General features: G+C 41.8%; 4 protein-coding genes across 6 annotated transcripts in view; 1 reads left to right on the top strand and 3 right to left on the bottom strand.

Annotated features, from left to right (window-relative positions):
- Positions 1-7,180, top strand: part of LOC133543395 (tetraspanin-33-like) — an 11,532-nt gene extending 4,352 nt beyond the window's left edge. For both annotated transcript variants that reach the window (XM_061887941.1, XM_061887942.1), the window contains exons 6-8: positions 3,167-3,295; positions 3,373-3,534; positions 3,608-7,180. In XM_061887941.1, coding sequence (XP_061743925.1) covers positions 3,167-3,295; positions 3,373-3,534; positions 3,608-3,748 — 432 coding nt within the window. In that variant the 3' untranslated portion in view covers positions 3,749-7,180. The remainder of the gene's footprint in view (positions 1-3,166; positions 3,296-3,372; positions 3,535-3,607) is intronic.
- A 15,041-nt stretch (positions 7,181-22,221) lies between these two features.
- Positions 22,222-35,751, bottom strand: LOC133543394 (excitatory amino acid transporter 5-like). 2 transcript variants are annotated; one of them, XM_061887938.1, is made up of 11 exons: positions 34,519-35,748; positions 30,544-30,623; positions 30,238-30,453; positions 29,889-29,931; positions 29,610-29,817; positions 29,429-29,528; positions 29,131-29,364; positions 27,246-27,440; positions 23,308-23,442; positions 23,140-23,242; positions 22,225-23,065 (listed from the first exon to the last, which is right to left on the bottom strand). In XM_061887938.1, exons 1-11 carry the CDS (start codon positions 34,762-34,764, stop codon positions 22,919-22,921), a joined length of 1,707 nt encoding a protein of 568 aa, XP_061743922.1. In that variant the 5' UTR covers positions 34,765-35,748; the 3' UTR covers positions 22,225-22,918. The 2 variants fall into 2 exon arrangements, with proteins under 2 accessions (XP_061743923.1, XP_061743922.1); XM_061887939.1 differs by lacking the exon at positions 23,308-23,442 and having other exon boundaries at positions 22,222-23,065; positions 34,519-35,751.
- A 3,991-nt stretch (positions 35,752-39,742) lies between these two features.
- Positions 39,743-50,126, bottom strand: LOC133543888 (zinc transporter ZIP3-like). The gene is made up of 3 exons (XM_061888772.1): positions 50,052-50,126; positions 45,218-45,470; positions 39,743-45,156 (listed from the first exon to the last, which is right to left on the bottom strand). The coding sequence occupies exons 2-3, from the start codon at positions 45,425-45,427 to the stop codon at positions 44,437-44,439; spliced, it is 930 nt and encodes a 309-aa protein (XP_061744756.1). The 5' UTR covers positions 45,428-45,470; positions 50,052-50,126; the 3' UTR covers positions 39,743-44,436.
- Positions 50,127-51,310: 1,184 nt separating this feature from the next.
- LOC133543887 (small glutamine-rich tetratricopeptide repeat-containing protein alpha-like) lies at positions 51,311-69,574 on the bottom strand. The gene is made up of 12 exons (XM_061888771.1): positions 69,431-69,574; positions 63,286-63,461; positions 63,120-63,223; positions 62,898-62,976; positions 62,742-62,841; positions 62,522-62,626; positions 58,445-58,580; positions 58,231-58,293; positions 58,128-58,165; positions 57,875-58,060; positions 51,578-51,702; positions 51,311-51,515 (listed from the first exon to the last, which is right to left on the bottom strand). Exons 2-11 carry the CDS (start codon positions 63,383-63,385, stop codon positions 51,591-51,593), a joined length of 1,023 nt encoding a protein of 340 aa, XP_061744755.1. The 5' UTR covers positions 63,386-63,461; positions 69,431-69,574; the 3' UTR covers positions 51,311-51,515; positions 51,578-51,590.
- Positions 69,575-72,089: the final 2,515 nt, after the last annotated feature.

Raw genomic sequence — 72,089 nt, 5'->3', positions numbered from 1 at the left:
TGAGGTGGCGACTTGTCCAGGGTGTACGCCGCCTTCCACCCGATTGTAGCTGAGATAGGCGCCAGCGTCCCCCCGCGACCCCAAAAAAAGGGAATAAGCGGTAGAAAATGGATGGATGAATGTGTGTCACTTTTAAAAGTGCTCCCCCTCTGGTCAACATATGAAATAACAAGTGAAGTGAATTATATTTATATAGCGCTTTTTCTCTAGTGACTCAAAGCGCTTTACATAGTGAAATCCATTATTTAAGTTACCAGTGTGGGTGGCACTGGGAGCAGGTGGGTAAAGTGTCTTGCCCAAGGACACAACGGCAGTGACTAGGATGGCGGAAGCGGGGATCGAACCTGCAACCCTCGAGTTGCTGGGACGGCCGCTCTACCAACCGAGCTATACCGTGTGTGTAAAAAGTCAAACGTGCTCCCCCTCTGGTCAACATATGAAACAACAAGTGTGTGTAAGAAATCGAAATGCGCCCCCTTTGGCCCCAATTAATAACAAAAATTTAAAAAAATATATGTATATAGAGACATACTGTGATGACGAAGTAAATAACGAAGATTAAAAACCAACTACAAACAAAAAAATAAAATGAAAAATTGAAATAATTGACTAGAAGTTTACCTTTTTTGGTATTTGCATAGAATGCATATATTATTAATATTGTAAATACACATCTTTACATGTCAAGAAAGGGTTGTCCTAAAGAGGTAGGTGGTCTCAAAAAGGTAAATACAAGAATATGTGTGTGCGTTCTTGTATTTCTACCCTTCTTGAGACATCATCATGGTAAAGTAGCTTCCATATGAGGAGTTGTGAACAAGTGATGACATAAATCATGGTCCCAATAACATTGCATCTAATAGACAATGTCTCATTTGCACCCCTGCTGGTCAACATGAGGGTGGTCCCAAAAAGGAGGGATTTTTCAAATTGAAAGGGACAAGCGGTAGAAAATGGATGGATGGGATGGACTGTGTGTCGGTTGTAAAAGAGCTCCCCCTCTGGTCAACATATGAAATAACAAGTGTGTGTATAATTTCAAATTCGCTCCCCCACTGGTAAACTTACGTAATAACAAGTGTGTGTAAGAAAATGAAATGTGCCCCCTTTGGCCACAATTATAAACAAAAATAAAATAAATATGTATATAGAGAACTTGAAGTAAATAATTAAGATTAAAAACCAACTAAAAACAGAAAAAAAACTAAACTGATATATTCATCCATCCATTTTCTACAGCTTGTCAATAATTAACTAAAAGTTTACCTTTTTGGTATTTGCACAGTATGTATGTATAATTAATGTTGTAAATACAAATCTTTATGTATCTAGCCAGGGTGGTCCTATATATATATATATATATATATATATATATATATATATATATATATATATATATTATAAATGATATTTATATAATATAATATCATAAAATAATATAATAAATTGTACAGCACTTGAACTACCCCTGTGGTAAATTTTAAATGTGCTTTATAAATAAAGTTGATTTGATACTGTAATAACTTCATGTAAATAATGAAGATTAAAAACAGACTACAAACAAAAAAATTAACTAAAAGAGTACTTTTTTGGTAGTTGCATTATTAATGTTGTAAATACACATCTTTATACAAACCCCGTTTCCATATGAGTAGGGATTTTGTGTTAGATGTAAATATAAAGGGAATACAATGATTTGCAAATCCTTTCCAACCCATTTTCAGTTGAATCCACTACAAAGACAACATATTTGATGTTCAAACTCAAAAAACTTTGCAAATAATATTCAACTTTAGAATTTCATGGCTGCAACACGTGCCAAAGTAGTTGGGAAAGGGCATGTTCACCACTGTGTTACATCACCTTTTCTTTTAACAACACTCAATAAACATTTGGGAACTGAGGAAACTAATTGTTGAAGCTTTGAAATTCTTGCTTGATGTACAGCTTAAGTTGTTCAACAGTCCTGGGTCTTTTTGTCGTATTTTACGCTTTATAATGCGCCGCACATTTTCCATGGGAGACAGGTCTGGACTGCAGGCGGGCCAGAATAGTACCCGCACTCTTTTACTACAAAGCCACGCTGCTGTAACACGTGGCTTGGCATTGTTTTGCTGAAATAAGCAGGGGCGTCCATGATAACAATGCTTGGATGACAACATATATTGCTCCAAAACCTGTATGGACCATTCAGCATTAGATGTGTAAGTTACCCATGCCTTGGCCACTAATGCACCCCCATACCATCACAGATGCTGGCTTTTGAACTTTGCGTCTATAACAATCCGGACGGTTATTTTCCTCTTTGTTCCGGAGGACACCACGTCCACAGTTTCCGAATATAATTTGGATTGTGGACTCGTCAGACAACAGAACGCTTTTCCACTTTGCATCAGTCCATCTCAGATGAGCCCGGGCCCAGCAAAGCCGGCGGCGTTTCAGGGTGTTGTTGATAATTGGGTTTGGCTTTAGTAGAGTTTTAACTCGCACTTACAGATGTAGCGACCAACTGTAGTTACTGACAGTAGTTTTATGAAGTGTCCCTGAGCCCATGTGGTGATATCCTTTACACACTGATGTCGGTTTTTCATGCAGTACCGCCTGAGGGATCAAAGGTCATCATCGCTTACGTGCAGTGATTTCTCCAGATTCTCTGAACCTTTTGATGATTTTACGGACCGTAGATGGTAAAATCCCTAAAATCCTTGCAATGGTTCGTTGAGAAATGTTGTTCTAAAACTGTTCGACAATTTGCTTACAAAGTGGTGACCCTCGCCCCATCCTTGTTTGTGAATTACTTAGCATTTCATGGAAGCTGTTTTTATACCCAATCATGGCACCCACCTGTTCCCAATTAGCCTGCACACCTGTGGGATGTTCCAAATAAGTGTTTGATGAGCATTCCTCAACTTTATCAGTATTTATTGCCACCTTTACCAACTTCTTTGTCACGTGTTGCTGGCATCAATTTCTAAAGTTAATGATTTTTAACATCACTTTGTAGCATATTCAACTGAATATGGGTTGAAAAGGATTTGCAAATCATTGTATTCTGTTTATATTTACATCTAACACAATTTCCCAACTCATATGGAAACAGGGTTTGTGTATCTAGAAAGGGTGGTTCTCAAGAAGGTAAAAAAAAACCCCAAGAACCTGTGTGTAGTTCCAGTGCTGCGGCGTGGACAACTACAAGGACTGGTCCAAGAACGTCTACTTCGAGTGTTCCGACTCCAATCCCAGTCTGGAAGCCTGCGGCGTGCCTTTCTCCTGCTGCGTCATCCCCAGCAACCAGGTCACTGACCGTCCGCCTTTACTTGCTGAGAGGTCATGACGGTGCCGTGCTCTCCCCCCCCCCCCTCCCCTCCACAGACGGTGCTGAACACCATGTGCGGCCTGGGCACCCAGCGGCAAGATCTCCGGTGGGCCTCCCGGGACGTCTTCACCGACGGCTGCCTGCCGAAGATGGCGGCGTGGATCCGGACCAATATGAAGATGCTGGCCGGGATGACGGGCGGGTTGCTGCTCCTGGAGGTAAACCAGCCCGCCCGCCGACGTCAACACACTTCTTTTTTTTTCCCTGAGTGGGTGTGTGTGCTGGTGGCAGGTGTGCGTGATCGCCCTGGCTGTGGCTCAGGTGTGCTGGATCAACAAAGTGCGGCGACGGAAGGCGGAGCTCGCCACCCGGAACGCGTCCCGGAAGAAGGACGAGCTGTGGCTTCCCGCCTTTGCTGACTTTGACCAATGAGAGGCGACCCGGACTTATCAGGTTCATCCGGCAGTGACCCCTACAGGCTGGAGTCGTGATGACACACCAGTCACAAAGCTGCTCATAAACAAACAAAAAAAACCCAGCTAATTTCTTAAGCTCACAATGTCGAAACCTCATCATCACTTTTTGGCAGGCCGGCATAGGTTGCTGTCCAAAGTGAGGCCCCGGGGGCCATTTGTGTTTTTTAGTGGCCCACAACACATTCTGCAGATGAAATTGTGTCCTTGGGCAAGACACTTTACCCACCTGCTCCCAGTGCCACCCACACTGGTTTAAATGTAACTTAGATATTGGGTTTCACTATGTAAAGCGCTTTGAGTCACTAGAGAAAAGCGCTATATAAATATAATTCACTTCACAAAAAAAAATTCACAAATAAACATAAAATATTATGCAAAAAAAAGGGGGGAGTCAACTAGGGTATACTAATACTAATATAGTTGGAGTTAAAGTGCCCATGATTGTCACACACACACACTAGGTGTGGCGAAATTATTCTCTGCATTTGACCCATCACCTTTGATTGGTGAGGGGAGCAGTGAGCAGCATACTTGCCAACCTTGAGACCTCAGCTCAGAATTAGGGAGATATTCAAAGGGTCATATATATATATATATATATATATATATATATATATATATATATATATATATATACCAGTGACGTGCGGTGAGGTTCATGGCTGGTGAGGCACTGACTTCATCAGAGTCAGATTTATAAACATATGAACCCTATAGAGCATGGGTGTCAAACTCTGGCCCGCGGGCCAAATCTGGCCCGCCGTTTGATTTCATTTGGCCCTTGAGGCAACATCAAATTAACATTAGAGCTGGCCCGCCGGTAACACCACATTCACCGCTAATACTCATACTGCCCAACCCTCTCGATTTTCCCAGGAGACTCCCAAAGTTTAGTGCCCTTCCCGAAAATTCCCTGGGCAACCATTCTCTTCGATTTCCACCCGGACAACAATATTGGGAGTGTGCCTTAAAGGCACTGCCTTTAGCGTCCTTTACAACATGTCGTCACCTCCTCTTTTCCTCCATATAAACAGCGTGCTGGCCAAGTCACATAATATATGTGGCTTTCACACATACATACTTGGTCAAAATCCATACAGGTCACACTGAGGGTGGCCGTATAATCAACTTTAACATTGTTACAAATATGCGCCACAGTGTGAACACACACCAAACAAGAATGAAAAAACACATTTCGGGAGAACACCCGCAAACACAACATAAACACAACAGAACAAATACCCAGAAGCCCTTGCAGCACTAACTCTTCCGTAACGCTACAATATACACTCCCGCTACCACCAAACCCCACCCACCTAATTTTAATTTTATTTTCGAATTTATTAGCCTGTGGAAAAAGTTAATGTTGATATTTACCTCAGAAGGCTGCAAATAGAAAAGAGGGATTCATTTTTTTAATTAAATTTTATTTAATATACCACTGATGTTTTTTCGTTTGTTTTTTGAAAGTTGATTTTGCACTCTTACGTTATATAAGCTCTGCCTGTTCCATGGGAGGAAGCCCGAGTACCCGGAGGGAACCCACGCAGTCACGGAGAGAACATGCAAACTCCACAGGATTGAGCCAGGATTACTCAGGACCTTCGTATTGTGAGGCAGATGCACTAACCCCTGGTCCACCGTGCTGCCCTATTTAAGCCTTGCTTGTTCAATATTCATTGCAAAACTTGTTTGGGTCCCTATTAAAAGGTTAATTTGTTCAACCTTGGCCCGCGGCTTTGTTCAGTTTTAAATTTTGGCCCACTCTGTATTTGAGTTTGACACCCCTGCTGTAGAGCATGGGTGTCAAACTCTGGCCCGTGTAATTTAATTTGGCCCTTGAGGCAATATCAACTTAACATTACAGCTGGCCCGCCGTTATTACACAGCAGCGGTGCCGCTGTAACATGGCGCCGCTAGGGATTTTGGGCCCCATGAAAAGACTCTTTACAGGGCCCCCAACACATAATTTTATATAATTACATCATCATTAGGGGCCTCTCTGGGCCCCCCTCCATCATGGGCCCCTAGAATCCGTCTCCTTTCCCCCCCCCTTTTTGGCGCCCCTGGTTGTAACACTGCAATTTCTCACACTTGCCAATCCTCCCGAAGTTCAGTGCCCCTCCCGAAAATCTCCCGGGGCAAGCAAGCATTCTCCCGATTTCCACCCGGACAACAATATTGGGGGCGTGCCTTAAAGGCACTGCCTTTAGCATTCTCTACAACCCGTCGTCACGTCCGCATTTCCTCCATACAAACAGCGTGCAGGCCCACTGGCATAATATATGCGGCTATAACACACACATAAGTGAATGCAATCATACTTGGTCAACAGCCATACAGGTCACACTGAGGGTGGCCGTATAAACAACTTTAACAGTAGAAGCATTTAAGTCTCATCTTAAAACTCATTTGTATACTCTAGCCTTTAAATAGACCTCCTTTTTAGACCAGTTGATCTGCCGCTTCTTTTCTTTCTCCTATGTCCCCCCCTCCCTTGTGGAGGGGGTCCGGTCCCATGACCATGGATGAAGTACTGACTGTCCAGAGTCGAGACCCAGGATGGACCGCTCGCCTGTATCGGTTGGGGACATCTCTACGCTGCTGATCCGCTTCAGATGGTTTCCTGTGGACGGGACTCTCGCTGCTGTCTTGGAGCCACTATGGATTGAACTTTCACAGTATCATGTTGGACCCGCTCGACATCCATTGCTTTCGGTCCCCTAGAGGGGGGGGGGGGTTGCCCACATCTGAGGTCCTGTCCAAGGTTTCTCATAGTCAGCATTGTCGCTGGCGTCCCACTGAATGTGAATTCTCCCTGCCCACTGGGTGTGAGTTTTCCTTGCCCTTTTGTGGGTTCTTCCGAGGATGTTGTAGTCGTAATGATTTGTGCAGTCCTTTGAGACATTTGTGATTTGGGGCTATATAAATAAACATTGATTGATTGATTGATTTAACACTGTTACAAATATGCGCCACACTGTGAACTCACACCAAACAAGAATGACAAACACATTTCGGGAGAACATCTGCACTGTAACATAACATAAACACAACAGAACAAATACCCAGAACCCCTTGCAGCACTAACTCTTTCGGGACGCGACAATATATTTTGATATTTACCTCAGAAAGCTGCAAATAGAAAAGAGGTGTAGTTGAGATAGGTGCCAGCGCCCCCCGCAACCCCAAAAAGAGATGGATGGATCACATTAAATTTGTATTTAAATTTTATTTGATATGCCATTGATATTTTTTAATTATTATTATTATTATTTGAAACTCGATTTCTGCATATCACTATAAAGTTACTGTATACAAGCCTTGCTTGTTCAATGTTCAATGCAAAACTTGTTTGGGTCCCTATTAAAAGGTTCATTTGTTCAACCTTGGCCCGCGGCTTTGTTCAGTTTTAAATTTTGGCCCACTCTCTATTTGAGTTTGACACCCCTGACATTATAGTATGTTATTCACCATTTGATTGGCAGTAGTTAACGGGTTATGTTTAAAAGCTCATACCAGCATTCTTCCCTGCTTGGCACTCAGCATCAAGGGTTGGAATTGGGGGTTAAATCACCGCTACTGCTCACTGCTCCCTTCACTTCCCAGGGGGTGAACAAGGGGATGGGTCAAATGCAGAGGACAAATTTCACCACACCTAGTGTGTGTGTGACAATCATTGCTACTTTAACTTAATGTAGCAGGTACTTTAGCGAGTGACGGAGACAGATATCTACATATATCCATATTTTAGACATTTTAAGCATCCATCCATCCAGTTTCTACCGCGTGTCCCTTTCGGGGTCGCAGGGGGTGCTGGAGCATACGCTGGCATGATATTTTGACAATCCCTTAAAACGCCACAATACTCAGTCACCATATTTAAGTACCCACAATAAAGACTCAACATAAATATAAATTCAATCGGATCAGAAACATTTGGAGGAATGCTCACCGCCCATAGAAAATACATGGGTATGGCTAGTAGCTACTATTAGCAAACAGATAGACTTAATATCTTAACATCGACACACTCTTTCGTCGCAACTCAGCCCTGATGGTCGCCACCTATAAGTTTACAATTAGTTGTAAAATGTTGGACGGTTGTTTTTACGATATGCAGGAAAACGACAACTATAAAACATACAAGGCTTCAGAAATCCCCATGTAGGCTTAGCCGAGTAGGCAAGAATGATCTCTGGGATCACTAGCGCCCTCTACCACCAGGAGGCCGGATTACTGCAAGCCTCACATAGTGCGATCTCCGCAGGCGTTTTATGATTGCCCAGCACAAGAAATACGTTACACACATGCAGTTGTTGACAAAATACACTGTACATTATATACCTATGTGTACTAAACTATGCAAATGTATAATATAATTCATATAGCAATACGGTTTCACTGCACAGCAGTAAGCAGTTAGCCGAGTCATTGCGCAATCCATGGTGAGGCTCAACTGGCTGCTGCCTCACCGCGAGTCTCTTCTCAATATTTGAACGGCAAATGTGAAAATTCAGCGATTTTGAATAAAAATAATCTAAAACTGGTGAAGTTAAATGGAAAATAACTTTATAGTATAATCACTGGATATATATATAACAATTTAATAACTTTCTTTTCTTTTATATATATAATATATATATATATACACGAAATGGCTGGGGAGCTGCCCCCGCGACCCGACCTCGGATAAGCGAAATAATTTTCTACCACTTGTCCCATTCGGGGTAGCGGGGGGTTGCTGGAGCCTATCTCAGCTGCATTCGGGCGAAAGGCGGCGTACACCCTGGACAAGTCACCACCTCATCGCAGGGCGGATGTGGGTTTATATATACATATGTATATATATATATATATATATATATATATATATTTTTTTTTTTTTTTTTTTTTTTTATTTTATTTTTTTTTTTTATTTAACCATTTAATCTTAATATATATATTATTTAACCATTTAATATTAAATCTTTAATTTAATCAGTCTTCTTCTCTTTCTGTTCTGATTGCCGCTGCTTGACTTCGAGGTGTAACCGTTATTATTGTCCGGCCGGAAACGGCCCCTAGCGAAGGATGATGTAGCAATAGTGTTGCCCGGGTTGTCCAACATCTGTGTATGGAAAGAAATTGAAGCTGCACAAGACCAAGGATAGCTCAGTGGTTAGGACTGCTGACTTGGAATGAGAAGTACTGGGTTCAAACCCCACTCTAGTTGACAGTATTTTGTTCCATCTCATCTTACTTTACTAAACCAGGAGTCCTCGATTACATTTGTCTATTGAACGCAATCGCTTCTTCGCAAGATCCAGGATAGACCAGGGGTTAAGACTGCTGACTCAGAATGAAAGGTACCAGGTTCAAACCCCACTCTGGTTCATGGTGTTTTGTTCAACCTCATCATACTTTAATGAGCCAGGAGTCCTCGATTACATTTGTGTATGAAAAAAAAATTCTCATCACAAGATCCAGGATAGCCCAGTGGTTAAGACTGTTGACTCAGTTTGAAGGGTGCTGGGTTCGAATCCTATTTGGGTAGACATGTAATTTACAAAGCTGTCTGGAGGCTTCAAGGTGACGTATATTGTGACTATGTCACCTCTCCTGTGTAATGTTAAAATAATTATATAATACACTTTTTTTTTATCAAATTACAATTAACCTATTTTATTTTAATGTAATTGTACCCAGGAGAAGTCATTAGGCAACACTCTTTTTTTTAACTTTACACTCCTATTCCCACCCACCTCAGGAATTACACTCACTTGCACACACACACTCATTCTCACACACACACACAGGTAACCCCTGAGGTGTCATCATTGACTATTTGACAATTTATTTTTGATTATTATTATCTGTAATGTTTACTTAATTTTTCAACTATATATTACTCAAACAACTAGCACATAACATCACTCTGTGTGGGGGAGAAGAAACACCTCACAATGTATGTCGTTTTGACACCATACAGCCAAATTAATTCCATGTGTGGGATTTGAACTCAGTACCCATGTATTAGAGCCCACAGTGTTGACCATTGAGCTATCCTGGGTCCCATTAAGATTTGGTTTTCGCTCATATACAAATGTAATCAGTGAACAATGATCGAGGAGGAACAAACAACAAGCTCTTCTTTTTGCTGGAGTTGAACCCAGTAGTACTGCGTGAGAGACAGCAGTCTTAACCATTAAGCTATCCTGGGTGTAGGTGAAGTCTGTTTTTCGCTCGTATACGATGTAATCAGTGAACTTGGTCATACTTTACTGATCCAGGAGTCCTCAATGACATCTGTATATGGACCAAAATCTCACCTTCACAAGACTGATGATAGCCCAGTGGTTAATACTGTTGAATTAGAACATAAGGTACTGGTTTCAAACCCCACTCCGGTTGACAGTATTTCTTACAACTCATCAAACTTTAGTCAGCCAGGGTTCGTAGATAACATTTCTGTATGAAAAGAAAAGCACTTTCCACAAGACCAAGGATAGTCTAGCGGTTAACACTGCTGACTTAGAATGAGAGGTTTGGGGTTCAAACCCCAGTCTCTTTGGCAGTATTTTCTTTCACTTCATCATACTTTAGTGAGCCAGGGGTCGTCGATAACATTTGTGTATGGAAATAAATGGGATCTGCACAAGAACAAGTATAGCTCAGTGGTTAACACCGCTGAATTGGAAAAAGAGGTACTGGGTTCAAACCCCACTCTAGTTGACAGTGTTTTGTTCCATCTTATTTTACTGAACCCGAAGTCCTCCTTTTCCATTTGTGTATGGAACGCAATCCATCTTTCACAAGACCCAGGATAGACCAGGGGTTAAGACTACTGACTGGGAACGAACGGTACTGGGTTCAAACCCCACTCTGGGTGATGGTGTTTTGTTGAACCTCATCATACTTTACTGAACCAGGAGTGTATATGAAAGAAAATATGCCCTGCACAAGACCCAGGATAGCCCAGTGGTTAAGACTGTTGACTCAGGTTGAAGGGTGCTGGGTTCGAATCCTGGTTGGGTTGACATGTAATTTACAAAACTGTCTGGAAGCTTCAAGGTGACATATATTGTGACTATGTCACCTCTCCCATGTAATGTTAGAAAAAATTATTTAGTAAACTTTTTTTTTATCCAATTAGAATTAACCTATTTTATTTTAATTGTACCCAGGAGAGCTCATTAGTCAACGCTCTGTATTATTCCCACCCACCTCAGGAATTACACTCACTCGCACACACTCATTCTCACACACACACACACTCACAGGTAACCCCTGAGGTGTCATCATTGATTATTTGACCATTTATTTTTGATTATAATTATCCTTAGTGTTGACTTAATTTTTCAACTATATGTCACTCAAACAACTAGCACATAACATTAGCCAATGTATGTCGTTTTGACATCATACAGCCAAATTACTGATTCCATGTATGGGATTTGAACTCACTTCCCCTGTATTAGGAGCCCACATGGCTGACCATTGTGCTATCCTGGGTCCCATAAGGTTTTGGTTTTCACTCATATACAAATGTAAACAGTGAACTATGATCAAGGCAAAACAAAAAAACAAGATCTTGCTAGTTGTGGATTTGAACCCAGTAGTACTGCGTGAGAGGAAGCAGTCTTAACCAGTGAGCTATCATGGGTCCCTATGAGAACTGGTTTTCGCTCATATACAAATGAAATCAGTGAACTATGACCGAGGCGAAACAAAAAAAAAGATCTTCCGACTTATGGATTTGAACCCAACTGTACTGCTTGAAAGGCAGCAATTTAACCATTGAGCTATGCTGTACGCTGACAAGCTTTGGTTTTCGCTCATATACAAATGTAATCAATGAACTATCATCAAGGAGAAAGAAAAAACAAGATCTTCCTAATCATGGATTTGAACCTAGTTGTACCGCGTGAAAGGCAGCAGACTCAACCATTGAGCTATCCTGGGTACTACTATCAGTTGTTTTTTGCTCATATGCAAATGTGATCAGTGAACTATGACCAAGGCGAAACAAAAATCAAGATCTTCCTGGCAATTAATTTGAACCCAGTCGTACTGCTTGAGAAGCAGCAGTCTTTACCATTGAGCTATCCTGGGTCCTATCAGTTTTGTTTTTGCTCATATACAAATGTAATCAGTGAACTATGATCGAGAAGAAACAAAAACATAACCTTCCTAGTTATGGATTTGAACCCAGCTATACTGCATGAGAGGCAGCAGTCTTAACCATTGAGCTATCGTGAGTCTTATTGAAAAGATAGTCTGGCTCATTCACTAATGGAATCGTGACATCTTTCGCAGTAAACTACAATTGAGGTGGAGCTAAATTTTGAACCTAAGTTACATATCAAACCAATTGGGAATCAAACCCAGTACCCCTGTATTTGTACCCCACAGTGATGACCATTGAGGTAACCTGGGTTCCATCAAGAAATGATTTTCGCTCATATACAAATGCAGTCATTTAACAATGATAGAGGTTAAAACAAAAAACAAGACCTTCCAATTTATGGATTTGAACCCAGTAATACAGAGTGAGAGGAAGGCGTTTTAACAAATAAGCTATCCTGGATCCTAGCAATATGTGATTTTTTGCTCACATACAAATACAATCATTAAACTATGATGAGGTGAAAAAAAATCTAAATCTTCCAAGTTATGGATTTTAACCTAGGAGTACTGTGTGAGAGGTAGCAGTCTTAACCATTAAGCTATCCTGGGTTTTGTTGTGACTTGATTTTTATTAATATACAAATGCAATCATTTAAGTATGATAGTTGAAAGACAGAAGTAGCTTTTCCAAGTTAAGGATTTGAATCCAGTTTTACTGACTGAGAGGCAGCAGTTTTAACCATTAAGCTACACTCAGTCTTGTTGCAAGTTTAGTCCGGCTCATTCACTAATGTAATCGTGGCACCTGCCTCAATAACAATATATTGGTATCGAGACTACCCTGGAGTGGACCAAAACATCCAAAAGGGGGACTTGAAAACCAAAGTTGTATTGAATAGTCTGATTTCCGTGCGTCGTGTGTTCAAATTTCTTACAGAAAATGGTAAGATTGAGTGTGCCAACCACATTAACAAGGTTTTGGTTGGTGGAATATTAATATTAGTAAAGAATATTTTATTAAAAATCAAACGGGCACTCATACACCCGTGAAACTCGGGGTCCACGCAAAGGTAAAATATTCGGGAAGATCGGAGCATGTGGGAAGAAGTTACAACGTTACAACTTCCCACCACAAGGGGGCGATATTGCTGTCAATATCAAGGTCGAGTCTTACATCAGTTTGGAGGCAGAGTGGGTCATTGCAAGTCAAGTAATGACAGTTAGCTGTAGTTTTCGCCCTAACCCCAAGTGTGTACATCCAGACCCTTCATTTGAACCAGCTTTTGTCAAGATCCAAAAATTGGTTGGCGCCGAGGTATGCATGTTGATAGTTCCGTGGTAAGCCTTAAAGTCAAAGTTTGGCACAATGCCACACCCACGTCCTGAGGCACAGGCAAAACCCCTTCGCAGGTTATCATCGGCCCATCTGTCTAGTGCCGGCCATTTTAATCGCAACTCGTTTGGTCAAAGTCCCTAGGAGGAGTTCGTTGGAGTACGAACCCTGTTTTTGGCCAATGAAACCAAGATGGCCGACTTCTGATTATTTTCTATCATGGGTTTTTGAGACTTTTATTCACATTCCGTGTTGGTATAGTCTCTATGGATTTCCCTGACAGTTGGCATGAGATAATTTTTTTTAATCTTCAAGAGGGGGCGCTAGAGAGCCAATTTATGAATTTTGAAAATATGCACATTTTTGCCAGACCTGACGCTCTTGCAAAATTGGTGAGTTTTTGTGCTTATTAAGTGCCTCAAAGTGGGAGATTCAAATTCAATGAAGCAAAGTGGAAATAAATCTTAGCAACACAAGACAGAGGATGGTCCAGTGGCTAAGATTGCTGACTTGAAATTAAAGGTACTGGGTTCAATCACTCTCCTCTCTGAGCTGCTACCTTACCGTGGTAGAGGAGTTTGCGTGTCCCAATGATCCTAGGAGCTATGTTGTCTGGGGGCTTTCATGCCCCCTGGTAGGGTCTCCCAAGACAAACAGGTCCTAGGTAAGTGATCAGACAAAGAGCAGCTCAAAGACTTCTATGGAATTACAACAAAATGAACTCAGATTTCCGTCGCCCGGACGCGGGTCACCGGGGCCCCGCTCTGGAGCCAGGCCCGGATTTGGGGCACGATGGCGAGCGCCTGGTGGCCGGGCCTGTCCCCATGGGGCCCGGCCGGGCACAGCCCGAAGAGGCAACGTGGGTCATCCCTCCAATGGGCTCACCACTCATAGGAGGGGCCATAGAGGTCGGGTGCATTGTGAGCTGGGCGGCAGCCGAAGGCAGGGCACTTGGCGGTCCGATCCTCGGCTACAGAAGCTAGCTCTTGGGACGTGGAACGTCACCTCACTGGGGGGGAAGGAGCCTGAGCTAGTCCGCGAGGTAGAGAAGTTCCGGCTTGATATAGTCGGACTCACCTCGACGCACAGCAAGGGCTCTGGAACCAGTTCTTTCGAGAGGGACTGGACCCTCTTCCACTCTGGCGTTGCCGGCAGTGAGAGGCGACGGGCTGGGGTGGCAATTCTCGTTGCCCCCCGGTTCAACGTCTGCACGTTTGAGTTCAACCCAGTGGACGAGAGGGTAGCTTCCCTTTGCCTGACTGTTGTTTGTGCTTACGCACCAAACAGCAGTTCGGAATACCCACCCTTTTTGGGTACACTCGAGGGAGTACTGGAAAGTGCTCCCCCGGGTGATTCCCTTGTCCTACTGGGGGACTTCAACGCTCATGTTGGCAACGACAGTGAAACCTGGAGAGGCGTGATCGGGAAGAATGGTCGCCCGGATCGAAACCCGAGTGGTGTTTTGTTATTGGACTTTTGTTTTCGTCACAGATTGTCCATAACAAACACCATGTTCAAACATAAGGGTGTCCATATGTGCACTTGGCATCAGGACACCCTAGGCCGCAGTTCCATGATCGACTTTGTAGTTGTGTCATCGGATTTGCGGCCTCATGTTTTGGACACTCGGGTGAAGAGAGGGGCGGAGATTTCTACCGATCACCACCTGGTGGTGAGTTGGCTGCGATGGTGGGGGAGGATGCCGGACAGACCTGGCAGGCCCAAGCGCATTGTGAGGGTCTGCTGGGAACGTCTGGCAGAGTCTCCTGTCAGAGAGAGTTTCAATTCACACCTCCGGGAGAACTTTGAACATGTCACGAGGGAGGTGCGGGACATTGAGTCCGAGTGGACCATGTTCCGAACCTCTGTTGTCGAGGCGGCTGATTGGAGCTGTGGCCGCAAGGTTGTCGGTGCCTGTCGTGGCGGTAATCCCAGAACCCGTTGGTGGAGACCAGCAGAGAGGGTTGCTGTCAAGCTGAAGAAGGAGTCCTATCGGGTTCTTTTGGCTCATAGGACTCCGGAGGCAGTGGACGGATACCGACGGGCCAAGCGGTGTGCAGCTTTAGCGGTCGCGGTGGCAAAAACTCGGACATTGGAAGAGTTCGGGGGAACCGTGGAAAATGACTTCCGGACGGCTTCGAAGCGATTCTGGACCACCATACGCCGCCTCACGAAGGGGAAGCAGTGCACTATCACTGGGTGCGGGTGGTGTTCTGCTGACTTCAACTGCGGATGTTGTGGATCGGTGGAGGGAATACTTCGAAAACCTCCTCAATCCCACCAACACGTCTTCCTTTGAGGAAGCGGTGCCTGGGGATTCTGTGGTGGGCTCTCCTATTTCTGGGGCTGAGGTTGCTGAGGTAGTTAAAAAGCTCCTCGGCGGCAAGGCCCCGGGGGTGGATGAGACCCGCCCGGAGTTCCTTAAGGCTCTGGATGCTGTGGGGCTGTCTTGGTTGACAAGACTCTGCAGCATCGCGTGGACATCGGGGGCGGTACCTTTGGATTGGCAGACCGGAGTGGTGGTCCCTCTCTTTAAGAAGGGGGGCCGGAGGGTGTGTTCCAACTATCGTGGGATCACACTCCTCAGCCTTCCCGGTAAGGTTTATTCAGGTGTACTGGAGAGAAGGCTTTGCCGGATAGTCGAACCTCGGATTCAGGAGGAACAGTGTGGTTTTCGTCCTGGTCGTGGAACTGTGGACCAGCTCTATACTCTCGGCAGGGTTCTTGAGGGTGCATGGGAGTTTGCCCAACCAGTCTACATGTGCTTTGTGGACTTGGAAAAGGCATTCGACCGTGTCCCTCAGGAAGTCCTGTGGGGAGTGCTCAGAGACTATGGGGTATCGGACTGTCTTATTGTGGCAGTCCGCTCCCTGTATGATCAGTGTCAGAGCTTGGTCCGCATTGCTGGCAGTAAGTCGGACACGTTTCTAGTGAGGGTTGGACTCCGCCAAGGCTGTCCTTTGTCACCGATTCTGTTCATAACTTTTATGGACAGAATTTCTAGGCGCAGCCAAGGCGTTGAGGGTTGAGGTTTGGTGGCCACGGGATTAGGTCTTTGCTTTTTGCAGATGATGTAGTCCTGATAGCTTCATCTGGCCGGGATCTTCAGCTCTCACTGGATCGGTTCGCAGCCGAGTGTGAAGCGACCGGAATGAGAATCAGCACCTCCAAGTCCGAGTCCATGGTTCTCGCCCGGAAAAGGGTGGAGTGCCATCTCCGGGTTGGGGAGGAGACCCTGCCCCAAGTGGAGAAGTTCAAGTACCTAGGAGTCTTGTTCACGAGTGGGGGAAGAGTGGATCGTGAGATCGACAGGCGGATCGGTGCGGCGTCTTCAGTAATGCGGACGCTGTACCGATCCGTTGTGGTGAAGAAAGAGCTGAGCCGGAAGGCAAAGATCTCAATTTACCGGTCGATCTACGTTCCCATCCTCACCTATGGTCATGAGCTTTGGGTCATGACCGAAAGGATAAGATCACGGGTACCAGCGGCCGAAATGAGTGTCCTCCGCCGGGTGGCGAGGCTCTCCCTTAGAGATAGGGTGAGAAGCTCTGCCATCCGGGAGGAGCTCAACGTAAAGCCGCTGCTCCTTCACATCGAGAGGAGCCAGATGAGGTGGTTCGGGCATCTGGTCAGGATGCCACCCGAACGCCTCCCTAGGGAGGTGTTTAGGGCAGGTCCAGCTGGTAGGAGGCCACGGGGAAGACCCAGGACACGTTGGGAAGACTATTTTGTTTCATCTGGCCTGGGAACACCTCGGGATCCCCTGGGAAGAGCTAGACGAAGTGGCTGGAGAGAGGGAAGTCTGGGCTTCCCTGCTTAGGCTGCTGCCCCCGCGACCCGACCTCGGATAAGCGGAAGATGATGGATGGATGGATGGGTTCAAACACAGCTCTAGTTGACAGTATTTTGTTCCACTTGATCATACTTTACTGATCCAGGAGTCCTCAATGACATTCGTATATGGACCAAAATCTCACCTTCACAAGACTGATGATAGCCCAGTGGTTAATACTGTTGAATTAGAACATAAGGTACTGGTTTCGAACCCCACTCCGGTTGACAGTATTTCTTACAACTCATCAAACTTTAGTCAGCCAGGGTTCGTAGATAACATTTCTGTATGAACAGAAAAGTAAACTCCACCAGACCAAGGGTAGTCTAGCGGTTAAGACTGCTGACTTGGAATGAGCGGTTTAGGGTTCAATTCCCACTCTGTTTGACAGTGTTTTCTTTCACTTCATCATACTTTAGTGAGCCAGGGGTCGTAGATAACATTTGTGAATGGAAATAAATGGAATCTGCACAAGAACAAGTATAGCTCAGTGGTTAACACTGCTGAATTGGAAAAAGAGGTACTGGGTTCAAATCCCACTCTGGTTAACATTATTTTGTTTCATCTTACTTTACTGAACCCGAAGTCCTCGATTACATTTGTGTATGGAACGCAATCCATTATTCACAAGACCCAGGATAGGCCAGGGGTTAAGACTGCTGTCTGGGAATGAAAAATACTGGGTTCAAGCCTAACTCTGACTGATGGTGTTTTGTTCAACCTCATCATTCTTTACTGAGCCAGGAGTGTATATGAAAAAAATATTCACTTTATATTCACAAGACCCAGGATAGCCCAGTGGTTAAGACTGTTGACTCAGGTTGAAGGGTGCTGGGTTCGAATCCTGGTTGGGTTGACATGTAATTTACAAAACTGTCTGGAGGCTTAAAGGTGACATACATTGTGACTATGTCACCTCTCCCATGTAATGTTAGAAAAATTATTAAAATTTTTTTTTTTTTTTATCCAATTAGAATTAATCTATTTTATTTTAATTGTACCCAGGAGAGCTCATTAGTCAACGCTCTTTTTTTTAACTTTATTCTCCTATTCCCACCCACCTCAGGAATTACACTCACTCGCACGCACTCATTCTCACACACACACACTCATTCATTCTCACACACACACACTCACAGGTAACCCCTGAGGTGTCATCATTGACTATTTGACAATTTAGTTTAGATTATTATTATCTTTAGTGTTGACTTAATTTTTCAACTATATGTTACTCAAACAACTAGCACATAACATTAGCCAATGTATGTCGTTTTGACGCCATACAGCCAAATTACTGATTCCATGAATGAGATTTGAACTCACTTCGCCTGTATTAGAGCCCACAGTGCTGACCATTGAGCTATCCTGGGTCCCATTAAGGCTTGGTTTTCGCTCATATACAAATGAAATTAGTGAACTATGACCGAGGCGAAACAAAAAACAAGATCTTCCTAGTTATGGATTCGAACTCAGTGTTACTGCGTAGGAGGAAACAGTCTTAACCATTGAGCTATCGTGGGTCCCAATAAGCTTTGGTTTTCGCTCATATACAAATGTAATCAGTGAACTATGATCAAGGAGAAACAAAATACAAGACCTTCCTAGTTATGGATTTGATCCCAGTAGTACTGCGTGAGAGGCTGCAGTCTTAATCATTGAGCTATCCTGGACCCTGTAAAGTTTTGGTGTTCGCTCATATACAAATGTAATCAGTGAACTATGATCAAGGAGAAACAAAATACATGACCTTCCTCGTTATGGATTTGAACCCAGTTGTGCCAGGTGAGAGGCAGCAGCCTTAACCATTGAGCTGTCTTAATTCTTTGTGTAAGTGTAGTCTGGCTCATTTAGTAATGGAATGGTGACATCTGTCGCAGTAAACTACAATTGAGGTGGAGCTAAATTTTGTACTTAAGCTACACCAATTCTCAAATCCCTTCACTGGCTTCCTGTTCCACTCAGGATTTAATACAAAGTCTCCCTACTAACCCACCGGTGCCTCCATGGAAATGCCCCCCTCTACCTCAAAGAACTACTCACCCCCAAATCCTCCACACGAACACCTCCACTCCGGATAGGCTTACCTCCTCCAAGCTCCGAGGACAAAGCTACAAACAATGGGAGACCGAGCTTTCTGCTCCGCCGCTCCCAGTCTGTGGAAGGCTTTCCCTGACCACCTGAGGGCACCACAGACTGTGGGTGCTTTTTAAAAAAGGCTTAAAAACCCTTCTTTAAAAACATTTTTTTTAAAAAGCCTTTTTTTTTTTTTTAGATATATGCATACTAGTTCTAACTTAGGCTGTTCTAGTATTTTGTTTTTACTACACTTTAGCACTTTGAGGTTTTTTACTCAATGTAAAGTTCTTTTTACAAATAAAATGTGTTATTGTTATTATTAATATCCTGTATATGGAGTTACAGTGGGCAAAACATATTAAATATACTTGTAAAATTAAACTCCAGCTTGTTTTAATGAATACTTTGGCCTACTACGCTACTGTATTTAATGTTGGTCTTAATGATCATACTAGAGAGCCAAGAGTTTTCCGTGAAAAAAGTTTGACAATAGAGGATAAAAATATAAAAAAAGATATAAAGACTTAGTTTTTCTGCACAATATTGCATAAAAATGTTTTAAAGATATACTTAAAAAAAAGTTTGAGAACCACTGTAATGGAGGATAAAAATATATATTTTTTAATTATATGAAGGCTTTTATGTTTTTTACACAATATTACATAAAAAAAATTTTTTAAAAATGTTTGAGAACCACTGTAATGGAGGATAAAAAATATTTCGAAAAATTATATGAAGACTTTGTTTTCCTACACAATATTACATTAAAAAAATCTAAAAATATGTAGAAAAAAAAAAAGTTGGAGAACCACTGTAATAGAGGATAAAAATATTTTTTTAAATATATGAAAACTTTTTTATGTTTTTCTAAACAATATTACATTAAAAAAAATCTAAAAAATATATTAAAAGTTTTGAGAACCACTATAATAGAGGATAAAAATCTGAAATTATTTATATGAAGCGAAATTTTTTGTGAAGTGAATGATATTTATATAGCGCTTTTCTCTAGTGACTCAAAGCGCTTTACATAGTGAAACCCAATATCTAAGTTACATTTAAACCAGTGTGGGTGGCACTGGGAGCAGGTGGGTAAAGTGTCTTGCCCAAGGACACAACGGCAGTGACTAGGAAGGGCGGAAGCGGGAATTGAACCTGCAACCCTCAAGTTGCTGGCACGGCCGCTCTACCAACCGAGCTATGCCGCCCAAGACTTTTTTATGTTTTTCTACTCTATATTACATTAAAAAATTCAATATAGAAAAAAGTTTGAGAACCACCGTATTACAGGATAACAATCTTAAAATATATTATATGAAGACTTGTGTTTTTCTACACAATATTACATTAAAACATTTTTTAAAAGATATTTAAAAAAAAGTTTGCGAACCACTGTAATAGAGGATAAAAATATAAAACAATTTATATGAAGACTATGTTTTTCTACACAATATTAAATAAAAAAAATCTAAAAATATATTTAAAAAAAGTTTTAGAACTACTGTAATAGAGGATAAAAATATTTTTAAAATTATATGAAGACTTGTTTATGTTTTTCTACACAATATTACATGAAAAATCATCTAAAAATACATACAGAAAAGTTTGAGAACCATTGTAATAGAGGATAAAAATATTTGAAAAATAATATGAAGGCTTTTTTATGTTTTTCTACACAATATTCAATAAAAAAATCTAAAAATATGTAAAAAAAAAAACAAAAAATTGTAATAGAGGATGAACATATTTAAAAAATTATATGAAGACTATGTTTTTCTACACAATATTACATAAAAAATTCTAAAAATATATTTAAAAAATACGTGTGAGGATAAAAATATTTTTAAAAACTATATTAAGACTTTTTTATTTTTTTCTACACAATATTACATTAAAAAAAAATCTAAAAATATATTTAAAAAAGTTTGAGAACTACTGTAATAGAGGATGAAAATATAAAAAAATTATAATAAGACTTTTTTATGTTTTTCTACACATTACATAAAAAATCTAAAAATATATTTGAAAAAAGTTTGAGAACTACTGTAATAGAGGATAAAAATTTAAAAAATAAGACTTTTTTATGTTTTTCTACACAATATTACATAAAAAAATGGAATAGAGAAAAAAGTTTGAGAACCACTGTATTAGAGGATAACAATCTAAAAACATTATATGAAAACTTTTTTTTCTGCACAAAATTACATTAAAAAAATCTAAAAATATATATAAAAAGTTTGAGAACCACTGTAATAGAGGATAAAAATGTAAAAAAAATTATACAAAGACTTTTTTATGTTTTTCTACACAATATTACATTAAAAAAAAATCTAAAAAGATATTTTAAAAAAAGTTTGAGAACCGCTGTAATAGAGGATAAAAATATAAAACAATTTATATGAAGACTATGTTTTTCTACACAATATCACATAAAAAATCTAAAAATATATTTTAAAAAAGTTTTAGAACTACTGTAATAGATAAAAAATATTTTAAAATTATATGAAGACTTGTTTATGCTTTTCTACACAATATTAAATTTAAAAAATTATTATAAAAATATAAATATAAAAAAAGTTGGACAACCACTGTAATAGTGGATAAACAATATAAAAAAAACTGTTTATGAAGACATGGTTTTATACACAATATAACGTAAAAAAAAAATCTCAAAATATATTTCAAAAAAGTTTGACAACCACCCTGAGGATAAAAATATTTCAAAAAAATATGAAGACTTTTTTATGTTTTTGTACACAATATTACATTAAAAAAATAAAATATATAAAAACGTTTGAGAACCACTGCAATAGAGGAAAAAAATAAAAAATATTTTTGAAAATTATAAGACCTTTTTATGTTTTTCTACACATTATATTAAAAAAAAAATCTAAAAATATATACAAAAAAGTTTGAGAACCACTGTAATAGAGGATAAACAATATACCAAAATGTATATGAAGACTTATATGGTTTTATACACAATATAATGTAAAAAATCTAAAAATATATTTAAAAAAAGTTTGACAACCACTGTAATAGAGGATAAAAATATTTTTAAGAATTATATGAAGACTTTTTGATGTTTTTCTACACAATATTACATAAAAAAAATCTAAACATTATAGATAAAAAAGTTTGAAAACCACTGTAAAAGAGGATAAAAATATATTTTTTTAAATATATGAAGACTTTTTTATTTTTTTCAACACATTACGTACAAAAAATCTAAAAATATATATAAAAAAGTTTGAGAACCACTGTAGAGGATAAAAACATTTTTTTAAATCATATGAAGACTTTTTTAAGTTTTTCTACACAATATCACATAAACAAAATCTAAAAATAGATTTAAAAAGTTTGAGAACCACTGTAAAAATTGATAAAAATATATTTTTTTAAATTATATGAAGACTTTTTTAAGTTTTTCAACACAATATTACATAAAAAAAACTTAAAAAGATACAAAAAAAAAAGATTGAGTGTTCTTGTGCATTGGCAGATGAAGTGAGGACTGCAGCGGAGGTTAAGGCAGAACTACTTCCTGTTTGAGAAAGGAAGATGAGGAAAGTCCACTTCCAGAATAAAATGAATTTCAGAATAAAAGAACAAATGCACCATGGATGCGTCGCCAACAGGAAGCAGGAAGTAAAGCACGAGTGGAAGCCGACGCACGCCAGCATGCTGTCGCCTGGAGAAGGTCACTTGAGGCCTCAATCACAGTCCCTTTGATGTCTGAGAAAGGTGGCGCCGCCCCCTTTGGGCGCCACGTTTCCTCACACCTGACAGATGTTGTAGTAGACGGTGTGGGCGTGGCCGTCCAACACCACATCGCCGTCTTTGTGCGTGTGGATCTCCGTCATGGGCACGTCCACGCTGTGGGCGTGGACGTGGGGGGTGTGCGTGCCGTACGAAGGGACGCCCTGAGGGTGGGGGAGGAACATTTTTTTATTTTTTTTTAGCACGTGGCGTCAGCTTGCCGCCGCGTGACGTTTACCTTTCCCGTCCCGCTGAGGGGGAAGTCCTTCCGACACAGGTGGGCGATGATGCCCGCCGCCAGGGCGTCGCCCAGCACGTTGATCATGGTCCGAAACCGGTCCCTGAAACCAAGTACACGGTCACGCGACGCACTCAGGCCACACCCACTCACTCCGCCGCCACCTACAGGATCCAGTCGATGGCCACGATGAGGGTGATGTCGTCGGGGGGCAGGCCCACGGACGTCAGCACGATCACCATGGTAACCAGGCCGGCCTGGGGGATGCCGGCCGCGCCGATGCTGGCGGCGGTGGCGGTGATGCTGGCGGGAAGAGACGCGGGGGAAGGGGAGGTGAGGACGGCTGCGGGGTTGCCGCGGCAACAACATCGAACGCCATGCTTGCCAACCTTGAGACCTCCAATTTCGGGAGGTGGGGTGTGGGGGGCGTGGTTGGGGGCGTGGTTAAGAGGGGAGGAGTATATTTACATGTCAAGTATTTCATATATAAATATATATACGTATATATATATATATATATGTCTTAATTTGATTATCCAGAGAATAGTGCTCGATAACGTGGTAGAGCGCAATATGTATGTGTGGGAAAAATCACAAGACTACTTCATCTCTACAGAACTGTTTCATGAGGGGTTCCCTCAATCATCAGGAGATTTCAATTGTCATTCGTCAATCTCCTGACGATAAAATAAAACTCCTCTCTGAGCTGCAACCTTATCGTGGTAGAGGAGTTTGCGTGTCCCAATGATCCTAGGAGCTATGTTGTCCGGGGGCATAAAGCCCCCTGGTAGGGTCTCCCAAGGCAAACAGGTTCTAGGTGAGGGATCAGACAAAGAGCAGCTCGAAGACCTTTATGAAGAAAAAAAATCATGGACCCAGATTTCCCTTGCCCGGACGCGGGTCACCGGGGCCCCCCTCTGGAGCCAGGCCCGGAGGTGGGGCACGATGGCAAGCGCCTGGTGGCCGGGCCTGTTCCCATGGGGCCCGGCCGGGCACAGCCCGAAGAGGCAACGTGGGTCACCCCTCCAATGGGCTCACCACCCATAGCAGGGGCCATAGAGGTCGGGTGCAATGTGAGCTGGGCGGCAGCCGAAGGCAGGGCACTTGGCGGTCCGATCCTCGGCTACAGAAGCTAGCTCTTGGGACGTGGAACGTCACGTCACTGGGGGGGGAAGGAGCCTGAGCTAGTGCGCGAAGTAGAGAAATTCCGGCTGGATATAGTCGGACTCACTTCGACGCACAGCATGGGCTCTGGAACCATTTCTCTCGAGAGGGATTGGACCCTCTTCCACTCTGGCGTTGCCGGCAGTGAGAGGCGACGGGCTGGGGTGGCAATTCTTGTTTCCCCCCGGCTCAAAGCCTGTACGTTGGAGTTCAACCCGGTGGACGAAAGGGTAGCCTCCCTCCGCCTTCGGGTGGGGGGACGGGTCCTGACTGTTGTTTGTGCTTATGCACCAAACAGCATTTCCCACCCTTTTTGGGTACACTCGAGGGAGTACTGGAAAGTGCTCCCCTGGGTGATTCCCTTGTCCTACTGGGAGACTTCAACGCTCACGTTGGCAACGACAGTGAAACCTGGAGAGGCGTGATTGGGAAGAATGAATTGGTCCTGATGGCTTCATCTGACCGGGATCTTCAGCTCTCACTGGATCGGTTCGCAGCCGAGTGTGAAGCGACCGGAATGAGAATCAGCACCTCCAAGTCCGAGTCCATGGTTCTCGCCCGGAAAAGGGTGGAATGCCATCTCCGGGTTGGGGAGGAGACCCTGCCCCAAGTGGAGGAGTTCAAGTACCTAGGAGTCTTGTTCACAAGTGAGGGAAGAGTGGATCGTGAGATCGACAGGCGGATCGGTGCGGCGTCTTCAGTAATGCGGACGTTGTACCGATCCGTTGTGGTGAAGGAGCTGAGCCGGAAGGCAAAGCTCTCAATTTACCGGTCGATCTGCGTTCCCATCCTCACCTATGGTCATGAGCTTTGGGTCATGACCGAAAGGATAAGATCACGGGTACAAGCGGCCGAAATGAGTTTCCTCCGCCGGGTGGCCACGGGGGAGACCCAGGACACGTTGGGAAGACTATGTCTCCCGGCTGGCCTGGGAACGCCTCGGGATCCCCCGGGAAGAGCTAGACGAAGTGGCTGAGGAGAGGGAAGTCTGGGTTTCCCTGCTTAGGCTGTTGCCCCCGCGACCCGACCTCGGATAAGCGGAAGATGATGGATGGATGGATGGATGGATATAAATAAAAGAAATACTTGAACTTCAGTGTTCATTTATTTACACATATACACACACATAACACTGATCTACTCATTGTTGAGTTAAGGGTTGAATTGTCCATCCTTGTTCTATTCTCTGTCACTACTTTTCTAACCATACGCCTGGGCTGAGAGCGAGGGACACATACAGACTGGACAAGTTGGTAGAGAAGGCCGGTAACGTGTTGGGAGAGGAGCTAGACTCTCTGACGGTGGTGTCAGAGAGGAGAAGTCTCGCAAAACTCGCAGCCATTATGGACAACACCTCCCTCCCACTACACTCGGACCTTGCGGAGAGAATGAGCCCGTTCAGTGGAAGGCTCAGACTCCCAAAATGTAACACGGAATGACACAGGAGGTCCTTCATACAGACAGCCATCAGACCGTATAATGCATATGTTCCTTCTTGACTGCAGTTAAATGTAGAATATATGTACAATATATTTTTATTATTCATGTATTATATATTATATATATATAATATATGTTATCTATTATTTATTATTATTATTGTTTACTGTGAACGAACTGTGGTGCTGAATTTCCCCCAGGATTTAATAAAGTACTTTGTATTCTATTCTATTCTATTTCTATGTACAGTATTGTATGGCAGTATTGTCCTGTTTAAGAGTGCCACAACATTGCTGTTTACGGCAGACGAACTGCTTTACGGTAGACGAAAACGTGACTGCTGTTGTTGTATGTTGTTACCACGCTGGGAGGACGTTAATGAAACTGCCTAACAATAAACCCACATAAGAAACCAAGACCTCGCCCTCGATCATTCTACAGTTATAACGTCATTAGGCAGGCGCGATGTTTATATCGTGGGAAAGCGGACGTGAAAACAGGCAGTCCTCACTCAGGTCCGCCTGGAGCTGGAGGGGGCGTGGCCTCCAGCTCCGCCTGAATTTCCGGGAGATTTTCGGTAGAAAATTGGTCCCCCGGGAGGTTTTCGGGAGAGGCGCTGAATTTCGGGAGTCTCTAGGAAAATCCGGGAGGGTTGGCAAGTATGACAGTATCAAATCAAATTTATTTATAAAGCAAATTTAAAATTTACCAAAGGAGTAGCCAAAGTGCTGTACAATTTATTATATTATTTTATATTATGTTATATTATATTATATACATATTTACCTTCTTGAGACCACGTAGCTCTTTAGGACCACCCTGGCTAGATATATAAAGATTTTTATTTACAACAATAATAATACAAATACCAAAAAGGTACACTTTTAGTTCATTTTTTGTCTGTGGTTGGTTTTTAATCTTAATTATTTACTTCAAGTTATTACAGTATCCATACTTGCCAATTAATTTAATTATTTACATTAGGTTATTTACAATCCGGGGAGATGGGATGTGAATGGAGGAGGGTATTAGTAAAAGGGTTGAAGTTGCCTGAAATTGTTGTGGTGCATGTACAGTAGGTGGCAGTATTGTCCTATTTAAGAGTGTCACAACATTGCCGTTTACGGCAGACAAACTGTTTTACGGTAGACGAAAACGTGACTGCTGTTGTTGTGTGTTGTTACCGCGTTGGGAGGACGTTAATGAAACTGGCTAACAATAAACCCACATAAGAATCCAAGAACTCGCCCTTGATTCATTCTATAGTTATAACGTCATTGGGCAAGCGCGCTGTTTATATTGTGGGAAAGTGGACAGAAAAAAACAGGCTGTCCTCACTCAGGTCCGCCTGGAGCTGGAGGGGGCGTGGCCTCCAGCTCCGCCTGAATTTCGGGAGATTTTCGGTAGAAAATTTGTCCCCCCAGAGGTTTTCGGGAGAGGCGCTGAATTTCGGGAGTCTCTAGGAAAATCCGGGAGGGTTGGCAAGTATGTGGAACGCTCACCTGATGGTGACCAGCTGTCCGAAGTCCAGCTCGTAGTCGTTGACCTGGGCGATGAAGATGGCCGCCACCGCCTCGTAGAGCGCCGTGCCGTCCATGTTGATGGTGGCGCCCACGGGCAGCACGAAGCGGGCGATCTGGCGGTCCACGTGGCAGTTCTCCAGCAGACACTTCATGGTGATGGGCAGCGTCGCAGAGCTGGGGGGGGGAGCGCCGTCAGCGTTTTAAGGGGAACTTTATCACAATTTCAGAAGGGTTAAAACCGATAAAAATCTGTTCCCAGTGGCTTATTTCATTTTTACATTTTTTTTTTCAAAATTTTACCCATCATGGAATAACCCGAAAAAAGGCTTTAAAGTGCCTGATTTTTGCTATCTGTAAATCTACCGATTGGTAAGTGTTTGTTTGGCATTAAATGTGTGTGGAGGGAAAGGCTGGATGCAAATATAGCTACAAATGTACATACAGCTAGCCTAAATAGAATGTTAGCATCAATTAGCTGGCAGTCATGCCGCGACCAAATATGTCTGATTAGCACATAAGTCAATAACATCAACAAAACTCCCCTTTGTGATTTTGTTGACTTTATCGTTGGAAATGGATCTGCTTTGAGTGTCGCAGGATATCCGTGCCATGTCTGTCATAGCATCGCCGGTAAAATGTGCAGACCAAACGAGGGACTTTCGCATCTTTTGATACTGGTGCAACTTGAATCCGCCGATTGGTATGTGTTTGTTTGGCATTAAATGTGGGTTGAGGGAAAGGCTGGATGCAAATACAGCTACAAATGTACATACAGGTAGCCTAAATAGCATGTTAGTATCGATTAGCTGGCAATCATGCAGCGACCAAATATGTCTGATTAGCACATAAGTCAATAACATAAACAAAACTCCCCTTTGTGATTTCGTTGACTTTATCGTTGGAAATGCATCTGCTTTGAGTGTCGCAGGATATCCACACATTTCTCCGTGCCATGTCCGTCGTAGCATCACCGGTAAAATGTGCAACTTTCACATCTTTTGACACTGGTGCAACTTAAATCAGTCGATTGGTATGTGTTTGTTTGGCATTAAATGTGGGTGGAGGGAAAGGCTGGATGCAAATATAGCTACAAATGTACATACAGCTAGCCTAAATAGCATGTTAGCATCGATTAGCTGGCAGTCATGCCGCGACCAAATATGTCTGATTAGCACATAAGTCAATATCATCAACAAAACTCACGTTTGTGATTTCGTTGACTTTATCGTTGGAAATGCATCTGCTTTGAGTGTCGCAGGACATCCACACGTTTCTCCGTGCCATGTCCGTCGTAGCATCACCGGTAAAATGTGCAACTTTCGCATCTTTTGACACTGGTGCAACTTGAATCCGTCGATTGGTATGTGTTTGTTTGGCATTAAATGTGGGTGAAGGCTGGTTGTGAATATAGCTACAAATGAGGCATAACCATGCACATACAGCTAGCCTTAATAGCATGTTAGCATCGATTAGCATGCCGTGCTAATCAAAGCACACTCCACGTAAGTCAAATTGAATCTGTCCCTGATCGTGTTGTCGAAAAAACAGAAAATAACAAAGCTGATTTGACTCGATGTTTGTAATGTGTTTGAGAAATTGCCGTTGACTACCTATGTGACGTCACAACTCCGAGAGCGAATAATAGAAAGGCGTTTATTTCGCCAAAATTCACCCATTTAGAGTTCGGAAATCGGTTAAAAAAATATATGGTCTTTTTTCTGCAACATCAAGGTATATATTGACGCTTGCATAGGTCTGCTGATAATGTTCCCCTTTAAAAACGTCGCGGCGAAGGCGGCGGCCAACGCGGCGGCGAAAGCGGCGGCGAAAGCGGCGGCGAAGGCGGCGGCGAAGGCGGACTCACCTGGAGGAGGTGGCCAGGGCGATGACCAGGGCCTGCAGGAGCCCACGGATGTACGTGAAGGGATTCTTCCTCGTGAGCAGGAAGTAGAAAAGGGGGAGGAGCACCAGGCCGTGCACGAAGAGGCCGGCGAGCACGGTGACGCCGTACCAGCCCAGCTTCTTCCCCAGCGTGCTCGGGTCCTGCATGTCCAGGATCTTGCCCGCCACCAGGAAGATGATGCCGAACGGGAAGTACCTGCAATGAGACCAGGTTGGAATTTTTTTTATACAAGCCCCGCCCACAGGTGTCTTCCGCTCACCACACGGCGGCGTTGATGATTTTCATGACGCACTCGTTGATGCACTGGCACACGTTGACCAGCGGCGCTCCTCGCTCGCCCATCCTGCCCAGCAACAGCCCTGCCGTGACGTCATCGCCGGTCAACATGCGCGCACGTTCGACACCCTTGCCCGCCCACCCGCCCGAACTCCCACGCTTACCCATGGTGGCGGAGAAGATGACGATGCCGAGCACGTTCATCTGCTGGCTGCTGCCGGGACTCGTCTTGTACGTGACCTCGGGGGGCGGAGTCAGCTCCAGGAACACCGTGCGACCTTTGGGCTCGCGCTCGTCCGGCACCACGTACACGAAGTTGGGCTGGATGGTCCTGGTCGGGACCTTCAGGATGGGCACCAGGTCCGTTTTGTACTGACGACACAAACAGGAAGTGAGCGGCGGCGGCGGCGGCGGTCATGTGGCGGCGGAGTTCCGGCGCTCACCTGCTGGAACGTGGCCTCGATCAGATTGGACGGGACCATGTTCCTGTGGGCGGAGCAGAAACCGGGTCAGTGACAGCAGGACGCTCAGAAGCTCAAGACGGGGGGCGTGGCCCGCAGGCCTGCACGTGCAGCAGCAGAGATCACCATGACCTAATCCGTCACTCATCCTCGCCGGATTACCAAAAATACGCTCGTTAGCTTCTCGGCTGATTGGATGCACGTGCCGGTTGGTTTCCACGGCAACACAACAAAGGATCACGGTCCGCGTTGGCATCTCGACGAAAGCAGGGCGAGGGGCGGAGCTATGAACGTGACGGCGACTGACATAGAGGAGGGCGGAGACACTCACCTGATCAGGTCAAGGAGGGCGTCGGCCGACGTCATAACGGGCCCGCCCCCCAGCCGGTTGCTCTCCATCTCCGTGCCGACGCCGGGCTTGATGATGACCACCAAGACGATGCCCACCACCACGGCGATGAAGGTGGTCCACAGGTAATAGGTGACGGTCAGCACGCCCATGCGGCAGCACGCCTTCGACTCCATGGACGACAGGCCCGACATCAGACTGCGCACATGACCCAGGGGGCGGAGCTTACAACGTCAAAGAAGGCGAGGGCGGAGCGGCGGTTGCTAAAGCGGTAGCGTGACGACCCACCTGGACGTGATGAGGGGCAGGATGAGCATCTTCAGCATCCTCATGAGAAGTTCCCCCGGGAAGGAGAAGTAGATCTTTGCCTGCATTTCAAAATAAAAGCAAATGACTCGGTGAAGGGGAACAGGAAGTTGATGCATTTGGGATGAAGTTCCGCACTTTGCGAAGTTCGTATTGTCGTCATCAGGAACTTGAACTTGTGTCAATTTATGTGTAAAAACAATTTCATTTAATACAAATATGTGAACAAAGTTTGTGTTTAAAAGTTTGTAAAATAAAATTTAGTTTAAAAAAAAATCAGAAAATTTATATTTGTAACATTTGTAAATATTACAATCCACCGGAAGTGAGTTTTGAAGCAACCAATACTTTATAATATATTTTACAATATTTGTTTTTTTAAACAGATTTTTATAACACTGATTATTTTACACTTAATTTTTTGACACACTATTTGTTTTACACTGAATCTTTATCCACAGCATTATTTTACACACTGAAAATTTTCACACTGAACTTTTACACACGTTTTTTTTTTTTACAATGAATTTTTATACCCTGCTTTATTTTTACACTTATTTTTTTTGCACAGCCATTTTTTTACACTGAATCTTTATACACTGCATGATTTTACACTAACATTTTATACACTAAAACTCTTCACACTGATTTTTATAAACATATTTTTTATTTATACTGATTTTTGTACAGTGAACTTTTACACCATTTGTTTTCCAATTAATTTTTATACCCAGCTTTATTTTTTTTTTCACACTGAATTTTTATACACTGATTTTTTTACACTTAATTTTTTGACACACTATTTGTTTTACACTGAATCTTTATCCACAGCATTATTTTACACACTGAAAATTTTCACACTGAAATTTTACACACGTTTTTTTTTTTACAATGAATTTTTATACCCTGCTTTATTTTTACACTTGTTTTTTTTTTGCACAGACATTTTTTTACACTGAATCTTTATACACTGCATTATTTTACACTAACACTGATTTTTATAAACATATTTTTAATTATACTGATTTTTGTACAGTGAACTTTTACACCATTTGTTTTCCAATTAATTTTTATACCCAGCTTTATTTTTTTTTTCACACTGAATTTTTATACACTGACTTTTTTTACACTTAATTGTTTTGCAAAAACAATTTTTTTTACACTGAATCTTTATATACTGCATTATTTTACACTAACATTTTATACACTCAAAATTTTCACACTGATTTTTATAAACATATTTACACTGGGGTTTTTTTACACTGAACTTTTACACAATTAATTGATTCACACTGAATTTTTTTTATACCCTACTTTTTAGACTGATTTTTAACACTCAATGTTTACAAAAATGTTTCATATTTACACTGAATTTTTGTACCCTGCTTTATTTTTACACTGAATTTTTTCACATTGAATTTTTATACACTGATCTTTTTACACTTTATTTTCTTTACACTTACTTTTTTTGAACAGACATTTTTTTACACTGAATCTTTATACACTGCATTATTTTACACCAACAATTTATACACTGACATTTTTTTAACACTCAATATTTACAAACATATTTTTGATGTACACTGAGTTTTTATACCAAGCTTTTTCTTTTTACACGTAATTTTAATACAGTGAATTTTTTTCCACTGAATTTTTATACACTGATTTTTTAAATTGATTTTTTCACTTAATTTTCTAACACTGATTTTTTTTAACACTCTTTTTTTTGCACAGACATTTTTTTTTACACTGAATCCTTATACACTGCATTATTTTACACTAAAATTTTATATACAAACATTCTTGACACTGATTTTTTTTTTACGCTGAACGTTTATAAACATATTTTTCATTTACACTGTACTTTTACACACATTTTTTCTACACTGAATTTTTTTAACACTATACTTAAAGGTTTAAAACCTCAATTTTTATTCATACCGATTTTTTTACACAGAATTTTTTTTTTACACTGAATCTTTATACACTTTATACACTGCATTAAAAAGTAAATAAAACATCCGTTTATGAACATTCAGTGTTAAAAAAAAATCAGGGTGAAAATTTTCAGTGTATAAAATTGTGTAAAATAATTTTTTTTACACTTTTTTTCCCCACTGAATTTTTGTACATTTAATTTTCTCCACTGAATTTTTTAACTACATTTTTTTTGCACATACATTTTTTTTACACTGAATCTATACACTGCATTATTTTGTGTAAGTATTTTTTTGTTTTCCAACCTTAAAACATTCAGTGTAAAAAAAAAAGCAGTGTATAAAAATTCAGTGGGAAAAAAATTCTGCATAAAAGTTAAGTGTAAAAAAAAAATTATTTTACACAACAATTTTATAGACTGAAAATTTTTACACTGATTTTTCTTAACACTGAATGTTTATAAACAGATTTTTTATTTACACTGAACTTTTACACCTTTTTTTTTTACAATGATTTTTTTTACACTGCATTAAAAAGTAAATAAAAAAATCCGTTTATAAACATTCAGTGTTAGAAAAAATCAGTGTGAAAATTTTAAGTGTATAAATTGTTGAGTAAAATAATTTTGTTTTCACTTAACTTTTACACCGAATTCAGTGTAAGAAAAAAATTCTTACACTGAATTTTTTTTCACACTGAATTATTTAGACATTGAATTTTTGCACACAAAAAAAATCAGTTACATAAATTCAGTATAAAAAAGACAGTAATTAACCTCCATAGTCTACTTCCTGTTGTTCAAAAGGGTGATTTTATAAACTCACAGGACCTTTTGACTCTCCAGGGTTGACAATTTGTTCCTGGTGAAATTTAGTGTCGCTGTCCAAATGTTAAACATTTTTCTGGGTTGAAACTCATGCTAAGGTTAGCAACATGCTAACTCGAATTACCGTATTTCTTTGAATTGCCACCAGGTATATAGTATGCGCCTGCCTAGAATTACTGCCGGGTCAAACTCGTTTCGCAAAATAATTAGCGCATGCTTAGCATTACCGCCGGCTCAGGATTAACGCCGGGTCAAACTCGTTTCGCAAAATATTATTTTTATTAGCGCATGTCTAGAATTTCCGCCAGGTCAAACTCGTTTCGCCAACTAATTAGCATATCCCTAGAATTTCCACCGGGTCAAACTCGTCACGTCACGAGTGACACTTCACCTGTTATCATTTTCAAAATGGAGGAGGCTGAGTTCAATCATTTGAAATCGTTTAAAGGGAAGAAGATTAAAATCTATTCAGTAGGATTTAAGGTCCAAGCTATTGAATATGCTAAAAAGAACAGTAAGCAGCTATGTTTTATTAATATACCGTAGCTGCGTGTGTCAAATATGAGTCATTAAATGACTCCCGCCTCCTGGTGGTAGAGGGCGCTAGTGATCCTTCTTGCGACTACTCGGCTGCAGAAAAAGTGACAACAAGCAGCGATCGTTTATTTTTTCCTCTCGCTTGCACTTTTAACATGGAGGATTACATATCTAAAATAAAACAGTTTCCTAAACTGGACTTTCAATCGAAGCAGGAGGTAATAAAGGAAGATCTCCATCGAGACAGAGAGACTTTTAAAACCGAAGAAAGATAAGGAAGACTTCAATAAATCAGTTATCGATGCTTTTGATCAGAAGGAGCTGGCTTTTACTTCATTTATAAGTAAAGGTAAGACCATAACGTTTTTTTTTTTTAATTATGTGCTATTCATGATGGTATACTTACATCACACTCAAATTCATAAGCGCAGGCCTAAATTTACCGCATGCCTTTGGTAAGCGCCGGAGTGGGAAGAGGTTTTAAATTAATTAGCGCCCCGGCGGCAATTCAAGGAAATACGGTATAGCGTTTGGAAAGTTAGTTAGCCTAGCATGCTAGCCTGTGTCTGGTAATGTTGAGGATTCTAAAAGCTTGCATACAGTGAAGGGATATTTGGGGGCTGGGGGTTGGGGTGCTGGGGGGTGGGGTAAGGTACCTGCGTGGACAGCTGGGTGCCCCTCAGCATGAAGCCCAGCGTGCAGCCGCTCAGCACGGCCACCACCGACAGGATCAGGAGGCCGTTCCTCCTGGCGAAGTCCCGCAGTCTCCTGCGGGCGCCGCCGCTCACTTTGGCGAACAGACGGTCCGCCATGCTCCTGTCGGCGTCTCCCGCCTCACAGGAGCTGTGTTCCGAGCGGGCCTCGTCCTCGCCGCCGCCGCCGCCAAGCAGAAGCTCGTCCATGGCTGGAAGGGGGACGAGGTTTGGAGCAGGTCTCACCTGCAGCGGCAGATTAAGGCAGACTTAGCGGGACTAAGGAGCTTACAGGCGGTCCTCACGCTCCCTCGTTGTGGCTCCCCCTCGGACTGGGGGGGGGTTAAAGGTCAAGGCGAGGGTCACCGGCGTGCACTTGTCACCTTTAATCGTCTTCTTGATGTTGCTTCACGGTTACGACGGACTCATGCTCACCTCGTCAGCTTTTTTTCCTTCTATCACTTATTTGTTTACATTTGAGTTGATTGTTTACGTCCAAGTCCTGTTGTGTTGAACATACTTTGCCAATAAAGAGGATTCGGCCTCACCGCTTCAACCCTGTTCTTTTCAAAAACTACAAAACACCATTTTAGTTTTTTTACGTTTAAAATTTATATATCAAATATGATTAACATTGATATATGAAATATGTAAAAAAAAAACATGATTAGTTACGTCAAAGCCCTATAGTGTTTAACATACTTTGCCAATAAAGAGGATTCGGCCTTACCGCTTAAACCCTGTTATTTTCAAAAACTACAAAACACCATTTTAGTTTTTTACGTTTATAATTTATATATTAAATATTATTAACATCCATCCATCCATTTTCTACCGCTTATTCCCTTTTGGGGTCGCGGGGGGCGCTGGCGCCTATCTCAGCTACAATCGGGCGGAAGGCGGGGTACACCCTGGACAAGTCGCCACCTCATCACAGGGCCAACACAGATAGACAGACAACATTCACACACTAGGGCCAATTTAGTGTTGCCAATCAACCTATCCCCAGGTGCATGTCTTTGGAAGTGGGAGGAAGCCGGAGTACCCGGAGGGAACCCACACATTCACGGGGAGAACATGCAAACTCCACACAGAAAGATCCCGAGCCTGGATTTGAACCCAGGACTGCAGGACCTTCGTATTGTGAGGCAGATGCACTAACCCCTCTGCCACCGTGAAGCCCTATTATTAACATTGATATATGAAATATGAAAAAGAACATGATTGTTTACGTCAAAGTCCTATTGTTTAACATACTTTGCCAATAAAGAGGATTCGGCCTCGCCGCTTAAACCCGGTTCTTTTCAAAAACTACAAAACACCATTTTAGTTTTTTACGTTTATAATTTATATATTAAATAGGATTAACATTGATATATGAAATATGATAAAGAACATGATTTTTTATGTCAAAGTCCTATTGTGTTTAACATAGTTTGCCAATAAAGAGGATTCTTTCAACCCTGTCCTTTTCAAAAAATACAAACCACCATTTTTGTTTTTGTTTATCATTCATATATTAAATATGATTAACGTTGATATATGAAATATGATAAAGAACATGATTGTTTACGTCGAAGTCCTTTTGTGTTTAACATACTTTGCCAATAAAGAGGATTCGGCCTCTCTTTCTTTTCAAAAACTACAAAACACCATTTTAGTTTTTATGTTTATCAGTTATATATTAAATATGATTAACATTGATATTTGAAATATGATAAAGAACATGATTGTTTACCTGCAACTCCTGTTGTGTTGATCATACTTTGCCAATAAAGAGGATTCTGCCCCACCGCTTCAACCCTGTTCTTTTCAAAAACTAAAAACCACCATTTTTGTTTTTATTGTTTATAATTCATATATTAAATTGGATTAACATTGATATATGAAATATGATAAAGAACATGATTGTTTACGTCAAAGTCCTATTGTGTTTAACATACTTTGCCAATAAAGAGGATTCGGCCTCGCCGCTTCAACCCTGTCCTTTTCAAAAACTACAAACCACCATTTTTGTTTCTATTGTTTATCATTTATATATTAAATATGATTAACGTTGATATATGAAATATGATAAAGAACATGATTGTTTACGTCGAAGTCCTTTTGTGTTTAACATACTTTGCCAATAAAGAGGATTCGGCCTCGCCGCTTCAACCCTGTGCTTTTCAAAAACGACACACCATTCTAGTTTTTTATGTTTATCATTTATATATTAAATATGATTAACATTGATATATGAAGTATGATAAAGGACATGATTGTTTACGTCAAAGTCCTGTTTTGTTTAACATACTTTGCCAATAAAGAGGATTCGGCCTCGCCGCTTCAACCCTGTCCTTTTCAAAAACGACACACCATTCTAGTTTTTTATGTTTGTCATTTACATATTAAATATGATTAACGTTGATGTATAAAATATGATAAAGAACATGATTGTTTACGTCAAAGTCGTATTGTGTTTAACATACTTTGCCAATAAAGAGGATTTGGCCTCGCCGCTTCAACTCGGTTCTTTTCAAAAACGACACACCATTCTAGTTTTTTATGTTTGTCATTTACATATTAAATATGATTAACGTTGATGTATAAAATATGATAAAGAACATGATTGTTTACGTCAAAGTCGTATTGTGTTTAACATACTTTGCCAATAAAGAGGATTCGGCCTCGCCGCTTCAACCCGGTTCTTTTCAAAAACTACAAAACACCATTTTAGTTTTTATGTTTATCAGTTATATATTAAAATATGATTAACATTGATATTTGAAATATGATAAAGAACATGATTGTTTACCTGCAACTCCTGTTGTGTTGATCATACTTTGCCAATAAAGAGGATTCTGCCCCACCGCTTCAACCCTGTTCTTTTCAAAAACTAAAAACCACCATTTTTGTTTTTATTGTTTATAATTCATATATTAAATTGGATTAACATTGATATATGAAATATGATAAAGAACATGATTGTTTACGTCAAAGTCCTATTGTGTTTAACATACTTTGCCAATAAAGAGGATTCGGCCTCGCCGCTTCAACCCTGTCCTTTTCAAAAACTACAAACCACCATTTTTGTTTTTATTGTTTATCATTTATATATTAAATATGATTAACGTTGATATATTAAATATGATAAAGAACATGATTTTTTTTATGTCAAAGTCCTATTGTGTTTAACATACTTTGCCAATAAAGAGGATTCTGCCTCGCCGCTTCAACCCTGTCCTTTTCAAAAACGACACACCATTCTAGTTTTTTATGTTTGTCATTTACATATTAAATATGATTAACGTTGATGTATAAAATATGATAAAGAACATGATAGTTTACGTCAAAGTCGTATTGTGTTTAACATACTTTGCCAATAAAGAGGATTTGGCCTCGCCGCTTCAACTCGGTTCTTTTCAAAAACGACACACCACCATTTTTGTTTTTATTGTTTATCATTTATATATTAAATATGATTAACGTTGATATATGAAATATGATAAAGAACATGATTTTTTTAATGTCAAAGTCCTATTGTGTCTAACATACTTTGCCAATAAAGAGGATTCGGCTTCGCCGCTTCAACCTTGTCCTTTTCAAAAACGACATGCCATTCTAGTTTTTTATGTTTGTCATTTAAATATTAAATATGATTAACATTGATATTTGAAATATGATAAAGAACATGATTCATTACGTCAAAGTCCTTTTGTGTTTAACATACTTTGTCAATAAAGAGGATTCTGCCTCGCCGCTTCAACCCTGTCCTTTTCAAAAACGACACACCATTCTAGTTTTTCATGTTTATCATTTACATATTAAATATGATTAATGTTGATATATATGAAATATGATAAAGAACATGATTTTTTTAATGTCAAAGTCCTATTGTGTTTAACATACTTTGCCAATAAAGAGGATTCTGCCTCGCCTCTTCAACCCTGTCCTTTTCAAAGACAACAAACCACCATTTTTGTTTTTATTGTTTATCATTTATATATTAAATATGATTAACGTTGATATATGAAATATGATAAAGAACGTGATTGTTTACGTCAAAGTCCTATTGTGTCTAACATACTTTGCCAATAAAGAGGATTCGGCCTCGCCTCTTCAACCCTGTCCTTTTCAAAAACGACATGCCATTCTAGTTTTTTATGTTTGTCATTTAAATATTAAATATGATTAACGTTAATATTTGAAATATGATAAAGAGCATGATTCATTACGTCAAAGTCCTTTTGTGTTTAACATACTTTGCCAATAAAGAGGATTCGGCCTCGCCGCTTCAACCCTGTCATTTTCAAAAACGACACACCATTCTAGTTTTTCATGTTTATCATTTACATATTAAATATGATTAATGTTGATATATATGAAATATGATAAAGAACATGATTTTTTTATTTCAAAGGCCTATTGTGTTTAACATACTTTGCCAATAAAGAGGATTCTGCCTCGCCTCTTCAACCCTGTCCTTTTCAAAGACAACAAACCACCATTTTTGTTTTTATTGTTTATCATTTATATATTAAATATGATTAACGTTGATATATGAAATATGATAAAGAACGTGATTGTTTCCGTCAAAGTCCTATTGTGTTTACCATACTTTGCCAATAAAGAGGATTCGGCCCCGCCACTTCAACCGTCTTTTTCAAAAACGACACACCATTTTAGTTTTTTACGTTTATAATTTATATATTAAATATGATTAACACTGATATACGTATGAAATATGATAAAGAACATGATTGTTTACGTCAAAGTCCGATTGTGTTTAACATACTTTGCCAATAAAGAGGATTCGGCCTCGCCGCTTCAACCCTGTCCTTTTCAAAAACGACACACCATTCTAGTTTTTTATGTTTGTCATTTACATATTAAATATGATTAACGTTGATGTATAAAATATGATAAAGAACATGATTGTTTACGTCAAAGTCGTATTGTGTTTAACATACTTTGCCAATAAAGAGGATTCGGCCTCGCCGCTTCAACCCTGTCCTTTTCAAAGACGACACACCATTTTAGTTTTTATGTTTATCATTTATATATCAAATATGATTAACGTTGATATATGAAATATGATACAAAAAACATGACTATCAAGTCCTTTTGTGTTGAACATACTTTGCCAATAAAGAGGATTCGGCCTCGCCGCTTCAACCCTGTCATTTTCAAAAACGACAAAACACCATTTTAGTTTTTCATGTTTATCATTTATATATCAAATATGATAAATTTGATTAACATCGATACATGAAACATGTCATATATCAAATATGATAATTATATACGAAATCGGATCAAGAACACAAGCACAAGATAAAAATCCGTATCAAGTCAAGTAAATAACGACGTACAAAACATTGATTTAGCCTGAAGGTGTCTACATAGTTTGTAGATCTACCTGATTCTAGTAGATCTATCTAATCTCGTTCTATCATTTCTAGACCTGTCATGTAGTTCTATCCGTCACACATTTCCAATTCTAGTTCTGTCCGTTCTAGTTCTACTTGTAATTCTAGTTTTAGCCATTCTAGAACGACCTGTAATCCTGCTTCCATCCGTCCTAGGTCTATCGTTTATCCATTGCAGATGTACCTGCTTCATTCAAGTCCTGTTTTTTGCAGTTCTACTTGCCATTTCAGTTTTGTACTTTCCAGGTACACCTGTTCTATATCTTCCTGTAATTACAGTACTGTCATTTCTGGACCTAACTGGAATTTTAGTACTATCATTTCTAGATCTACCTACAATTATAGTTCAATCAATTCTGGATCTAATGTTAATTATCGTACTATCACTTCTAGTTTTACCTGTAACTATTGTTCTAGCCATTTTAGTTTTGTACTTTCCAGGTACACCTGTTCTAGATCTTCCTGTAATTACAGTACAATCATTTCTAGGTCTACCTGGAATTATAGCTCAATTATTTCTGGATCTACCTTTAATTATAGTACTATCACTTCTAGTTTTACCTGGAACTATAGTTCTATCATTTCTAGTTCTTCCTATGATTAAAGTTCTATCCCTCCTAGATCTACCTGTAATTATAGGTTATACCTCCTAGATCTACCTGGAAGTATAGTTCTGTCCGTTCTAGATCTTTCTATAATTATAGATATATCTGTTCTAGCACTTCCTCTAAATACAGTCCTATCCGTTATAGATCTCCCTATATTATAGGACTATCCCTCCAAGATCTACATGTAATTACAGTTCTACCTGTTTTAGATCTTTGTATAATTATAATCTATCCCTCCTATATCTACCCGTAATTACATTTCTACCTGTTGTGGTTATTTCTATAATTATAGTCTATCCCTCCTAGATCTACCTGTAATTACAGTTCTACCTGTCTAGATTGTTCTATAATTATAGTCTATCCTTCCTAGCTCTACCTGTAATTACAGAGGCTATCCCTCCTAAATCTACCTGTAATAATAGTTATATCCCTTCTAGATCTACCTGTAATTATAGTTCTGTCCCTCCTATAACTACCTGGATTTATAGTTCCATTCGTTCTAGGTCTTCCTAAAATTATAGTCTATACGTTGTAGATCTTCCTTTAAATACAGTTCTATCCTTTCTTGATCTACCAGTAATTAAAGTCTATCCCTCCTAGATCTACCTGTAAGTATAGTTCTGTCCGTTCTAGACCTTTCTATAATTATAGTTGAACTTTTCTAGCACTTCCTCTAAATACAGTCCTATCCGTTATAAATCTTTTTATAATTATAGGTCTATCCCTACTATATCTACCTGTAATTACAATCCTACCTGTACTAGATATTCCTACAATTATAGTGCTATCCCTTCTAGAACTACCTGCAGTTATAGGTCCATCCCTCCCACATCTACCTGTAATTATAGTTCTAAGCTATCTAGCTCTACCTGTAATTTTAGTTACATCCGACCTAGGGCTTCCTGAAACTAGTACTATCGGTACTAGACTTCCTCTAAATACAGTTCTATCCTTTCTAGATCTTCCTATAACTATATTTCTATCCCTCTTATATATTTAGCTGTAATTATAGTTCTATCCCCTTCTAGAGCTACTTATAATTACAGTCCATCCCTCTTAGAACTACCTGTAATTGTAGTTATTTCCGTTCTAGATCTTCCTATATTATAGTTCTATCTGTTCTAGCACTTCCTCTAAATACAGTCCTATCCGTTATAGTTCTTTCTATAATTATAGGTCTAGCCCACCTAGACCTACCTGTAATTACAGTTCCACCTGTTCTAGATCTTACTATAATCATAGTACTATCCATTCTAGAGCTACCTGTAGTTATAGCCTATCCCTCCCACATCTACCTGTAATTATAGTTCCAATATTTCCATTCGTTCTAGGTTTTCCTGAAATTAGTGCTGTTCTAGACTTCCTCTAAATACAGTACTATACGTTCCAGATATTTCTATATATATAGTACTATCCCTCCTACATCTACCTGTAATTATAGTTCTATCCTTTCTAGATATACCAGTAATTATAGTACTATCCGTTCTAGTTCTTCCTTTAAATACAGTTCTATCCTTTCCCTTAAATACAGTTCAAACAGGTCTAGATCTTTGTGTCATTCTAGTGTAGTCCTTTCCAGGGTCACCTGTACTATCCAATAGAGCTTCCTGTAAAAAGAGTTCATTCCAGATATGTGGTTGTAGTTGGGTTTGTTCCAGATTCACATGTTCTAGTCATTCCAAATTTGTGGTTTTAGTTGGGTTTGTTCCAGAATCACGTTTGAGTCATTCCAGATCTGTGGTACCAGTTGGGTATGTTCCAGATTCCCATTTTCTAGTCATTCCAGATTTGTGATTCTAGTTGGGTTTTTTTGCAGATTCCCATGTTATAGTCATTCCAGATTTGTGGTTCGAGTTGAGTTTGTTCCAGATTCCCATGTTCTAGTCATTCCAGGTTTGTGGTTTTTAGTTGGGTTTGTTCCATATTTACATGTTCTAGTCATTCCAGATCTGTGGTTCTAGTTGGGTTTGTTCCAGATTCACATGTTCTAGTCATTCCAGATCTGTTGTTCTAGTTGGGTTTGTTCCAGATTCACATGTTTTAGTCATTCCAGATCTGTGGTTCTAGTTGGGTTTGTTCCAGATTCCCATGTTCTGGTCATTCCAGGTCTGTGGTTCTAGTTGGGTTTGTTCCAGATTCACATGTTCTAGTCATTCCAGGTTTGTGGTGCTAGTTGGGTTTGTTCCAGATTCCCATGTTCTAGTCATTCCAGGTTTGTGGTTCTAGTTGGGTTTGTTCCAGATTCACATGTTCTAGTCATTCCAGATCTGTGGTTCTAGTTGGGTTTGTTCCAGAATCCCATGTTCTAGTCATTCCAGATTTGTGGTTTGAGTTGACTTTGTTCCAGAGTCCCATGTTCTAGTCATTCCAGATTTGTGGGTCTAGTTGGGTTTGTTCCAGATTCACATGTTCTAGTCATTCCAGATTTGTGGTTCTGGTTGAGTTTGTTCCAGATTCACATGTTCTAGTCATTCCAGAGTTGTGGTTCTAGTTGGGTTTGTTCCAGATTCCCATGTTCTAGTCATTCCAGATCTGTGGGTCTAGTTGGGTTTGTTCCAGATTCACATGTTCTAGTCATTCCAGAGTTGTGGTTCTAGTTGGGTTTGTTCCAGATTCACATGTTCTAGTCATTCCAGATCTGTGGTTCTAGTTGAGTTGGTTCCAGATTCCCATGTCCTAGTCATTCCAAATTTGTGGTTCTAGTTGTTTTTTTTCCAGATTCTTATGTTCTAGTCATTCCAGATTTGTGGTTTGAGTTGAGTTTATTCCAGATTCACATGTTTGAGTAATTCCAGATCTGTGGTACTAGTTGGGTTTGTTCCAGATTCCCATTTTCTAGTCATTCCAGATTTGTGGTTCGAGTTGAGTTTGTTCCAGATTCCCATGTTCTAGTCATTCCAAATTTGTGGTTCTAGTTGTTTTTTTTTCCAGATTCTTATGTTCTAGTCATTCCAGATCTGTGGGTCTCATTGGGTTTGTTCCAGATTCACATGTTCTAGTCATTCCAAGGTTGTGGTTCTAGTTGGGTTTGTTCCAGATTCACATGTTCTAGTCATTCCAGATTTGTGGTTCGAGTTGAGTTTGTTCTAGATTCCCATGTTCTAGTCATTCCAAATTTGTGGTTCTAGTTGTTTTTTTTTCCAGATTCTTATGTTCTAGTCATTCCAGATCTGGGGTTCTAGTTGGGTTTGTTCCAGATTCCCATGTTCTAGTCATTCCAGTTTTGTGGTTCTAGTTGGGTTTGTTCCAGATTCACATGTTTTAGTCATTCCAGATCTGTGGTTCTATTTGAGTTTGTTCCAGATTCACGTTTGAGTCATTCCAGATTTGTGGTGCTAGTTGGGTTTGTTCCAGATTCCCATGTTCTAGTCATTCCAGATTTGTGGTTCTAGTTAGGTTTGTTCCAGATTCACATGTTCTAGTCATTCCAGATCTGTGGTTCTAGTTGAGTTGGTTCCAGATTCCCATGTTCTATTCATTCCAAATTTGTGGTTCTAGTTGGGTTTGTTCCAGATTCTTATGTTCTAGTCATTCCAGATTTGTGTTTCGAGTTGAGTTCGTTCCAGACTCACATGTTTGAGTCATTTCAGATCTGTGGTGCTAGTTGGGTTTGTTGCAGATTCACATGTTCTAGTCATTCCAAATTTGTGGTTCTAGTTGGGTTTGTTCCAGATTCACATGTTTGAGTCATTTCAGATCTGTTGTACTAGTTGGGTTTGTGCCAGATTTACATGTTCTAGTCATTCCAGATCTACTAGTAGCTCTGCCCGTTCTAGATCCCTGTGTCATTGTAGTCTATCATCTTAGATCTACCTGTCCAGGTCTAGTGCCAAGCGCACTCTGACCTGCAAGGTCAGGGGGGGTCACCATCGGATGAAGGCGAGGGCGGCGAGTGCGGCGTATCCGAGGACCAGGAAGAGGACTTTGAGGAGGCGGTCTGCCTGGTGCTCCAGTTCTGGCGCCAGGATCTCGAAAAAGGTGACGAAGAGGAAAGTTCCGGCGGCGAGCCCCTGCAGCACCACAGAGACCACGCCCCCCGCTAGTGTCTGAGCAGAGTCGATGGCCACGCCTACGGCGGCGCCCAGCGGGATCATCAGGCTGACGGCCACGGCCATCTTGGCGGCGTCCTTCATGCCGAGGGCCGCCTTGGCCGCGCTCACGCCCAGCGCGGCGGCGGCCAGCGTCTCGTGCACGGCCACGCCCAGCAGGAGGCGGCCGAACTTAGCGGCGTCCTCTTGCAGGCCCAGCGCCACGCCCTCGAAAACCGAGTGGGCGGACAGAGCCAGGACCAGACTGGCGAGGCGCACGGGCCCCGCCCCCGCCAGCTGCGTGGGGTTCAGGTGTCCGTGGCGGTGGCCGTGACGGCGTCCCTCGGAGAGGAAGGGCGCGTCGCACTCCGAGTCGCTGCCCGCCTCCGAGCTGCCCCGGTTGAAAGTCTCCAGGTCGATGAAGGACGGCGTCTCCTTCCTGAAGGTCAGCACGCTCTGCTCCACCAAGACGCTGACGAAGAAGCCCACCATCATCATCGTCTCCGCCGCCGGATAGTCGCCGCCCACCTTCAGCCGCTGCAGCACGTCGTTCGCCTGCGGAGACGCCACACGCTTAAGGCCCGCCCGTCACATGACCCGCCGCGTGCGTGCTTACCTTGGCTCTGACCGCCGGCAGCAGCGCGTTGAAGCAGGTGGCCAAGAACACGCCCCCCGAGAAGGCGTTGCAGAGCGAGACGGCGCGGCGGTAACTTTGCGCTTTGCGGCGGTCGGCCGCCAGGAGGCGCGCCGGCACCAGCACGCCGGCCAGCATGAGCGCCAACAGCGCCAGCAGACCCAGCAGCTTGGCAACCAGGATGTGCATCATGCTCGCCCCCTACAGCCAGGACCCCGCCATCGCACCTGTTTACCTGGAAATAACATCAGTACAAGTTACATATATACATCCATCCATTTTCTACCGCTTGTCCCTATTGGGGTATTGGGGAGTGCCGGAGCCTATCTCAGCTGCATTTTGGCCGAAAGCGGTGTACACCCTGGACAACATGTGTGTGTGTGTGTATATATATATATATATATTAGGGGTGTGGGGGAAAATCTAATCGAATACGTTGTGCGATTCAGAAAAGATTCTCATTTTTAATTATTTATTTATTTTTTAATCAATCCAACAAACCACTACAGAGCAATACCATAACAATGCAATCCAATTCCAAAACCGAACCTGACCCAGCAACACTCAGAACTGCAATAAACAGAGCAATTGAGAGGAGACACAAACACCACACAGAACAAACCAAAAGTAGTGAAACAAAAATGAATATTATCAACAACAGTATCAATATTAGTTATAATTTCAGCATAGCAGTGATTAAAAATCCCTCACTGACATTATCATTAGACATTTATAAAAAATAATAAAAAAAGAACAATAGTGTCACAGTGGCTTACACTTGCATCGCATCTCATAAGCTTGACAACACACTGTGTTCAATGTTTTCACAAATATAAAATAAGTCATATTTTTGGTTTGTTTAATAGTTAAAACAAATTTACATTATTGCAATCAGTTAATAAAACATTGTCCTTTACAATTATAAAAGCTTTTTACAAAAATCTACTGCTCTGCTAGCATGTCAGCAGACTGGGGTAGATCCTGCTAAAATCCTATGTATTGAATCAATACAGAATCCTTTTGAATCGGAAAAATATCGTTTTTGGATCGAGAATAGAGTTGAATCGAAAAAAATCGATATATTATCGAATCGTGACCCCAAGAATCGATATTGAATCGAATCGTGGGACACCCAAAGATTCACAGCCCTAGTATATATACACATATAGACATACATATATACTAGGGCCGCTTCGGGTCATGTTTCTGCTAGCGGGGTGTATAAAATAGTCAGGATGTGTCATGAATACAAAGGATTCTGGGTATTTGTTGTGTTGCGTTTATGTTGTGTCACTGTGAGGATGTTCTCTCGAAATGTGTTTTGTCGTTCTTAAATGGTGTGGCTTCACAGTGTGGCGCATATTACTAAGAGTGTTCAAATTGTTTATATCACAACCATTAGTGTACTCTGTGTCACCCAGTATGCCTTGCAGTCGTGTGTGTGTTGCCGCGGAAACCACACACAACATGAAGCTGGACTGACAACCAGGTCATACATGTTGTAGTAGGCGACAAAGTCAATGACTTCATAGCACGCCCTAATACTTATTATCTGGGTGACTGCCGGCATTCATTCAAGAGAATAATAGCGTCTCCTATTGTCTTCTTCGCTTTATGACACGGGAATACCGATCCCAGAACCATGGATATCAAATATTTCCGGATGGTTCAACCGCCACCCGCCCGAATCTAATTAAAATCTATTTTTTCGTCATGTCAACCGCCCGACCCGCGGTTTATCCGCCGACTCCGCGGATGAGACCGCAAACATCTCTAATATATATATATATATATATATATATATATATATATATATATATATATATATATATATATATATATATATATATATATATATATATATATATATATATATATATATATATATATATATATATATACACACATATATATACACATATGTAGGTAGTGTTACACATTGTTAAATTGATTCAAACAACCTTATTATTGAACCTTTAACAGCAAAAACTGATTTTATCTGAACTTTTATGACATGGGTGTCAAACTCTGGCCTGCGGGCCAAATTTGGCCCGCCGTGTAATTTCATTTGGCCCTTGAGGCAATATCAAATTAACATTAGAGTTGGCCCGCCGCTGTAACACCGCATTCACCGCTAATACTCATACTTGTCAACCCTCCCAATTTTCCCGAGAGACTCCCGAAGTTCAGTGCCCCTCCCGAATTTCCACCCAGACAATAATGTTGGGGGCCGGCCGTAAAAGCACTGCTTTTGGCGTTCTTTACATGTCGCCACGTCCGCTTTTCTTCCATAAAAACAGCGTGCCGGGCCACTCACATAATATATGCGGCTTGTACACACACACAAGTGTATGCAAGGCATACTTGGTCAACAGCCATACAGGTCACACTGAGGGTGGCCGTATAAACAAGGTTAACACTGTTACAAATATGCACCACACTGTGAACTCACACCAAACAAGAATGACAAACACATTTCGGGAGAACATCTGCACAGTAACATAACATAAACACAACACAACAAATACCCAGAACCCCTTGCAGCACTAACTCTTTCGGGACGCTACAATATATTTTGATATTTACCTCAGAAGGCTGCAAATAGAAAAGAGGTGTAGCTGAGATATGCGCCAGCGCCCCCCGCGACCCCAAAAAGGATGGATGGATGGCATTAAATTAGTATTTAAATTTTATTTGATATGCCATTGATATTTTTTAATCATTATTATTATTATTCTAAACTCGATTTTGCATGTCACTATAAAGTTACTGTATACAAGCCTTGCTTGTTCAATGTTCAATGCAAAAACCCACAGCAAACAAGAATGACAAACACATTTCGGGAGAATATCCGCGCCGTAACACAACATAAACACAACCGGACAAATACCCAGAACCCCTTGCATCACTAACTCTTCCGGGACGCTACAATATACACCCCCGCTACCACCAAACCCCGCCCCAACTCAAACCCGCCGCCGAAAAAAGGCATTAAATTTGTGTTTTTATTTTATTTGATACTTGGTTCGCATTGCCGGCAGTAAGTCGAACACATTTCCAGTGAGGGTTGGACTCCGCCAAGGCTGTCCTTTGTCACCGATTCTGTTCATAACTTTTATGGACAGAATTTCTAGGCGCAGTCAAGGCGTTGAGGGGTTCCGGTTTGGTGACCGCAGGATTAGGTCTCTGCTTTTTGCAGATGATGTGGTCCTGATGGCTTCATCTGACCGGGATCTTCAGCTCTCGCTGGATCGGTTCGCAGCAGAGTGTGAAGCGACCGGAATGAGAATCAGCACCTCCAAATCCGAGTCCATGGTTCTCGCCCGGAAAAGGGTGGAGTGCCATCTCCGGGTTGGGGAGGAGACCCTGCCCCAAGTGGAGGAGTTCAAGTACCTAGGAGTCTTGTTCACGAGTGGGGGAAGAGTGGATCGTGAGATCGACAGGCGGATCGGTGCGGCGTCTTCAGTAATGCGGACGTTGTACCGATCCGTTGTGGTGAAGAAGGAGCTGAGCCGGAAGGCAAAGCTCTCAATTTACCGGTCGATCTACGTTCCCATCCTCACCTATGGTCATGAGCTTTGGGTCATGACCGAAAGGATAAGATCACGGGTACAAGCGGCCGAAATGAGTTTCCTCCGCCGTGTGGCGGGGCTCTCCCTTAGAGATAGGGTGAGAAGCTCAGCCATCCGGGAGGAACTCAAAGTAAAGCCGCTGCTCCTTCACATCGAGAGGAGCCAGATGAGGTGGTTCGGGCATCTGGTCAGGATGACACCCGAACGCCTCCCTAGGGAGGTGTTTAGGGCACGTCCAACCGGTAGGAGGCCACGGGGAAGACCCAGGACACGTTGGGAAGACTATGTCTCCCGGCTGGCCTGGGAACGCCTCGGGATCCCCCGGGAAGAGCTAGACGAAGTGGCTGGGGAGAGGGAAGTCTGGGTTTCCCTGCTTAGGCTGTTGCCCCCGCGACCCGACCTCGGATAAGCGGAAGATGATGGATGGATGGATGGATGGATTTTATTTGATATGCCATTGATATTTTTTAATTATTATTATCTGAAACTGGATTTTGCATGTCACTATAAAGTTATATAAGCCTTGCCTGGTCAATATTCAATGCAAAACTTGTTTGGGTCCCTATTAAAGGGTTAATTTTTTTCAACCTCGGCCCGCGGCTTTGTTCAGTTTTAAATTTTGGCCCACTCTGTATTTGAGTTTGACACCCCTGGTATATAACATCCTATTTTGTCAGCAAAAACATCTTCACAAAAGTCCGGGCCACGTGCGCCCACTGGTGGTTATGGCCGCCCACAACTGCATAGACTGTCAAGTAAATCATGTTCCACTTCCGACAATGAAAAGGGAATCGGAACTATATCTGAATTAGTTTTTTTTTTGGGTTTTTTTCATACGCCACATTTAGTCCAATTTTTTTTTGATGGACCACTGTGATGGATACCTATGACGTCACACAAAGGAGTCTTTGATTGACACATCGCAAACGAAAAATTTAAGACATTTCCTCTCAACAATCTGTTCCGCGTATAAAAATACTGAAAGTTACTACTTTAGGTGACGTTACCTAGTACGAAGATATATACTAACGCTATCAATTATATTAAAGGTTTGTTATTATTATGAATGCACTTTGATGCTGAATTACGTGCTTCTTGAGGCCGCCATGACATTTCCTGCTTCCGACTGCGGCCTTGAAGGCAGCATAACGCCTAAAGCTTGCGACTAGAACAACAACACGACCTTAATAACGAAACTATTGGCACAAAAACGCATAAATGTGTGCGCTAATGTTCCAAATTACCTGAGTGAGTCGTATTCAACAGCAGGTGTAGTCTTGCTAGCTACTTCCGCGATGACGTCACAGCACACCGGTACGTGATTGGTGGATGGGCTGATGACGTTTATCACGTTTACAAATGAAATTTCGACACAAACGTTGAATTCCGTTTTTGTTTTTTTTTCAAATATGTATATTTTGTTTCAACCAGTAATGTAAATTATAAAGTGTATTAAAGGCCTACTGAAAGCCACTACTAGCGACCACGCAGTCTGATAGTTTATATATCAATGATGAAATATTAACATTGCAACACATGCAAATACAACCGGGTTAGTTTACAAAATTGCAATTTTAAATTTCGCGCCGAAATATCCTGCTGAAATATCGTGGTATGATGATGACGCGTGCATTTTAGGGGACATTTTGTTCCAGCATCGTTCCCAGCTAGAAGTTGTCTGTTTTCATCGCATAATTCCACAGTATTCTGGACTACTGTGTTGCTGAATCTTTTGCAATTTGCTCAATGAATAATGGAGACATCAAAGAAGAAAGCTGTAGGTGGGAAGCGGTGTATTGCGGACGCCTTTAGCAACACAAACACAGCCGGTGTTTCATTGTTTACATTCCCGAAAGATGACGGTGACGCTTTACTATGGAACAGAGATGTCAAGCGAACACGGTTGGATTGGACCACACACACAAAGTACAGTGTATTATGCTGCGGTCATTTCGAAAGATCGTGTTTCGAAGAGGGTCCCTTGCGAAAGGCAGACCCGTCGACTGGTGCTGAAAAAAGGTGCGGGGCCGACCTTCAGGTTGTACAGGTACCTTATAATCTCACTAAAACACTAGTAACATAATAAGCAGATAAGGGATTTTCCAGAATTATCCTAGTAAATGTGTCTAATAACATCTGAATCTCTCCCACTGCCCTTTAGTCCTTTTTTTTTTCTTTCTAGTCCTTCAGTCTCACTTTCCTCACCCACGAATCTTTTAATCCTCGCTCAAATTAATGGGGAAATAGTCGCTTTCTCTGTCTGAATCGCTCGCGCTGCTGGTGGCCATGATTGTAAACAATGTTCAGATGTGAGGAGCTCCACAACCCGTGACATCACGTGCACATTGTCTGCTACTTCCAGTACAGGCAAGCCTTTGTTATCATCGCCAAAAGTTGCAGACTTTATCGTCAATGTTCTCTACTAAATCCTTTCAGTAAAAGTATGACAATATTTTTTAAATCAGGCCAACAACAAACTTCCATGAAAGCAAGTTGAGCAAAGAGCAGTCATAAAATGTTCTTTAATTGTAGAACCAGCGCAATGCCTTTATGACACACACAGGAAGTGGGAGGGGCTTCCTTCGAGGGGTGTGGCTGGTGGCGACGTGGAGGCTCTTGGCTCATGCAAGAATTCTTCAGTGATGAAACAATTGGCGCCCTCCTCGAGTCCTTCGTGTTACAACAAACGGTCCAGGTGAAAAGTACCCCTGAAACACAACGCACACGTCACCTCGTCGCCACCTCGCCGTCTCGGCGCTCTGGGACTTACCCGCGCGGGTGCGTCACGGCTGCTCCTCGTTTCCCGCGCTGGGCGCCCGATTGCGGATTTGACTCCTGAGCTGCTCGATGAGTTCAGGATTCTGTTGCTGCATCTGCTGCGCGAACTGTTGACCTCTGACCCAACACACGCCAAAACGCGGGTTAGTAGTGATGGGTTGATGAGGCGTCATGAAGCGTTTTGACACTGTATTGATACTGTGTCGATACTGTGCTACTAAATACTGACATCTGCTGGACATTAAAAATCCCTACAGGCAACCTATGGACCGGCTCAACTGACACTGATGTTATGACCCAGTACGCGGGTCGGCGAGCCACATGCGGCTCTTTAGCGCAGCCCTAGTGGCTCTCTGGAGCTTTTTAAAAAATATATGAAAAATGGAAAAAGATGAGGGGAAAAAACACATTTTCTGTTTCAATACAGTTTCTGTAGGAGGACAAACATGACACAAACCTCCCTAATTGTTATAAAGCACACTGTTTATATTAAACATGCTTCACCGATTCGAGTATTTGGCGAGCGCCGTTTCGTCCTACTAGTTTTGGCGGTCCTTGAACTCACCATAGTTTGTTTACGTGTACAACTTTCTCGGACGTGTTTTATGCCACTTCTTTTTCTGTCTCATTCTGTCCACCAAACTTTTAATGCTGTGCATGAATGCACAAAAGTGAGTTTTGTTGATGTTATTGACTTGTGCGGAGTGCTAATCAGACATATTTGGTCACTGCATGACTGCAAGCTAATTGATGCTAACATGCTATTATGCCTCAATGGTAGCTATATTTGAGCTTATTTAGTTTCCTTTAAGTCTTCATAATTCAATTTATATCTCATTACACACTATCTGTGCGTAATATGGCTTTCGATTTTTTGCGGCCACAGACGGATTTGTTTTTGTATTTTTGGTCCAATATGGCTCTTTCAACATTTTGGGGTTGCCGACACCTGACCTAGTAAATACAATAATAAAAAAACCAAGTCATTGTATTTCATTTAGGATTATTTCATATCTTCATTTAAACAAAAATATATTTTTATCTTATTTAGATACAGTAAATAAATAATGTGAACATGTATCATAATATGGAAATCTAAGAGAACGTGTTGTGAATGAGGATGCTTGTGGACTGGGGATTTTTTTTGCAAAAAAATGTTACACATTTTTATTAAAAAATACAGTTTTTCCAACGTATTGGATCGTAGACGATTTCTCTTCTTAGTTATTATTTCACGGCAGAAATCTTTCTTTTTGCCTGAGACTGCTCCATGATCTCCGACGACGATAAATGACAAATGACAAACGACAGAAGTGCAGCGATTCTGTTGGCAGCAGCATCTCATTGACAGATGAGCTTCCTTATAAGCACAGTTTGGCGCGCAGGCGTCAGTTCGACACAGTTCGCGTCTCGGTCAAGTGACCGATACAGCTCATGATCGGTCACGTGACTTTCTAAAAGCGGTACACACACAGGGTTTTGCTCTATGAGCTCGACGCATGCGCCGATGCATCACTACGGGTTAGTATCTTCAGGTCACCTGACATTTGTGAGTCTACACATGACATGACACGGCGTATGTCCTCAAATAATACAGCTGCTATGGGAACCTCGGCAAAAAATGCGGCCCATTAGGAGTTTCACTCCGGTCCGCCGGTCTTTCTGCATCATTTTTTTAGACCTTTAACATCAAAACGGTAGCCACCATTATGATGTGTAGATGACGTGACGACGCACCGTCTGATTGATTGATTGAAACTTTTATTAGTAGATTGCACAGTTCAGTACATACTCCGTACAATTGACCACTAAATGGTAACACCCCAATAAGTTTTTCAACGTAAATCAGGGGTGTCCAAACTTTTTCCACAGAGGGCCGCGCACGGAAAAATTTAAGCATGCTGGGGCCATTTGGATATTTATCATTTTCAAACCATAACAAATTATATGGATTTTTTTTTTTTATCCTTAAGGCTCCTGGGGGGCTTAGAGGGTCTCAGTCACTAAAATGTTAAAAATAAGTAAAATTATTATTTTATTTTTTATTTAATGCTTACAGTAAATCTCTATATCAACTTGAAGGTGATATAAAGTAAAAAAAAATAATGTTTTATGCCTTTTCTGTCAAAGACAAATTTGTTTTTTATAGTAAAACTGAAATATGCAGTATTTAGACAGATAGTACTTTATTGATTCCTTCAGGAGAGTTCCTTTATTTAGCAATTAAAGCCCTCAAAGATCAATAATGCAGGACACCATTGATTTTAATTATTTAATATTTTTGAGTAATCACAGTGAAAAGTTCAATAAAATCCTACTAAATATATTTGAGATCTAAAAGGTTCCACACTCATAAAGTAATGCATTTTTATTCGTTTTTTTTTTACTTTTAACACTTAAATTTCAAGATCAACTTCCGATATATCTGTCGATTTTAAGTTTGAACTATTATTTAGTTTTTTTTATGCTCTTTTGTCAAAACTTTGATGTTCTTATATGGCAACCACACAACATATGCAATATTGTTTCCACATAAAACATTTTAAAGTGATAATTTTTAAGTAATAATTCATTATAACATAGATTTTTTTTGTCCTTTTTTTTTTGGAGCAATTGAAAAAAAAGAAAATGAGGACAAAAGGAAAAAAAAAACTGCCTGCATGGCAGCTTTGTGTCAACATTGCTACTTTTTCTCATTAGATTTCACCTCATTCCACTTTTTTTAAATGTTGTTTTTTTATTTTTGCAATAGCATCATTCATCCATCCATCCATTTTCTACCGCTTATTCCCTTTCGGGGTCGCGGGGGGCGCTGGCGCCTATCTCAGCTACAATCGGGCGGAAGGCGGGGTACACCCTGGACAAGTCGCCACCTCATCGCAGGGCCAACACAGATAGACAGACAACATTCACACTCACATTCACACACTAGGGCCAATTTAGTGTTGCCAATCAACCTATCCCCAGGTGCATGTCTTTGGAAGTGGGAGGAAGCCGGAGTACCCGGAGGGAACCCACGCATTCACGGGGAGAACATGCAAACTCCACACAGAAAGATCCCGAGCCTGGATTTGAACCCAGGACTGCAGGACCTTTGTATTGTGAGGCAGACGCACTAACCCCTCTGCCACCGTGAAGCCCTAGCATCAATTTTGCAATTTTTGCAGAATGTGTGGCGGGCCGGTAAACGATTAGCTGCGGGCCACACTTTGGACACCCCTGACGTAAATCAATTCATGGTACATTTCAAAGAGTATAGTGCCGTTTTTGATTCATTAGTACCGTGATACTAGGGCTGGGCGATATATCGATGTACTCGATATATCGCGGGTTTGTCTGTGCGATATAGAAAATGACTATATTGTGATATTTGGGTATACGTTCTTTTAGCTGCGGGCATTACACTGCAGGCGTTTCTCACTCCTCCTCTTCTCTCCTTCTCACAGAGACGTAAAACAAGACCACCTTCTTACATATGTCCCATACTGTCACGCGTGCAACATCACACACTCCAGCGGAGCAGAGAGGTAGCAACATGGTAACATTAGCTGTGATGCTAACGGTGAGGTGCGGGTGGTAATACAAGAGAGAGAAGGTGGTAACAAATGGAGGAAGAATTAATTCCCAAGGAAAACAGCGCGGGATCCATCGTCTGGCGGTGGTTTGGCTTCAAGCGGGAAGATGTTCAACATTTATGCGGCAAAAGCGTCGCTACAAAAAGTAACAGCACCGCTAATGTAGCATCATTTGAAAAGTCACCCGTTACAGAAGGAAGAGTCCTTGAAACTTTGCATGTTTACCATGAATTGATTTCAACAAGTTGAAAAACTTATTCGGATGTTACCATTTAGTGGTCAATTGTACGGAATATTTACTGTACTGTACAATCTGCTAATAAAAGTTTAAATGAATCAATCAACATCTCCGGCCGGTGCCACACAAACAAAACGCCGAAGCAATTATTTCCAGATCAACACGGTACAGTTGTGATCAAAATTATTTAACCCCCACACAATTTTGGTGTTTTAGCAGTTGGACATTTATTCCGTATTTTGTTTATAGTCATATCAAATAAAGATGCATTAAATAGACAAATGCAACTTGAATTACAACATTATATTTTTTAACATACCAAACAGTGTCATTTCTCTTAATATCTCATTGACAAAATTATTCAACCCCTTGAAGATCATAACTCTTAAGAACAGAATTTGAATAAGGTCTTTTCAATCAGGTGTTGAAAACCCCTGTAGATGTGATTAGAACCATAACGAGGAACTATTAAACTGATTGAAAAAGACTATGACGCTCAGCTTCTTGTAGATGGTCAATGGTGTATTTGCAACATGGTGAAGTCCAGGGAGTGGTCAAAGAAGTCAAGAGAGGAGGTAATTTCTCTTCATAAGAAAGGATATGGATATAAGAAAATAGCAAAGACATTACACATTCCAAGAGACACAGTTGGGAGCATAATGCGCAAGTTTAAAGCTAAAGGCACAGTGGGAACATTACCTGGGCGTGGTAGAAAGAGGATGCTGTGTGCAACTGCTGTCCGGTATTTGAAGCGCACAGTAGTGAAAAACCCCCGGGTAACAGCTGAGGAACTACAACAGGACATTGCAGAGGGGGGAACGCAGGTTTCGTCCCAGACAAAAAGGCGCGTATTTCGAGATGAAGGCCTCCATGCCAGAACTCCCAGGCGCACCCCACTTCTGACTACCAGGCACAAGAAAAATAGACTCCAGTATGCCACAAATCATCTGGACAAACTCCAAAGGTTTTGGGAAACTTTTCTATGGAGTGATGAGACAAAACTGGAACTCTTTGGGCCTATGAATCAACGTTATGTCTGGAGGAGAAAAAAATGAAGCTTAAAAAGAGAAGAACACCTCGCCTACTGTTAAGCATGGTGGGGGGGTCAATCATGCTCTGGGGCTGTTTCTCCGCCTCAGGTAGCGGGAATCTCCAGCTCGTTCAAGGCATTATGAATTCTATTTCCTAGCAGGATATATTAGCTGCAAATGTCATGAAGTCAGTGACGAAGCTGAGGCTTGGGAGACGTTGGACCTTCCAGCAGGACAAGAATCCCAAGCATACCTCCAAATCAACATCAGAGTGGTTGCTGAAGAAGGGCTGGAAGACTCTGGAGTGGCCTTCACAGTCGCCAGACCTAAATCCTCTAGAAAAGCTGTGGTGGGACTTGAAGAAGGCAGTTGCAGCACACAAGCCCAAGAATATGAATGAACTGGAGGCTTTTGCCCAAGAGGAATGGGCTAAAATACCTGTAGATGCTTGCAAGAAGCTTGTGTCCGGTTATGTATCACCTTTGAAGGATGTCATTATTGCCAAAGGGTGTTCTACTAAGTACTAAAGATGCATGGAACTAGGGGGTTGAATCATTTTGTCAATGAGATATTAAGAAAAATGTCCTTTTTTGTAATTTTGTAAAATACAGTGTTACAATTTAAGTTGCATTTGTCTATTTGACACATCTTTATTTGATATGACTATAAACAAAATACGGAATAAATGTCCAACTTGCTAAAGTACCAAAATTGTGTGGGGGTTGAATAATTTTGATCACAACTGTATGAAAAAAAAAAAGTAAACAACAGAAGGAGATAACGTCCGCAGGAACCTATTACGCAGCTCATTTTTATTTGAGAGTTATTGAAAAGTGCACTTTATTTGTTTTTAACTATTGTAGTGTACTGTACAAAAAGTACACTTGAATTTAGTCTTGTTTTGATATGTCCTCTTACCGACATCATGCACAAAAGTGCACTAATAGCTTGTTTTTAAATGTCTCTGACAATCTTGCACTTTCTGTTTTGAAATGACATGAATGTGTGTGCCACTGCTTAATAACTGTTTAATAAATACACTCTTGGTCATTTGACTTAGTTGTGATTTCCCTCTCTGCATGAAAGTTTAAAAGTAGCATATATTAATGCAGTATGAAGAAGAATGTTTTAATGTAGACACATGGAATCATCATACTGCTGTGATTATATGCATCAAGTGTTCATTCAAGGCTAAGGCAAAATATGGAGATATATGTTGTGTATCGTGACATTGCTTAAAAATATTGTGATATTAAAAAGAGGCCACATCGCCCAGCTCTACGCGATACTATACCAGTGCGGGTATACCGTACAACCCAAACTAAAAGCTGCTGTTGCCCTTTGTTGATTCGGGCGGATGACGAGTCATGATAAACAAAGCATGGTCACGATTTGAGGAAATATTTGCAATTATAACAATGTGTCAAAGTATTTCATGTACGCACGCTTGGATGAGTCCCGATAAATCTCCAGCTGGTGCGCCTCCGGGGACTCCACCTACTCCTCCGCCGAGTAGTCCTCCTCCGCCTACTCCTACTCCTCCTCCTGTTGCTGCTGCTGCTGCGGCTGCTGCTGGACCGCCTCCTCCACCACCCATTCCGCCGTAGGCCCCAGACATCATTCCTGACATCCTGCCAAACAGCGCTACCGTCAGCAGGCAGAACACACACACACACAACAACCCACACACACACTTACATCTGCTGCACCTGTGGGTTGGTCATCAGCGACGACGCCTGCAACAAACACCACTCGTTACACAAACTGACCTAATGACCAGAGTAACAATGCCCGCCCTCACCATGTTCATGAAACCAGGATTACTGAGCAGTCCAGCCAGGTCCACTCCGCCCATGCCCGCCGTCTGACACGTACACACACACACACACACACACACACACACACACACACACACACACAACACACACACACACACACACACACACACACACACACACGCAAATTGAGTGCAAACATCAAACAATGGCGTGTGCACACAGATGTGTTTGCTTTACAGGACTAGTAGTGTCCATCTTCTCCTCCGCGATCTTCAGGTTGGACTTATACGTGTCGTTGTCAGGGTCCAGTTCTAGGGCTTTCTTGTAGAACGACGCCGCCTCCGTGTGCTTGTTGAGGCTCGCCAATGCCAACCTGCAAACACAGCGCATGCTCAGAACCTTCCAGGACATGTCTCTACCAATACGGATATTTTTAAAGAGTTTTTGGTTGACCTTTTGGAATACTCCGGCCAGAGTGGAGATATTTCTGTTTGGACCAGTGAAACTCAACTTTTTGGTTTGTGTCAGCTTTGCACAGACTCCCTTTCATTTACAGACATCCAATAATGCAATAACCTTCCAGATCAGTGGTGTCAAACTGTTTTACATTGAGGGCCACATCGCAGTTACGGTTGCCCTCGGAGGGCCGCATTTAAAGGGGAACATTATCACCAGACCCATGTAAGCATCAATATATACCTTGATGGTGCAGAAAAAAAAGACCGTATATTTTTTTAACCGATTTCCGAACTCTAAATGGGTGAATTTTGGCGAATTAAACGCCTTTCTGTTTATCGCGCTGGAGGCGATGATGTCAGAATGTGACGTCGCCGAGGTAACACAGCCGCCCTTTTCATTTTCAACACATTACAAACACCGGGTCTCAGCTCTGTTATTGTCAGTTTTTTTTACTATTTTTTGGAACCTTGGAGACATCATGCCTCGTCGGTGTGTTGTCGGAGGGTGTAACAACACTAACAGGGAGGGATTCAAGTTGCACCACTGGCCCGAAGATGCCAAAGTGTCTGCCGCCAGACCCCCATTGAATGTGCTAGAGTGTCTCCACATTTTACCGGCGATGCCAAGACTGACATGGCACAGAGATGTATGGATAACCTGCAGATGCATTTGCAACGATAGTCAACGAAATCACAAAGGTGAGTTTTGTTGATGTTGACTGCCAGCTAATTGATGCTAACATGCTACGCTAATCGATGCTAACATGCTATTTACCGGCGGTGCTAAAGCAGACATGGCACAGAGATGTATGGATAACCTGTAGATGCATTTGCAACTATATTACGTTTCCTTCCACCCACATTTAATGCGAAAAAAACACTTACCAATCATCGGATTTAAGTTGCTCCAGTGTCAAAAGATGCGAAAGTCCTGATCGTTTGGTCCGCACATTTTACTGGCGATGCGAACGCAGATATTCGGCCATGCTATGGCTATGAATAGCGTCAATAGCTATTCGCTCAATAGCTTCAGTTTCTTCTTCAATACTTTCATACTCCAACCATCTGTTTCAATACATGCGTAATCTGTTGAATCGCTTAAGTCGCTGAAATCCGAGTTTGAATCCGAGCTAATGTCACTATATCTTGCTGTGCTATTCCCATTGTTTGTTTACATTGGCAGCACTGTGTGACGTCACAGGGAAATGGATAGTGGTTTCGAAGATAGCGAAAATAAGGCACTTTAAAGCTTTATTTAGGGATATTCCGAGACCGGTAAAATTTTGAAAAAAACTTCCCAAAATACAACAAGCCACTGGGAACTGATTTTTATTGTTTTCAACCCTTTTGAAATTGTGATAATGTTCCCCTTTAACTTCCCGTGGTAAATTTCCACCCTTTTGCAACCCTATTCTTAAAGGCCTACTGAAACCCACTACTACCGACCACGCAGTCTGATAGTTTATACATCAATGATGAAATATTAACATTGCAACACATGCCAATACGGCTTTTTTAGTTTACTAAATTACAATTTTTAATTTCCCGGGAGTTTCGTCTTGGAAACGTCGTGTAATGATGACGTGTACGCGTGACGTCACGGGGTTTTAGGAAGTGTGAGCACTGCACACACACAGGTAAAAGTCGTCTGCTTTAACGGCATAAATACACAGTATTTTGGAGATCTGTGTTGCTGAATCTTTTGCAATTTGGTCAATTAATAATGGAGAAGTCACAGTAGAAAGATGGAGTTGGGAAGCTTTAGCCACACAAACACACGGTGATTGCTTGTTTAAAATTCCCGGAGGTGCAAATTTACTATGGATCAGACCGCGGTCAAGCGAACATGAATCTAGACCAAATGTCAATCAGCAGGTTTCGATGAGAAAATTGTGGTTAAAAAGTCAGTTCTTATCGGATAAAAGCTGAGCTTGTGCCGTCCATGTAGCTGCCGTCGACTTCCCTGAGACATTGACGTCAACACCCGGCCGTGGACGTACACTTCCGACTATCAGGTACTATTAAACTCACTAAAACACTAGCAACACAATAGAAAGATAAGGGATTTCCCAGAATTATCCTAGTAAATGTCTTTAAAAACATCGGAATACATCCCAATGCTATCGCGTTTTTTTTTTCTAGTCCGTCGCTATCAATATCCTCAAACACGAATCTTTCATCCTCGCTCAAATTAATGGGGAAATTGTCGTTTTCTCGGTCCGAATAACTGTTTTTGTTGGAGGCTCCCATTAAAATCAATGCGAATATATGAGGAGCCATCAACATGTGACGTCATCGTCTGCGACTTCCGGTAAAGGCGAGGCTTTTTCAGGAAGTACCAAAATTGCCGAACTTTATCGTCGATTTTCTCTACTAAATCCTTTCAGCAACAAAATGGCAATATCGCGAAATGATCAAGTATGACACAGAATGGACCTGCTATCCCCGTTTAAATAAGAAAATCTCATTTCAGTAGGCCTTTAAAGGGGAACATTATCACAATTTCAAAAGGGTTAAAAACAATAAAAATCAGTGCCCAGTGGCTTGTTGTATTTTTTTAAATTTGTTTCACAATTTTACCGGTTTCGGAATATCCCTAAATAAAGCTTTAAAGTGCCTTATTTTCGTCTCTCTGTGAAGACACTGGCCATTTCCCTGTGACGTCACACAGTGCTGCCAATGTAAACAAACAATGGGAATACCACAGCAAGATATAGTGACATTAGCTCGGATTCAAACTCGGATTTCAGCGACTTAAGCGATTCAACAGATTACGCACGCATTTAAACAGATGGTTGGAGTATGAAAATATTGAAGAAGAAACTGAAGCTATTGAGCGAATAGCTATTGACGCTATTCATAGCCATAGCATAGCCGAATAGCTGCGTTAGCATCGCCGGTAAAATGTGCGGACAAAACAATCAGGACTTTCGCATCTTGTGATACTGGAGCAACTTAAATCCGTCGATTGGTAAGTGTTTTTTTCGCATTAAATGTGGGTGGAAGGAAACGTAATATAGTTGCAAATGCATCTACAGGTTATCCATACATCTCTGTACCATGTCTGCTTTAGCACCGCCGGTAAATAGCATGTTAGCATCGATTAGCGTAGCGTGTTAGCATCGATTAGCTGGCAGTCAACATCAACAAAACTCACCTTTGTGATTTCGTTGACTATCGTTGCAAATGCATTTGCAGGTTATCCATACATCTCTGTACCATGTCTGTCTTAGCATCGCCGGTAAAATGTGGAGACACTCTGGCACATTCAATGGGGGTCTGGCGGCAGACACTTTGGCATATTCCGGCCAGTGGTGCAACTTGAATCCCTCCCTGTTAGTGTTATTACACCCTCCGACAACACACCGTCGAGGCACGATGTCTCCAAGGTTCCAAAAAATAGTCAAAAAAACGGAAAATAACAGCGCTGAGACCCGGTGTTTGTAATGTGTTGAAAATGAAAAGGGCGGGTGTGTTACCTCGGCGACGTCACGTTCTGACGTCAATGCTTCCAGCGCGATAAACAGAAAGGCGTTTAATTCGCCAAAATTCACCCATTTAGAGTTCGGAAATCGGTTAAAAAAATAGATGGTCTTTTTTCTGCACCATCAAGGTATATATTGACGCTTACATAGGTCTGGTGATAATGTTCCCCTTTAAGTGACTATTCTGATCAACTTTCATGTCACAAACATATGTAAACATTAAAAAGGTAGGGTATTGTTTTGGGCAAAATGTGCATGTTTTTCTTTTCTTAAAAGTACTCGTTTGGGCCCCGGCGCTGTTTTATAAGTAAACATTTAGAAGCGTTATCAGATAATATGTAAAAAAAAAAAAAACAGACCCTGGTACTTACCCCATTCTGCCGTAAGCTTTGCTGTAGTTTGGGTCTATGCTAATGGCCTGCTCGCAGTCTTGCACGGCACCCGCGTAGTTTCCCAGCTTGCTCAGCGCCGCCGCCCTGACACACGTACCAAGTCCACACCATTTGATTTGTATTCCACACTCGACATGGTTCCGTCACGTAAAGACAGTATACTGGTTTGGTAAAAAAGAGGGAGAGGCAGAACGCTGACCTATTGCAGTAGTAGACGGCGTTCTGAGGGTTGGCGGCGATGGCTTTGGAATAAAACTCAACAGCGGCAGCAAAGTTCTCCACTTTCATTTGATCGTTTCCTGTGGAGGAGAACGCGTCACTAAGGCGTCGCACAACAAAAGGATAGACGCCTTACCGTCCGTCTTGAGTCTCTCTGCCTCTGCTCTCTGCTCCTCGCTGATGGAGTTTGTAGTGGTGTTGTTGTTGACCTGCGACTGAGCGCACAAATACGTTACAAACAGGGGTGTATCGATTCGCTTAAACAAAGGTTTGATTATAATTTGAGGTTGCCAATGCGATTTAGGTCGATAATGAGGTTTTTATCTCAAAATGGTGCAGCCCCAGCGCTAACAAGTACCTTGCCGACAGCGGCGACGAAAATCTCAGGTAACGTCATGGGGACGTCGAGGCTCTGGTCGTCTTTGGACACTTCAAACGCCGTCTCCAGACATTGGACCGCCACTGCGGGAGGGAGGGCGTAGCTTTAGGAACGTCACACCTTCGGGAACATAACTCCGGCTCACCTTCCAGGCTCTCCTGGGCGCCCGACGACAGATTTCCTGACTCCAGCTGCTCGTGGAGGTATCGGATGATGGAGAAGGCGAGACGCTTGGTGTCTGTCATGGCGGCGGAGGCAGAGACCGCTGATGGACAGCCAGGAAGGGCGACGACGCAGCCTGAGTGTCCACTTCTTTAAAAGCTAGTGTGATGACAACAAAGCAAAAAATTTAGTGACTTATGTACCTCAAAGCTGCCACAAATGATTGGAGGATGCGGGGAGAACTGTGATTTGGATCACATCGGACTGTCTGCCCCGCAGGATGAATTTTGAGGCTCAGTCATAGACAATTTAGAGCCTACCCTATGGCTCGAGAGCCAGATGTTGCTCTTTTGATGACTGCATCTGGCTCTCGGATAAATCTGAGCTGACATTGCTTAACACGATAAGTAATGAATAATTCCACTTGTCATCACAGTGTTAAAAATAACGTTCAAAATATAAAACATTCTCATGCTTTTTTATGTTCAAAAAGTTGCATTAATGGTAATAAGTCATTTATTTATTATTGGTTAGTGTGGGGCTTGCCGTCCTGGGGGTTCTTCAGACCACCAAGAGCCTGTTTTAGGGTTACAATATTGTTTTATTTTATTTTTGTCTCAGTTGCTTTCCAGCAATTGTCCTTTTTCTCTTTCGTCCTCACTCGCGCTCTGGCTCCAGCCCCCGCCCCAACCCTGTCTCTCCTCCTGGCTGCTGCTTATAACAGAGCAACAGGTGATTAGATAACAAGGCCCAAGTGGGCCATCTACGCACCTGTCGCTGATTTCGAGGCCGGTCCTGGCAACATCCTGCTTTGCTGCAGGCCCGCAGGCCACGCCCCCTCCACAGTTAGCTTCAGAATAACAATGTTATTATAAAGAATAAGAGACATATTATACTCTGGAAATGTTGTTCTTACTTAAAAATGCACGCGTTTAGTTGTGTTCAGTGTTAAAAAAAATATTATATGGCTCTTACGGAAATACATTTGAAAATTTTTGGCTTCTTGGCTCTCTCAGCCAAAAAGGTTCCCGACCCCTGATTTACAGTGAAAAGCATATTTTATTTTCACTCGCACACAAAACATTCTAACTTGCATTGTTTCTCTGGCTTTGAGAACCTCCCGAAGGACAGTGCGGCGAAGACACAACAAACTCCTTTCTTGTCTCTCATGGACACACACCAGTTGTTGGTGACTTTTTGGACTGACTATCGGCTGTACAACATGAAGGCCGCGGAACAGAGACACACTGCAGGCTTACACACACACACATGCATCCACAAAAAATATACGCCACACACACATACCCCACCCCCAATCCAACGCCCTTGACACATTTTCCAATGGGGGGAAATACGGATGGGCGGCGCCTGAACAGCTGCAACCTGCCACCATGGCCCCCCACTCCCTTCCCTCTGTTGGTAGATATCTTGAGATGTAAGTTGTAATATGTATTTGTGCTTTGCTATGGAGGTTTTTTCCCCACTACAGACTGGGCCCCCATAGGAGCCCAGTCTAGATTATATATTTTTTTACTCATCCTTCCCCAGCGCTTACCTTTTTTTCCCATATTTTACGGGGCGCCTTGTGGCGACCCATCAGCGTTCCTGTTCTGTAACCCCGTACACTGTTTGTTTGTCTAATCTTGAAACGGGTGTGTGCCGAAAACAAAGTTTCGTTGTACTTGCGCAATGAATTGAAGCATTTATTTCAAACCTGCACAGTACAACAACACTTTTTTTTTTTTTACATCTTGGCAGAGACATTTGTGCAAGGCTTGAAAAGGAGTTGGATGAAGCAGATGCTTATAATATCCCAACCCCACTCACTCATTCCACATTTAACATACACAAAATAATACAAGAACAATACCATACAAACAAAAACTAGAAAAACTCCTGTACACCAACAATACAATAGTACCACTGTTAGTATGAGACAAGACAAGACGAAACAAAACACACACACACACCCATCACTCTCTGACCATAAACCTCTCTCCTATCGCTCTGTACTGAGGGCATCCATCTATTTTCTCCTCGTACTTCTTTTTTAAGCAGTTTTTTAAATTGAATTATGTTTGTACACGTTTTAACTCGTCCCCTAAGTCGTTCCACAGAGTGACTCCACGCACTAAAATGCACATTGATTTTAAAGTTGTTCTAAATTTAGCCAAATATAATTTGTTGTTTCCTCTTAGACGGTAACTATGATGAGCCAACCCAGATCACACCTCACTCCTACCCACTTCTCCAAAGTGGGCTACCTCAGAGTGGAGGATGGAGTCAAACAACTTGCACTGAGCCTAGTCTATAAAATCCGTTACACCTCCCTGATACCGAAGTACATGTCAAACTACTTCCATAACGTAAATGTCCGCCATACCCACAACACCAGGGGGAGCTCCAAAAGCACGATTAAACCCAGATTCCAATCCAACAAAGGTCTTAACTCATTCTCCTTCTATGCCACATCAATGTGGAATGCACTCCCAACAGGTGTAAAAGACAGTGCATCTCCATCCTCCTTCAAATCCGCACTAAAAGAACACCTCCAGGCAACTTTAAGCCTTGACTAACACCCTCCCAATCTACTAATAAACATTTTCAATCAATCAATAAATCAGTGTCTCTATCCTGGAATGGGTTTTGTATATTGGTAGGTGGAGAGTTTTTGGGATGCCCTAAACATAATTTGAGCAGTTTTAAAGTTGATCACAGTTTAAAGGCCTACTGAAACCCACTACTGCCGACCACGCAGTCTGATAGTTTATATATCAATGATGAAATATTAACATTGCAACACATGCCAATATGGCCGGGTTAGTTTACTAAATTGCAATTTCAAATTTCGCGCCGAAGTGTCCTGCTGAAATGTCGCGGTATGATGACGCGTGCTCGTGACGTCACGCAATGTAGAGGATATTATGTTCCAGGACCGTTCCCAACTATAAGTCGTCTGTTTTCATCGCATAATTCCACAGTATTCCGGACTACTGTGTTGCTGAATTTTTTGCAATTTGTCAATGAATAATGGAGACGTCAAAGAAGAAAGCTGTAGGTGGGAAGCGGTGTATTGCGGCCGCCTTTAGCAACACAAACACAGCCGGTGTTTCATTGTTTACATTCCCGAAAGATGACGGTGAAGCTTGACTATGGAACAGAGCAGCCAAGCGAACACTGTTGGATTGGACCACACACACAAAGTACAGTGTATTATGCGGCGATCATTTCGAAAGATCGTGTTTCGAAGAGGGTCCCTTGCGAAGGGCAGAGATGGGCATCCGTCGACTGGTGATGAAGAAAGGTGCGGGGCCGACCTTCAGGTTGTACAGGTACGACCATACAATCTCCCTAAAACACTAGTAACACAATAAGCAGATACGGGATTTTCCAGAATTATCCTAGTAAATTTGTCTAATAACATTTGAATCGCTCCCACTGTAGTCTTTTTTTTTTGTCCTTCACTCTCACTTTCCTCATCCACAAATCGTTCATCCTCGCTCAAATTAATGGGGAAATCGTCGCTTTCTTGGTCTGAATCGCTCTCGCTGCTGGTGGCCATGATTGTAAACAATGTTCAGATGTGAGGAGGTCCACAACCCGTGACATCACGTGCACATCGTCTGCTACTTCCGGTACAGGCAAGGCTTTTTTATTACCGACCAATAGTTGTGAACCTTATCGTGGATGTTATCTACTAAATCCTTTCAGCAGAAATATGGCGATATCACGAAATGATAAAGTATGACACATAGAATGGACCTGCTATCCCCGTTTAAATAAGAAAATCTCATTTCAGTAGGCCTTAAATTGCAATAGCTCGTTGAGAAATGTTGTTCTTAAACTGTTGGACAATTTGCTCACGCATTTGTTCATAAAGTGGTGCCATCCTTGTTTGTGAATGACTGAGCATTTCATGGAAGCTGCTTTTATACCCAATCATGGCACCCAACTCTTCCCAATTAGCCTGTACACCTGTGGGATGTTCCAAATAAGCTTTTGAGGAGCATTCCTCAACTTTCTCAGTCTTTTTTGCCACTTTTGCCAGCTTTTTTGAAACATTGTTGCTGGTATCAAATTCCAAATGAGCTAATATTTGCAAAAAATAACGTTTACCTGTTCGAACGTTAAATATATTGTCTTTGCAGTCTATTCAATTGAACATAAGTTGAAAAAGATTTCCAAATCATTGTATTTTTTTTATTTTTATTCTGGTTAGCGCCTTGCATGGCAGCTCCCGCCATCAGTGTGTGAACGTGTGTGTGAATGGGTGAATGTGGAAATACTGTCAAAGTGCTTTGGGCTCCTTAAAAAGGGGTAGAAAAGTGCTATAAATGTACAATCCATTACCATTTACCTTTAAGTTGCTTTAAACTCCAAGAATAGTGGATTTGAATGATGCCTGGAGTGAATATTGGACACAATGTGGGGCGGTTTAGCTAGGTTGGTAGAGTGGCTGTGCCAGCAACTTGAGGGTTGCAGGTTCAATCCCCGCTTCCGCCAACCTAGTCACTGCCGTTGTGTCCTTGGGCAAGACACTTTACCCACCTGTTCCCAGTGCCACCCACACTGGTTTGATTGTAACCTAGATATTGGGTTTCACTATGTAAAGCGCTTTGAGTCACTAGAGAAAAAGCGCTATATAAATGTAATTCACTTCACCTCACAATCCTAATGGCCTTTTTCTGCAGAAATAAAGACCTACCCACCTTATCACGTTGCCGTGTTATTCCTACACATGTGCCCATCAAGTTTGTGCTCAAATATCACAATGCCTGTTGCAACCGGGTAAGTTACTTCACCATTCTTGTTCAAACATGTCAAATAAAAGCCAAGTAAGGGACAAGCTGTAGAAAATGGATGGATAGAAAACAAAAACTGAAAGCAAAACACTTGTCTAATGTCGACTTTTACCCAATCAACAATATTTAGGAGGTGCCATTATGGGGCAGCCTATGGCGCCCTCTACTTTCTGTACCAACAGTGTGCAAACCCAGTTATATATGTCATATCTAGCCATTATAAACACATGGATATTATTGCTTGACATATTTGATCAACAGCCATACAGGTCACACTGAGGGTGGCCGTAAAAAAAACTTTAACACTGTTACAACTATGCGTCACACTGTGAACACACACCAAACAAGAATGATAAATGATAAATGGGTTGTACTTGTATAGCGCTTTTCTACCTTCAAGGTACTCAAAGCGCTTTGACACTACTTCCACATTTACCCATTCACACACACATTCACACACTGATGGAGGGAGCTGCCGTGCAAGGCGCTAACCAGCACCCATCAGGAGCAAGGGTGAAGTGTCTTGCTCAGGACACAACGGACGTGACGAGGTTGGTTCTAGGTGGGATTTGAACCAGTGACCCTCGGGTTGCGTACGGCCACTCTCCCACTGCGCCACGCCGTCCCTTGACAAACATATTTTGGGAGAACATCCGTGCGGACCGCGAGTTTAATATGAACGCCGCTTGACTACGTCATACTTGCAAACGCTCCAAATTTTTAAGGGAGATCCCTGAATTTCAGGGCACCCGTTCTCTCCAATTCCTGACGACTTTTACCCAATCAACCATATTTAGGAGGTGCCATTATGGGGCAGCCTATGGCGCCCTCTACTTTCTGTACCAACAGTGTGCAAACCCAGTTATATGTCGTATCTGGCCATTTTAACACATGAGTGTTATTGCTTGACATATTTGATCAACAGCCATACAGGTCACACTGAGGGTGGCCGTAAAAATCAACTTTAACACTGTTACAAATATGCACCACACTGTGAACACACATCGAAAAAGAATGACAAACTCATTTAGGGAGAACATCCGCACCCTAACAGAACAAATACCCAGAATCCCATGCAGCCCTAACTCTTCTTGCTACAATATACCCCCCGCCCCTACTTGCGTCGGTTGAGGTGGTGTATATTGTAGTGATTTACTCTAAAAGGAGCTAAGTCACGTTTTAATTCGTCAAATGTTTGAGAGGCTTTTTACATGACGTGAGAGGCACACATGCTAATGCTAACAAGCTAATTGCCCACATTTCGCTGGCGGGGCTCAATTGACGCCACTTTGGCTGAAAATGAAACGGAACTATTTGCTTTCCTACCAAATATCTGCGTGTTCCAGGCGCGGGTGTGCGCGGTAAGCAATAAAACGATGTTGTTGTTGTTGTTCCTCGAATTCGGCAAGGCGCTGTTGTCAGAATTGAGGTTAGGGCGGCGCTGGATTATGACGTCACAACATGCGACGCTCTTTCGCAACTTTTTTTTAAATGTTTTTTTTTTTTCATTGAACCACCAATATACATTTATAATTCACACAAAAGTCAAAGCCCTTTCAACATCAATGAAAGAAAACAAAAGCAGATAATACAAAAAAAAAAAAAATGTTTTTTAAATATATATACAGTCAAGAAAATAAGTATTTGAACACCATGCTATTTTGCAAGTTCTCCCACTTAGAAATCATGGAGGGGTCTGAAATTTTTACGGTAGGTGAGTGTGCACTGTGTGAGAGATAATCCATCCATCCAACCATTTTCTTCCGCTTATCCGAGGTCGGGTCGTGGGGGCAGCAGCCTAAGCAGGGAAGCCCAGACTTCCCTCTCTCCAGCCACTTCGTCCAGCTCCTCCCGGGGAATCCCGAGGCGTTCCCAGGCCAGCCGGGAGACATAGTCTTCCCAACGTGTCCTGGGTCTTCCCTGCGGCCTCCTTCCGGTTGGACGTACACTTAAGGCGTTCGGGTGGCATCCTGAACAGATGCCCGAACCACTTCATCTGGCTCCTCTCCATGTGGAGGAGCAGTGGCTTTACTTTGAGCTCCCCCCGGATGGCAGAGCTTCTCACCCTATCTCTAAGGGAGAGCCCCGCCACACGGCGGAGGAAACTCATTACGGCCGCTTGTACCCAAGATCTTATCCTTTCAGTCATGACCCAAAGCTCATGACCATAGGTGAGGATGGGAACGTAGATCGACCTGTAAATTGAGAGCTTTGCCTTCCGGCTCAGCTCCTTCTTCCCCACAACGGATCGATACAACGTCCGCATTACTGAAGACGCCGCACCGATCCGCCTGTCGATCTCACGATCCACTCTTCCCTCACTCATGATCTAGACTCCTAGGTACTTGAACTCCTCCACTTGGGGCAGGGTCTCCTCCCCCAACCCGGAGATGGCATTCCACCCTTTTCCGGGCGAGAACTATGAACTCGGACTTGGAGGTGCTGATTCTCATTCCGGTCGCTTCACACTCGGCTGCGAACCGATCCAGTGAGAGCTGAAGATCCCGGTCAGATGAAGCCATCAGGACCACATCATCTGCAAAAAGCAGAGATCTAATCCCGCGGCCACCAAACCGGAACCCCTCAACGCCTTGACTGCGCCTAGAAATTCTGTCCATAAAAGTTATGAACAGAATCGGAGAGAGATAACCTAAAAGGAAAAATGCAGAAATCACAATCTATGATTTTTTAAACAATTTATTTGTGTGATAAAGCCTAAAATAAGTATTTGAACACCAACATTAATATTTGGTAGAGTAGCCTTTGTTTGCAATTACAAAAGTCAAACGCTTCCTGTAGTTCTTCAGCAGGTTTTCACAGACTACAGGAGGGATTTTCACCCACTCCTCCACACAGATCTTCTCTAGATCAGTCCGGTTTCTGGGCTGTCGCTGAGTAACACAGACTTTCAGATTCCTCCAAAGATTTTCAATTGGATTTAGGTCTGACTCCAGAACGTTGATATGGTTCTTACGAAGCTACTTCTTGGTTTTCCCGGCTGTGTGCTTTGGGTCATTGTCATGTTGGAAGATCCAGCCACGACTCATCTTCAATGATCTGACTGAGGGAAGGAGGTTTTGGGCCAAAATCTCACAATACATGGTTGCAGTCATCCTCTCCTTAAAGGGGAACATTATCACAATTTCAAAAGGGTTAAAAACAATAAAAATCAGTTCCCAGTGGCTTGTTGTATTTTTTGAAGTTTTTTTCAAAATTTTACCGGTCTCGGAATATCCCTAAATAAAGCTTTAAAGTGCCTTATTTTCGCTCTCTGCGAAGACACTGGCCATTTCCCTGTGACGTCACACAGTGCTGCCAATGTAAACAAACAATGGGAATACCACAGCAAGATATAGCGACATTAGCTCGGATTCAAACTCGGATTTCAGTGATTTAAGCGATTCAACAGATTACGCATGTATTGAAACAGATGGTTGGAGTATGAAAATATTGAAGAAGAAACTGAAGCTATTGAGTGAATAGCTATTGACGCTATTCATAGCCATAGCATGGCCGAATAGCTGCGTTAGCATCGCCGGTAAAATGTGCGGACCAAACGATCAGGACTTTCGCATCTTTTGACACTGGCGCAACTTAAATCCGCCGATTGGTAAGTGTTTGTTTCGCATTAAATGTGGGTGGAAGGAAACGTAATATATTTGCAAATGCATCTGCAGGTTATCCATACATCTCTGTGCCATGTCTGCTTTAGCACCGCCGGTAAATAGCATGTTAGCATCGATTAGCGTAGCATGTTAGCATCGATTAGCTGGCAGTCAAAATCAATAAAACTCACCTTTGTGATTTCGTTGACTATCGTTGCAAATGCATTTGCAGGTTATCCATACATCTCTGTGCCATGTCTGCCTTAGAATCGCCGATAAAATGTGGAGACACTTTGGTACATTCAATGGGGGTCTGGCGGCAGACACTTTGGCATCTTCAGGCCAGTGGTGCAACTTGAATCCCTCCCTGTTAGTGTTGT

The sequence above is a fragment of the Nerophis ophidion genome, linkage group LG26 (genome assembly GCF_033978795.1).
Source record: "Nerophis ophidion isolate RoL-2023_Sa linkage group LG26, RoL_Noph_v1.0, whole genome shotgun sequence".
Classification (NCBI taxonomy): domain Eukaryota; kingdom Metazoa; phylum Chordata; class Actinopteri; order Syngnathiformes; family Syngnathidae; genus Nerophis; species Nerophis ophidion.
The sequence above is the reverse complement of the archived record's forward strand: the minus strand, read 5'-3'. Positions and strand labels throughout refer to the sequence as shown.

Excerpts from the sequence above, each read along its gene's own strand:
- LOC133543394 (XM_061887938.1), bottom strand. The coding sequence starts at position 34,764 with ATGGACGAGCTTCTGCTTGGCGGCGGCGGCGGCGAGGACGAGGCCCGC. Across the intron at positions 29,932-30,237 it reads GCCCTCCTTGACCTGATCAG|GAACATGGTCCCGTCCAATC; the intron begins GTGAGTGTCTCC and ends CTCCGCCCACAG. Across the intron at positions 27,441-29,130 it reads GCCCTGGCCACCTCCTCCAG|CTCTGCGACGCTGCCCATCA; the intron begins GTGAGTCCGCCT and ends TCCCCCCCCCAG.
- LOC133543888 (XM_061888772.1), bottom strand. The coding sequence starts at position 45,427 with ATGATGCACATCCTGGTTGCCAAGCTGCTGGGTCTGCTGGCGCTGTTG. Across the intron at positions 45,157-45,217 it reads TGCCGGCGGTCAGAGCCAAG|GCGAACGACGTGCTGCAGCG; the intron begins GTAAGCACGCAC and ends GCGTCTCCGCAG.
- LOC133543887 (XM_061888771.1), bottom strand. The coding sequence starts at position 63,385 with ATGACAGACACCAAGCGTCTCGCCTTCTCCATCATCCGATACCTCCAC. Across the intron at positions 62,842-62,897 it reads AGAGAGACTCAAGACGGACG|GAAACGATCAAATGAAAGTG; the intron begins GTAAGGCGTCTA and ends TCTCCTCCACAG. Across the intron at positions 58,061-58,127 it reads AACCCACAGGTGCAGCAGAT|GATGTCAGGAATGATGTCTG; the intron begins GTAAGTGTGTGT and ends GCTGTTTGGCAG.